The 72,089-nt window shown below is 41.4% G+C and overlaps 1 long non-coding RNA gene across 1 annotated transcript; it reads left to right on the top strand.

The window, feature by feature from the left end:
* Positions 1-22,840: 22,840 nt before the first annotated feature.
* LOC116420333 lies at positions 22,841-38,480 on the top strand. The gene is made up of 3 exons (XR_004230624.1): positions 22,841-22,960; positions 33,546-33,652; positions 38,159-38,480. It is a non-coding gene; the product is annotated as an uncharacterized LOC116420333 (long non-coding RNA).
* The last annotated feature ends 33,609 nt before the right edge of the window (positions 38,481-72,089 follow it).

Here is a 72,089-nt window from a genome sequence, read left to right as displayed (position 1 = left end):
TTTGTGCCATCTTTACCAACTGTTGACTCTATTTTTTACTTATTTTCTTATATAACATTTCTTTTCCAAATTATTCTCTTTCTTCATTTCATTTTAAAATTCTCTTTGAACTCTTCTAGGATTTGTTTTGGAGTCTCAGACCAATTCACATTTTCTCTGAGGCTTTGCATTTATCTGTTTTGACGCTATTTTCTTATTCTCAACATGTGTCTTAATCTTCCTTGTTCCTGTAATAACTTTCTATGGTCAGATTTGGGGTGTTTTGTTGTTGTTGTTTGCTAATTTTTTCAAGCCTGTTTTTTGACTTTGAAATTTATGTTAAAAATTGGCTTTGCTCCAAAGGTAGAGGAGGCCCTGTTAGAAACTTCAGGTTTCTTATGCTACTGTTTTCAGCACTAGTTCTGGAGATCTTTTGGTTCTTCCAAAGTGTGGTGTGGTCATTGTTCTGCAGGTCTATCCTCTTTTCTATAAGCAACCACAAACACTCTTTTCTACCCTGGACCTGTGTTCCAAATCTCTGCTCCATTGCAGTCACAAGCTCTAGTCCTTATCCTGGACTCCATCCTGGGGGTATGTATGAACAATGCAGGATCATCAAAGGGTCCTCTGTAATCTCTTTCTGAGCAGTTGTCCTACCTTTTTACCATTTGTGGGCTGAGAGCTCCAGAGGTCATGACTAAAGATTCATCTGCCTCCAAGGCCTGTTGCTGGCTTGTTGAAATGTGACCTGTGCTGTACTGTGCTCCAGTCTCATCGCAGTGAAAAAGACCTTTCCTGCTAACTTTTGAAGTTGTTTTAAGATGGAAAATTGTTTCACTCTGTCCTTTTTTATTGGTTCTGCTACTACAGAGGCATTAATTTAAAATTGTTTGGTGGGAAGTTTGCATATTCTCAGGTGAGCTCCTGTCTTTACTTATACATCTTGGCTTCACCTCACCTTAAAAATCTATTTTCTTAAAAACACTAATCTTGCTGTCCTTTGTTCATATTTTGGATGCAAATGGAAGGTCTATACACATAAATCAAAGACCTCAGGAGATAACTTTTATAATGATTGGTTCTAAGAAGAAACTGCTTTTTACCACATTAGATAGATTATCTTGCAAGGTACTGTGTATCACATCTGAGACAAAGACAAAGTTCAGTGGAAAAAAATTCTTGGTTCAGTTATTCAAGTATAGGCTTAGTTTTCAACGGGTTTGCTAGTGACGGTTTCTATTTACAGAAAAAAAGAAAATCAATCCATGTCAATGAGTAGATCTATTTTTACTTCTCTCCTAGTATATTAGCTATTGGCATATCGCTTAACAAATACTATGAAATTGACCCTAAAATCATCTGTACATTTGAAATTAAGGTTTACTATTCTTTAAAAAAAACACTATTGTCATTGTAAGGAGCAGTAGTGACCATTACATTTTTTAATGTCCAGAAGAGCCCAAAGAACTATGCTTGATGGTGCTACTGAAACAGACCTCAAAGAAATTCCAGAATGTGATTCCAGATGAAATGCAACAATATTTGAAAATAAGCCCTCTCAGTTTAAGCAAGTACTGCAGTGATACAGGTTATAATTGCTAACCTCCCATTGGGGAGAGGGGAAAGGCAAATTTAAGAGGCAAATGCTCTGGTAATTTGGTTACTTCTCTAGTATCCAATTCAATATAATGGTGCATACTAACTTCATCTTGATTTTTAAATTAGTTGTAATACCTTGAATTCACACAGTTTCTTTCTTTCAGGGAGCTAAAAGTCTCTTAATGCTTCGACATTAGCTCATTTGTGAGGTGTGAAACCAAATTGCTAAGTTGAACACCATGTGAATCTACTGAATTTTTTTTTCTTAAGAAATGCAAAGTTTTTCTGTGTGTATGTACACAGAGCTTTTCTGTCCCTTGAAATGGTCGTCCTTCCCCTCTGAGACTATCTAGTTCTGAATTAATGATGACCATTTTCTAGTTCAATCAAAGCAGCCGGTTTTTCTGCTTTTTTGTTTGTTTGTTTGAAGGTATGACTTGTCTGTGTGATGACATACATAGTCATTTTGATTGAAATTGAACATAACCTATGATGTAACTGATTTCAGTAGTTTAAATATAGCAAATTTATATCAATCAATTTGGTGTTAGGTAGTTGCCATCACAGGTGAAAAACCAGATTCTGGAATACAGTGATTTTTTTTGCTATCACCAACAGTTATAACTGCCTGCAGATGATTTTTCTGTGGGCATTAGTATCTATTGTAAAGATTATGAGAAGCATTCCATTAGTGTGTTCCCACAGTCCACCTCAGCAACTATGTATTGACAGGACTTTTGTGCCAGTAGGGAGACTAGAATACTCAGTTTCCAGATTGCTCATTTTTGGATTGCAAGACGCTCTCATAGTCTATGTATCTGAATAATTTTGTCAATTTCCATATAGCATTCCCTTTGTCTCTCTTCGTTTCTTGATCTACAATCATCAACGATATCCATACTTTCTGCTAGCTAATGGACTCTATAATAATAGCACCAATCAGCCCAGATCTAGGCAGCATGGCACAGTGACCATCATGCTGGATTTTGAATTCTTGGAATCAGCATGATCTGTACTTCAATTTCAATTTTGAAACTTTGCAGCTTTATAGTCATGGACAAATCAGTTAGATTCTCAGAATCTCAATTCCCTTACCTCAAAATGGAAATAATATCTATAATCCCTCTCTCACAGGGCTATGATACGGTTTAAGTGAGATGATGCATATATAAATTGCTTAGTAAACGGTCTACCAGACCAAAGTGAAGTGAAGATTTGGACTTAGCAATTTTCTCAGTGTAGACAGTATTTGGATAATTCGGGTTTCCTGATTCTAATCCCTGATGAGCTACTTTACCTTTTTGTATTAATAATAGTCAAATCTCAGCAACCCTTTACACTCAGTAGCCATAACCTATGTCTGAATGGTCTAAATCATCCAACTGTGGCATAGGAGTTCCTTTATTTTAGCAACCTTAAAAGCCAACTTTTAGCACCCCGTGACTGATTTGAATTGTTGCCTGGTCAATGCAATCAATTTCAAAGAAATCAGCCATTAATTTGGCCAAAATAAACAAACTTAATTGTGTTAACAATTGATTCAGTAGCCATGCAGAATAGCATGGGAAAGAAAAGAAGTCAGAAATTTAGGAAGCAAAACAAGCAGAATACTTATCAGCTGACTTTTTAAAATTACTCTGAAAGCATTCTGGGATGATGTGTTTAGGTAAAAAACAGTTGATATATATCTAAGTATCTGAGAGGCCAAAGCAGAAGATAGCAGGGGTTCAGGGGCGCCAACAGATTTTGACCAGTTGAGTGGCAGAACGTGTGTAGGATACTTGTATCATCATAAGAGTAGGAGATAGGTGACCTTTTGAAGGCAGAAACTGTATGTTTTTGTTCCACTGCTTAGGCTATGTTATATACAGTGAATGTGTTAGATTGGATTATCATTTTTGATACACATACATATTTTGATTATAAGGGAATGATCTCCTGCTTCACCTCTATTTCCTGACTCTCCTGGTTTCCTTCAAGTCTCCACTCAAATCCCACTTTCTTCAAGACTTTTCTTGGTTTCCTTGGTGGTAGTTCCTTCCTCCAGAGACCTTCCATTTGTTCTCCATATATCTTGTATCTGCATGGTTATTTGTGTACTGTCTCAGAATCAGACCATGATTTTTGCCTTTCTTTGCTTCCCTATCATATAATACAGGGATGACATTGGTATGCAGCCAGGAATTAATAAATGCTTGTTGATTGACTTGCCTAAAAGAAATGAGGATGATATAAAAACAAATATCAATAATCTTTTAAAAACTGGAAGAAATCTTGAAACCCAAGAATTGACTTTTACTATTATTTTCAAACGTTTTAAAATATATTTTATTAATGTCTTTAAAAATATATATTGCCATAATTTGCCCCAATATCTCTCTCCCTCATCATCTCCTGTAGATCTTATGTAACAATACACTTTTAAAACTTCACCTGTAGCTCTTGACACTCTTTTTTAAAAAAGCATTTCCATTTATTTTTAACATTCTTTTCTTTTTAATTTTGAATTCCAAGTTTTCTCTATATTTCCCACATTCACTGAGAAGACAAGCACTATGATATCAATTATACATGTGAAACCATGCAAAACATTTCCATATTAGCCATATCTCAAAATAAGCAAGAAAAATAAAGAAAGTAAGAAAAATGTGCTTCAGTTTGTACTCAGAGTTCATCAGTTCTCTCTTTGGAGGTGTATAAAATTTTTTTTCATTATGAGTCCTTTGGAATTGTCTTGGATCATTGTATTGATCACAGTAACCAAGTCTTTCACAGTTGATCATGATGACAATATTGCTCCCAGTTTTTCTCAATTCCCTTTACATTAGTTCATGTAGTTCTTGCCATGTTTTTCTAAAATCATTCCCCTCATCATTTCTTATAGCAGAGTGGTACTCCATCATAATCATATACCACAAGTTCTTAAGATATTCTCCAGTTGATGGGCATTTTCTCAATTCCTAATTCTTTGTCACCAAAAAAAATTGCTGTATTTTTGTACATAAAGATCATTTTCATTTTAAAAAATCTCTTTGGATGGTATTACTGGCTTTAAAGGTATGCATAGTTTTATAGCCCTTTGGGTCTAGTTCTAAATTGTAGTCTGGAATGGTTAGACCTGTTTGCCACTCCACCAACAGTGGGTTAATGTACCTATTTTTTCCTCATCCCCTTCAGCATGTGTTGTGTCTGATAGGTATGAGGTGTTTTTTATCAAAGTTGTTTTAATTTTCATTTCTCTAAATCCTAGTGATTTAGAGCATTATTTCATGTGAATAAATAGTTTTGCTTTATTGGGTTGCCTGTTTATATTCTTTGATCATTTATCATTTGAGGTATGGCATTTATTTATTTAGTCCAATTTTGACTCAGGTCTATTTATTTGAGAAATGAGGCCTTCATCAGAGAAACTTGTAAAAAATCTTTTAATGTTACTTCACTGTCTATGGCCCAGCCTCTTAAACTATGGTTCTCAGTCCCATATTGAGATTCATAATTGAATGTGTTGGTTGTGAAATTATGATTTATTCCTGGTAATTATTTGATTTGTATACCTATTTTATATACCTATATACCTAGGCTCACATAAAAATTTCTCAGATGAAAAGGAGTCATAAGTGAAAAAAGTTTAATAATCCCTGGTCTATTGTACCTTTTAGAATAATATGGTTTGCCTGATTATTTTTTAATTAGATCTATTTCCTTTGGCTTTTCTGAGATCGTTTTGTGCTATCCTTGCCTTTTTTAAACTTCAGTTGAACCATATAAGATTATGTTCCAACTTTTTATTTTAATTGTGTGTGTTTCTTTTTCAAGTGTATTATATTGTTGAATTCTAGTTTCTAATGCATCCTACTGTCTACTGTCCTCTTCTAATTTGTGGGTGAGCTGATCCCATTCTCATTCAGTTATATATATTCTATTTCCTTCCCTCCTATATCTAGTTTCTCTGTCTCTGTCTCTTTCTCTCTCTTTCTGTCTTTGTCTCTCTCTTCTACATTCGGTAGTCTATTTTGAATCTAACCATTGTCTCCTTTATTCTGTCCTCCATTTTATCATCCTCCACCTTTCTCTTGTACCCTTTCCCCCACCCCGTTTTCCTTTTTGATAAGTTAATTCTATATACAATGGAGTGTGTATCTATCTATGTATGTGTATATGTTATTTCCTCTTTGAGTCTATTCTGGTGAAAATGAAGTTCAGGCATTTCTCACAATACCTCCTACTCCATTTTCCTTTCTGTTGTAAAAGTTTTGCACACCTCTTTTACAAGAGAAAAAATTTCCCCATTGTACTTCTCCCTGTTTCTCCAAGTGTATCTGCTTTCTCACCCTTTTATTTTTCCTGGAGATCATTCCAACATAATTGACTGATACCTATGCCCTCTGTCTATGTAAACTCCTTTAAACTGCCTTAAAAATGATAACGTTCTTAGAAGTTACATTATTATCTTTCCAGGCAAGAATATGAATAGTTTAACTTTTATTGAGACCCTTAATGAGTTCTATTTCATGTTTACTATTTTTTGCTTCTCTTCAGTCATCTGTTTAAATGTCAAAATTTCCATTTGGTTCTAGTCTTTTCATCCGATATGCTTGAAAGTCTTCTATTTCATTATATATCCATTTTTCCCTGAAGGATTACACTCAATTTTGCTGGATGGGTTATTCTTGGTTGTAATATTAGAGCCCTTCTGGAATATCTTATTTCAAGTCCTCTGCTCCTTGAACATGGAAGCTATTATATCTTTTGTGATATTGACTGTGATTCCACAATATTTGCATCGTTTCTTTTTGTCTTTTTGAGGTATTTTCTCTTTGACCTGGAGCTCTGGAATTTGTCTATTAATATTCCTGTGAGATTTCCATTTTGGGATCTCTTTCAGGAGGTGATTGGTGGATTCTTTCAGCTTCCACTTTACCCTCTGGATCTAAGATATCAGGGAAGTTTCTCCTTGATCTATTCTCTAAGTCATTTGTTTTTCCTATGACATAGTTTATATTTTCCTCCATGTTTTACTTCTTTTGATTTTATTTTATTGTTTCTTGATGTCTCACGGAGCCATTATCTTCCACTTGGCCCATTCTGATTTTTCGGGAATTATTTCTCCCTTTACAGTTGGCCAATTCGGCTTTTAAGCACAATTGGACAAATATTCTATTACATTCATGTACTATGATTTTTTTAGCAGTTCCCTAGTTAATGGACATTTACTTTCCTTCTTACTCTTTGATATTGAAGAAAATGTTGCTATTAATATTTTAGTATATATGAGATCTGGCTTTTTATTATTGGTTTCCTAGGAATATAAACTTAATAATAGAACCTGGATCAAAGGGTGAAGATATATCAGTCACTTTATTTATATAATTCCATTGGTTTTCCAAAGTTGTTGTACTCATTAACAACTCTATCAACAATGCATTAGTGTGCATTCTCATGGTGTGTTTATCTTCCCAACAACCCCCTCCAACATGGACTATTTCCAACCTTTGTCATCTTTGCCAATTTGCAGGAAGTGAGGTGAAATGTCAGAGCTGTTTTGATTTGCGTTTTTCTTCTTAGTAGTGATTTGGAGCTTTCTTTCATATAACTGATCATAGTTTACACATTTTCTTTTTAGAAACATTTGTTTATATCCTTTGACCTACTGGCTTTTGTGTATATGTGTATGTACATGCATATGTATATGTATATACACTTTATAAACATACATACAGTGTTGTATGTATACATGCACACATATGTATGTGTATGTGTGTTTACACAAATAAATACACACACATAAAAAATTACTAAACCCTTATGAGAGAATTGTTTTTATTATTATAGCTTTTTATTTACAAGATATATGCATGGGTAATTTTTCAGCATTGACCCTTACTAAACCTTCTGTTCCAACTTTTCCCCTCCTTCCCCCCACCCCTTCCCCCAGATGGCAGGTTGACCAATACATGTTAAATATGTTCAAGTATACGTTAAATACAATATATGTATACATATCCATACAGTTATTTTGCTGCACAAGAAGAATCGGGCTTTGAAATAATGTAAAATTAGCCTGAGAAGGAAATCAAAAATTCAAGCAGATGAAAACAAAGGGATTGGAAATGCTATGTAGTGGTTCACACAGAGAAATTTTTATTAAAGGATTTTTTCCCCATTCCACTGCTTCCAGCCCTTCTCCTTAGTGAATTAATTTTTTTGCAGAAGCTTTTCAGTTTCATGTAATCAAAATTATGCCTTATATTTTTAATTGGCTGTATCCCTTGTTTGGTTAAGAGTATGTCTTGTATACACCCATAGCTATGAAAGAGCTATTATTTGTCTCTCTTCTTACTTTTATATTATGATCTTTAATATTAAGTTCACATATCCTTTTATTGTGGACTATATCAAAAATTGTTATCCCCAATTTTAATTAACTTCTTAATGGGATCTAAAAACACAGTGATGGATATGAATTTGTAGAAAATATGTAAGCTAAGACAATCGGTGATAATTATCAACTAATTAAGTGATTTCATTGTCTTAGTGTAGGTTTCAAACTCTATATACTGACAGGAAGCAGAGGGACAAAGCTGCCGTGAATAAAAAATAAAATGAAATAAACTAAAAATATGGTAGCTTCAGGCACCTCAGAAGTTTAGATCTTGCCTTTTGGCTACAGTGCCTCTATTTAATGACAGTCCTCTCACGATCTCAGCCTTACTGGACTCTCAAAAATTCATCATCTTATGTGGCTAATAATGGCATAGTTCCTGCAAAATTAGAGGAGGGAGGAAAGGAGGAGGGTTAAAAAAGGTCTTGGTGCTTAAGGGAGTAAAAAGCAGGTTGTCTTGGGCTCTTTTATCTAGTCCTCTACATTTATTAAGGGCAAAACCATTTCTCTTTCTCCATATAAATGGAAGAGATAGAGGATAATGTCTCCAGGGCCATCTGAGCCACCAGGGAAGACTCAGCTGAGGAGGGAAGTGGAACTGATGCAATCTGCTTGGCACGTTACTTCATGGAGTAATAAGTTAGCAACATGCTTTGTCTCCACATATTATTTTCTGAAAGGGGAAAATGAATGTCAGAGAGATTGCTGCTATTATTCTGGTGATCTTGAGTTGTGATCATCGTAACGGACTTTTCTTAAATGGAAGCCACCCCAACTGAGGGTTTTTATTGGACTGAATATTAGTGGAGAGAACAGTGGAGCAATAACAGTGGAGCAAACACCCATCCTTTCCACTGGGACATTGTCATTAGATGCTTGTATGAGCCCCATGCCATAGCCACTCTCATTTCTTATAGTAGGAGAGTTCAGTGACACATTCTAAGTGAAACATACATTGTTTAACACATGTTCAACTGTCGAAACATATTAATTTGTGCTCCTCTGGTTTTAATTATATGGTTGATACGTTGGCTTTGCAGCATACAGAATAATTAATTTACAAAGTCTTAAATGTAAGTATATGGTGGGACCACTAATGTACTCTTAAAGAATAATGAAACCCTTAAGATGGGCTTCAGTGAATTCTGATGAGATGAAATGCATGAGATTGATAGTTTGGGGATGTAGAAAAATAGTCCAAAGAACCCCAAATTACTGATTGTAAACTGGCAAGCCTTTCTGAATTACTCTGATTTGTTTGAGCTATTGCATTTCCAGGCCGAGGAATGGTTTAGGAGCTCAGGATAATTAGGATTGTCTCTCTTTGATTTTGGTGCTTCTTATTTCTCCATTGCTGCTATTCTTTGTGTTGATGACATGGATATATTTAATATCTTTCTGAATGTGACTTGCTAAGGTTAAGAGCACACAGTCCCTCTGTTTGTGGAGTGCTAGGATACTGTAGAGAAGATACATAGCTTGTTCATAAAAACTACATAAAAATAATGATGACACCTCAATTAATGACATGAGTAGTGAGCTAAAGAAAGATGGAAGAAATTTTTTTAAATTTATGATGTTTTTCCCCAACCATACCTCTGAAGTACGCAGTGCAGGCAACATACACAAATTCTATGGGAGTCGATAATTGATATAGTGTATCTTAGCACCCCCACAGGCCCTTAGCAGAGAATCATTGTCACAATTTTGTCCTATTTTGATTGGTACATTTTATATCCATTTTGGGTTCATTTTGAAACTCTAGTATCTCTCCATCTAGAAACAAATGACCCTCCTATAGAAAGCACTGTGTAGAAGTGGGCATTTGGTGAAAGTTTATACACCTTTTAGAAACACTCATTGTTTCTATTAAAATGTTACATTTACATAGTGACTTTAATTTTTCAAAGCATTTTTCCCTACCTTCCTTTGTTTGGTCTTTGTGTACCATGGCTAGGGATGTGATTTTTTTCTGTCGATTTTCTTTGTTCAGGAAACTTCCAGGGTAAGGAAGCTGGCTCCACCAAGGCAGATGGTAGCCCATCTATGACTTGGTAGACAAATCTAAAAATTAACTAAGGCACATGGAAAAGTGATTTGCCCAGAGATCACAGAATCAGTGTCAAATTTGGACCTAAGTTGTCTTCATTCCAAACCCATCAACGATATCCATACTTGCTGCTAGCTAATGGACTCTATAATAATAGCACCAATCAGCCCAGATCTAGGCAGCATGGCACAGTGACCATCGATTTTTATCATAAATTAACGTCAAGAATTGTAGCACAATTTTATTATGAATGATCCTTTATTTAGATATGAATGTTACAAATACTTTTTTATGTTCCTGAGTAGGATTTTATTATATCATGGAATCAGTTCTTTTTGGAAGAATGGTTGCTTAAATTTATAAGGAGATAGGAGAGTCAAGGAAAAAATAAGGTCCATTATGTAGAATTTTATCTGTAGCCAGAGTTGAAGGAATATTTCTCTTATGTAGTCTTCAGAACATCGCAAAATAGTTTTAAGTAGTAATTGATGGAATTCTAAAATTATGGATGCATTAGTTTTCAGTGCGGAGTTGAAACCCATCAGCAGAAACCAACTGATATATTTGAAGTCATGCAACTAATACAATGTTCACTCTTCCAGCTGCCATTTTTGACATACAGGTGCCAGACCTGGAGCTCCGCTGGTCACTGTCCTTTGATCCTGGAAGGCCCAAGAAAAAGTGAGGTGAGGAGAACCACTCCGTACCAGTGGCCAGCACTGAGGAACGGAGAACAGCTTCAGCAGTGGCTGTGACAGCTTCAGCCCAGTCAGCTCTACTTAAGTGCAGTTCTCCCCTCCCTCACCCCAGGTGGGCTACCTTTATGGAAGATGGTCAAGGGTGGCTACCTGCCAAAGCACTGCACAGAAGAAGCGAGGTCACTTATACAAGTTTTATGTGCTTGAGTAGGAAGGAGATACTTATATAAGCATTAGAGTTATGATTACGTTACTCAGAATATATATCCAGGATCCTTGAGCCTTATAATCTCCACCTGTTCAAGAATCCACACTCAACTCAGTTACATTGTATGACCAGTGCCCAGTACATCGCATCCGGCCCCACAAAAACAGTATATGGCCAGGCAGATAAGAGTATCCCTATGTGCATTGTCCTCTCCGGCGTCCCATCAGGTAAGTGTACCCCTTGTGCCCGCACGCCCACAGGGCGCACAGGGCAGTATAGTGACCGTGGCGTTTGTCCAAGTAGTCAGGAAGGTAATTGTGATTACCTGGTGGCATGTGGTCTCAGGAAGCCACCCCAGATTATGTGTACTATGGGGGCTTTCCCAATACAAAGGTGCAGCAGAGGGCACTTCTAGGACCTCTGCCACCAGCCAAGGCTATCCATCCCAAACACTAACAACCAACTGAGGGCGAGAGTGGCCTTGTTCTTGCTTCGCTGCACACACCACTGTGGCCTTGGACACCATATATACATCAGAGGACAGAAATGAGGTTTCATACCAAGTCCAATTGTCCATAGGAGCAGGCTGCAGGTGCTAAGGCAGCCCATTTCCAGCCACAGGGGATTTGGGGAAGGCTGTATCTGGAGCAATCTACATCTGGGGAAGTCTACATCTGGAATGATTTACATGTGGGGAGGTCCACATCTGGGGAGTACTACATCCAAGGAGGTCCTCATCTGAAGTGATTTACATATGGGGACATCCACACTTGGGGTAGTCTACATATGGGGAGATCTATATCTTGGGAGATCCACTTCTGGGAAGGTCTACATATGGGGAGGTCTATATCTGGAGCAATCTACACTTGGGGTGACCTACATATGGGGATTTTCACATCTTGAGCGATCTATATTTGGGGATGTCTACATCCAGGGAGGTCCACATCTGGAGAGATCTACAGATGGGCAAGTCTACATCTGGGGAGGTCTATATATGGGGATTTTCACATCTGGAGTGATCTACATCTGAGGAGGTCTACATCCTGGGAGGTCCACATCTAGAATGGTCTACATATGGGGAAGTCTATATCTGGAACAATCTACATCTGGGGAGGTCTACATCCAGGGAGGTCCACATCCAGGGAGGTCCACATATGGGGATGGCTGTATCTGGAGCAATCTACATCTGGGGAGGTCTATATGTGGGGAGTTTCACATCTGGCATGATCCACATCTGGGGATGTCTGCATCTGAGGAGGTCTACATGTGGGAAAGTCCACATCTGGAGTGATCTACATATGGGGAAGTCTGTATCTGGAGTGATCTCCATCTGGGGAGGTCTACATCCAGGGAGGTCCACATATGGGGAAGTCCACATCTGGAGCAATTTACATATGGGGATGTCCACACCTGGGGTGGTCTACATATGGGAGGTCTATATCTGGAGCAGCCTACATCTGGGGTGACCTACATATGAAGAGGTCCACACCTGGGAAGTCTACATATGGGGAGATATACATCTGGGGAGATCCACTTCTGGGAAGGTCTACATATGGGGTGGTCTATATCTGGAGCAATCTACACCTGGGGTGACCTCCATATGGGGATTTTCACATCTGGTGCGATCTATATCTGGGGATGTCTACATCCAGGGAGGTCCACATCTGGAGAGATCTACAAATGGGGAAGTCTACATCTGGGGAGGTCTTTATATGGGGATTTTCACATCTGGAGTGATCTACATCTGGGGATGTCTGCATCTAAAGAGGTCTACATACAGGGAGGTCCACATCTGGAATGGTCTACATATGGGGAAGTCTATATCTGGAGCAATCTACATCCAGGGAGGTCCACATATGGGGATGGCTGTATCTGGAGCAATCTACATCTGGGGAGGTCTATATATGGGGAGTTTCACATCTGGGGAGGTCTACATATGGGAAGGTCCACATCTGGAGTGATCTACATATGGGGAGGTCTATATCCAGGGAGGTCCACGTATGGGGAAGGCTGTATCTGGAGCAGTCTACATCTGGGGAGGTCTATATATGGGGAGTTTCACATCTGGCACAATCCACATCTAGGGATGTCTGCATCTGAGGAGGTCTACATATGGGAAGGTCCACATCTGGAGTGATCTACATATGGGGAAGTCTATATCTGAAGCAATCTACATCTGGGGAGGTCTATATCTGGGGAGATCTACATCCTGGAAGTCCACATCTGGAATGGTCTACATATGGGGAAGTCTATATATGGAGCAATCTACATCTGGGGAGGGCTGTATCTGGAGCAATCTACACCTGGGAAGGTCTATATATGGGGAGTTTCACATCTGGCACGATCCACATCTAGGGATGTCTGCATCTGAGGAGGTCTACATATGGGAAGGTCCACATCTGGAGTGATTTACATATGGGGATGTCCACACCTGGAGTTGTCTCCATATGGGGAGGTCTATATCTGGAGCAGCCTACATCTGGGGTGACCTACATATGAAGAGGGCCACACCTGGGGAAGTCTACATATGGGGAGATTTACATCTAGGGAGATCCACTTCTGGGAAGGTCTACATATGGGGAGGTCTATATCTGGAGCAATCTACACTTGGGGAGACCTACATATGGGGAGTTTCACATCTGGCACGATCCACATCTGGGGAGTCTGCATCTAAGGAGGTCCACACCCAGGGAGGTCCACATCTGGAGTGATCTACATCTGGGGAGGTCTGCATTCAGGGAGATCTACATCTAGGATCTTTGAGGCTTATTCTATGCTATGCCCTTACCAGTGTATCACAGCTTATTCCCTTGCTAGACCAGCTGCCTCATATAGCCAGGACATGGCTTCAGAAAAAACTTGGATTCCCATCCCATCTGTGAAACGTACTATCTTCGTGACTCTTGTCAAGTCCCTTCTTCTCTCTGAGCCTCAGAATTCGCATCTGTCAATTAGGGAGAATAGTGTCAGGTAGTTGTCATGTTCACACAGATTCATTTATGGGAAGTAGTTTGCAAACATCTTTTTCAAAGTACTCCACAAATACCATTTTTGGTTGTTGTTATCTCAAAGGCTTTGCTAAGCTCCTTAACTTTCTGGCAGATTCAAACCAGCATCAGAATCCTTGTCACTAAAGTGTCCGGACATTATGCTGTCAGGGTTGACAAAATCCGGGAGGCTTTTTCCAAAGAAATCATCATCAGGAGACCATGCACAGAGTGGTACGACCAGTAGGGTCCGGGCCTATGTGATGTGTGTATATCCCCGTTGCCCCTTAAATGGGCATATTAATCAAATCTAATGATGACTTCATGAACCCTACTGTCCTATCATTTCTGAGGATTTTACCTGTATCTCAAGGGGTTTTGCATCCACATCCCAAAATATGGTGGTTCTTGGGGCTTCTCTTTTGAGAGTTTTCAGCTATAAGTTCTCTCACTCCCTGTGTGACTTTGGACAAGTCAGTTTTTCTCTCTGAGCCTGAGTCTGTCACTTCTAAAAATGAAGGGACTGGACCGTATTACCTCAGAGGTTCCTGCCTAGCTCTAAAATTGAGGATCCTTCATTCTAAAGCCAAAGAGAAGAGTCTGACCCAACCACATCTCCATTCCGTGAAAGAGGTCATAAGGAAGTCAGAGAGCCCTCCATTATTGATGGTGTGGCTTTATGGAGACATTATATAGACAGACATTTCATGTAGCCTGATCTTCAATGTGCCTGCTGATTTTATTTATCTTGTCAGGCCCTAGGGGCAAGACAAGGAAGATGGTTGTGTCCAAGTATTGATTGCCCCCTAGTGGATGGAGCATACAGTTTTCTTACTGTTTAACATGTGACAAAGGTGACTACCCATCCCAGAATATTCACAGAATCTTAGATTGAGAACTGAAAAAGACCTTGGAAATCCTCTTGCCCAATATCCTTATTTTATGCATGAAATCCAAACTGAGACCCAGAATGCGGGAGGAGTTTATACAGATAGATAGAAACCAGGTGACAGAGTTGGGGTTCAACTCTAAGGCCCCTGACTCCAGGTCCGCCTTTCCATTGTGCTGTCTTATACTATGAGGTAACAGAATTATAAACTGCATCTGCCTGGGAGGAACATAAGAATCCTCACCTCAAGTGTATCTTCCCATTTTTCTAGTTCCTGTCAATTGTCATCATCAGCCAGTATTTATCAAACACTTATGCTACCAGGTGCCATGAGGCTTAAAAAAGTCTTAGTCTTTAACACCGCCTCCTGTTTGTTGTCAGAGGCCCAGCACCCTGGCCCTTCCCCAAAACAGTTTGAGAGAGAAGACCTGTGTGGCTGACAAAGTGATACTGGTCCAAAGCAAGGTCAACCAAGTATAAGATGAACTATAGACATATCCATCTTCTTCTCCTTCTGGATTGGCAATTGGAAGACCTGGGTTCAAAACCCGATTCTGTCATTTATGGGGCCAAGTACCTTCCCTTCTCTGGGCCTCGGTTTGTACTTTGTTGGGGTTGTACTCGAAGAACTCAAGTACTTCTTCCAAGTCTAAGTCTCAGATCCTTCCCCTTCCCTTCCATCATTTTGTCCGACTACTTTTTCGAAGAGTATGTTCCATCGGTGGTGATACCGAACAGATGGGGGCATGCACCAGGGCTTCTAGGTACATACTCCATGGCATGAGAAAAGTCTCCTACGCACCAAATATTATATAGCAACATTTTTTGTGATAGAGCTTGGAAACAAATGAGATGCTCATTCACTGGGGGATGGGTTCTCAAATTGTGGTATGTGCTCCGTTTAAAAATATGAAGAATACCAAGAACTACAAGAAGACTTAGATAAATTGAAAAAAAGCAATCAGAACTAGGAAAAGACTACGTGCCATTACTACGACAAGTCACAGCATCCATGAAGCTGAAAACTAGTAATTATGACAGTGGATCTGGGTTCTATAGAAGCACCTACTGGACTCCCTCCTTTCTGTGGAGTGTGTATGTTGGGAGGTGAGGAGGGAGTGAATGCATGGACTGGGAATGACTGGAACACTACATATAGAACATCGGCCTTCACTTTTGCAGAAATGATTTTTCCCTTTTTTTTTTCTTTGTTATGATAGCTTTTCAGAAAGCTACAGACATAGTGACAAATGGAAGGATTGGGAGAGCAAAAGATAGAAGTGTTTTTTAACAGAAAAGGCAAAGAGAAGCAGTGTTTGGATTGACTTAATGGTTTTCTATCCCTGGATGCTGAAGCATATGCAGGAAGACAAATGAGTATTAGACCATTAAAGGGAGAATTTAGACCACTTCCTGACACATGGAAATAGTCCTTTGTGAAGTGAGTGAGTCTCTCCTACTCAGCTAGGGCTTATTAATCATCTCCAATATGCAAGACATTGTGAGAGATTCTGGGGGTAGGCAGAGAAAGCAAAGCAAGAAAAAGCCAATTTACATTCTGTTGGGGAGTGGTAGAAGCTCAACCCTTTAGTGAATATGCACTTATTAAGTGTCTGTTCTGTATTAGATCCTGAGGATATTAAGACAAAAATTACCCCGATCCCTAATCTCAGGGAGCACATGTTTCTCATGGAAGACACGTACAATTTAAGTATATATGGGATAACTAGCTAAAATACAAGACATTTGAAGAATGAGGAAGTACCAGGAATTGGAGGAGGGATCTGCAAAGGCTTTCTATAGAAGGTGGTCCTCTGAGCTGAGTTTTTTTTTTTTTATTTATTTATTTTATTTAATAGCCTTTTATTTACATGATATATGCATGGGTAACTTTACAGCATTAACAATTGCCAAACCTCTTGTTCCAATTTTTTACCTCTTACCCCCCTCACCCCCTCCCCTAGATGGCAGGATGACCAGTAGATGTTAAATATATTAAACTATAAATTAGATACACAATAAATATGCATGACCAAAACGTTATTTTGCTGTACAAAAAGAATCAGACTCTGAAATATTGTACAATTAGCTTGTGAAGGAAATCAAAAATGCAGGTGTGCATAAATATAGGGATTGGGAATTCAATGTAATGGTTTTTAGTCATCTCCCAGAGTTCTTTTTCTGGGCATAGCTGGTTCAGTTCATTACTTGAGCTGAGTCTTAAAGGAATATGTCTGGTCTATGAGGTAGATGCAGGCAATAGAGTGTCATATGTGAGGAACAGTAAGGGAGCCAGTGTGGTTAGGCCAGAGGCTTTGGGAAGGGGATAATGTAATAAAGGTTGGAGAGATATCTTGGGGCCAGATCATAAAGGGTTTTTAAAAGCCAAACAAGCCCATTTGTACTTGATCCTAGAGGTACTAAAAGCCTCTGGAGTTTATTGAGTAGAAGGATGACACAGTCAAGTCTCCAATATATAAGGACAATCATTCTGGCAACTTTGTCAATATTTATTAAGAACTTACTGTATGCCAGACATTGTGCTCAGCTCTGGGAATAGAAAAATAAGTAGAAAGACAGTTCTTGTCTTCAAAGAGCTTATTCTCTAATGAGAGAGTAAAACATATAAAAGGAAATGGAAAAAACAAAGGAGGAATATACCTCAAAAGGAACCATGGTTGAATGCTGCTGAGAAAGTCAGTAAGAATGGGGACTGGAGGACCATTCCATTTGGGGAGTAGGAGGTCACAGATAATTCAGGAGAGAGCAATCACTGTATATCCCAAGCTGAATAAATGCAAATTAATTTGAGGAGGGAGACAATCCTATCAACTAGAGAGAATCAGAATCAAAAGGTTGAGTGAACCTGCTTGGGCGCAGTGCTTTCAGTGCCAAGCTAGAGATGGGCTAGGTTGTCTTAGAGACAATAAGGAGTTACCGAAGGATCTTGAAGCAAGGTGGTGACATTGTCATTTCACAGGTTATTTTGGCAGCTATGTGAAGGGGTCTGACTTAATGGTCTCTAAAGTCTCTTCCAGTCCTAAATCTGATGCCTTGACTACAAGGTCAATGAGTTACCCATTACATTAGAGGTGTCAAAAGACAGTTGGCCGAGTGCTATCCACACCGGATTAAAATATCGTTGGGAAATATTTAACACAATCAAATAGATAAATGAATTAAATGAATGAATGAATGAACAAATGAGAACATAGAAAAATAAAATAGAATATATGAGTGACCCCTATTTCTATTTCTATTTGAGTTTGACAACAGTGTACTAAACTATCTTGTCTTTGGAAGTCCAGTGGACCTCTCTTTCTCCTTTTCTCTTCTCTTCTCCTTGTAATTTAGTAGGCATAGCTAGCTGCCAGTAATGCCTGGTTTGCCCCCTTGGACTGATGTACATTTGGTATGGGACTTCTTCAGATTGCATCATGTATTTTTGTCATAAGCGGGAAATGCAGTAAAGGAAATGCCCTACTGAGCTCAACAGCTCCCAGTCCCTCTTGGGTTAAATTAGCTGATACCCTTCACAAGAGTTAGATGGTCCAATGTCATCCCGGAGAGTTTTTCTGGAAAAAGCAAAACCGAACCTATCCAAACCAAAACGCTCTGTGTGAATACTGCTTTGTACTCCATTAGGAATGAATGTTTATTCTCCTTGAATACTCAATTTCAAGTAGACTCTATGTGAGGGGATTTCTCCAATTTCACTTGATGTAGGCCAGTCTTTTTTTTTTTTTAAACTAAGTACTCTCCAGACTTAAGACAATTTCTTTGTTTATCATTCAGACCTGCAGTCACACCTTTCACATGGTGAGGTTTATGATGGGAGAAAAGGTGGGAGAAAAGCAGAGGTGTCATGGGGGAAGGGAGAAATAGACTGTGAACACAGGTTTTCAGGAATTTCACTCATGACGAGCTGAGAAGGGGGAGGCACAAAGCAGGGGATGAGACCAGGGTGGGGCGGGTGGGGAGACAACTGCTTTCCACAGCTCATATCTCCATGTGTGTCAAAATCAAGAACTATCCCCAAGGGGTTCAAAACAAGCTTAAGCGATGTTAGTGCTGCCTACAATTCAATACTGGAGCAAGGAGATGTACGAATTGGGCCAGTCACCAGGTCTGCTCATCAGCTACACACACACACACACACACACACACACACACACACAGCAACAGGCAGCTCCCCCTGTTTCCTGCCTCTCGTCTCCCTTATAGGGTTACCGTTGACAAGAATCCTGATTCTGGAATGACACTGAACAGCAGGACAGCAAAACAGGAAAAGTCATTCTCTTGAGAGTTGGCTGATTCTTGGGGAGGAACATGTGTCTGCAAGATCCTGGGAGCCTTCTGTTGGAAGTTAGGAAGACAGTTGGGACTGGAGACCCCTTCTGCATGTTACCTGTCTTGATGTCTGTTACTACCAGGGGTGCACTATTTCATCAGTAGTCTAAGGCCTAAGGTACTGGTATCCCTTTGAATTGTCTTCTTCTGGGCCAGGATTCAGTGCCTCACCCTGCTTCTGGATTTAATGTATTAAATATCTCTAGGAAAGCAGAGGGTTCTTTCATTCCATGGGAGTCCCTATGAAGGGTTCCTTGGGTGGTATTGAAATCCAATTTCTACAATCATTCCATCCCTTTGTCATGAAGCCATAATTTCAGAGACTCTCGGAGGTGGCAGAAGTCTGAGAAAACCTCAAGATTAAACCTCATTAAAACCTTAAAGAGATTCTCCTCTAGAGCCCAGCTTCCTAAACTGTGGTTCACAACCCCATATGGATCGTGTAACTGAATGTGGGGCTCACCAAATTCTGATTTCTTATCAGTAAATGTTTGATTCGTAGACCTATATACCCAAGCCTGTAAAAATGGCTTGTGTGAAAAGGAGTCACGAGTGAAAAAGTTTAAGAAGTCCTGGGCTATCAGCACAGCGACTGCCCTTGGTGTTCTCCGCTGGTGCTTCTACCATTGTTTCTAGTTCTTGCAAGGACCAAGCAAAACAAGTTGAATCCCTCATCTGTGTTTGGAAACAAACATATTCTGGGTGGTGATTAGGAGTTGACGGTAAAGCAGCCACTCTCCACTGGAGCCTGGCTTTTGGAGGGTTTCACCTAGGGAACCAAACACAGAACAACAACTCCCCTGGGCTTTTGATCTGTACTTGAAAAGCCCAGACTTTAATAAACAGAAAAGCCAACCCAAACCAAATTACCCTGCTGAGATGAGACTGATAGCAGCTTGACCTGCCAATGTTTCCTTAGGATAGAGGTGGCCTTTTTCTTTCAGTGGGGCATTTTTTCTCCCTTCTAATTGTGCTGTGCAGTTTGAGGCAATGTCTCTGTTTTCTGAACCTAACTGGACAAATCAGTCCCCCTGAAAATTAGCTGGCACAAGGGCAAAATGAAAGGAATATCTGTTCGTATTGATATTTGACTAATGAGGGATTCAGATTATTTGGTAAGCTGCCCAAGAAAGAGCTCCCTATCAGTCTGCAACCCGATTCCTTGAGCAGTGGGCCTGAATTTCCCTCAAAACATAAAGAGGCCCCCCAAAGCCTAGATGGAAAGCCTCACACCCCCCCCTCCCTTTTTTGTGGCAGAAGGCCCCAGCTACACTGGACAGGGTTATAACTAATACTAGCTACTGCGAGGTATTGTCAGCTTTCAAAACCACCTTAAGTTTGGTGGAGGTAGTATGGTTACCACCTCAGCATTAAAATGCTTTTGCAAAAAGTAAAAGGCTGAGGATTGTGTGTCAGGACGGTGTCACCTGGGACATTTTTGAGGCTCCCGGCTCCTGGCAGGAAATCTCGTCACCGTGGCAAGGAAAAGGGGGCTCAAGCTTGCCTGTTCTGATGTTTAGATGGCTTGGGTACTAATGGAGCCTTTGCTTTGGGTCTAGAAAACTTGGTGAATAGGCAGAGCTAGGTGAATTCAGGGGTTCTTATTTACACAGCTACTTTACAGTGACTGGCTATAATGGAAGAAGTAGCATCTCGTAAGCCTTAGGCTACCTCTGAGTGTGTGGGGAAAACCACGAAGGAAACGTGTATTTCCATGTTACTCTTCCAGGGAAGGGAAGATTGAATTAAGGGAAGGACCACGAGCATCTTGTACTGAGGAAAATCAGAAACACGGCTCCCTCATTTGTCTACATTCTTACTGTTGGCTTTTCCTTCCATTGTGCCCTAAACGACACATTTTCTTCTCTCAGATCTTGGGAATGTTTATGGTTGCTCACCTCTAGTTAGGGAAACCTGTGTTAGTCCCGGAAATGGGAGATGGCCTAGGGAAATGCCCAAGGAAATCGAACATATTCTGCTTCTTACTCCTCATCTCCCTCCCTGCACCCCTAATCCAGTTAGCCTCATCCTAACAGCAAAGTTTGCTTTTATGAGAGCAAAAAGAGCCGGAAGATCATATGAAAATACAATCGAATGAGGAGGGATCCCTGAGTGCCACTTGTCACATGGAACAAAGTCAGCAAATCGGAGGCGGCGCCCAGTGCCGGCCAGAAGAGGGATGCTGTTCAGAGAGTTAAAGTGTTTGATGGGAGAACAAGTTCCAAGTCCTGCAAAAATCTGAGTCAGATGGAAAGGTCCCTGCAGCGTCATCAAAATGTTAAGTCATGGAAACTGAATGAGAAGCTCTTATTGAAAGGTCTCCCAATCCATTAATTTTCCTCCCAAGTGCTATAAATCTCCCAAATCTTCCTCGGGGATGGCATTTAGATTTGCTCCCTTTTCCCCCCTATCCCCGCCTCTGCTTGTTATGCCTTCTTCCCTGGTGTGCTTTGCAGCAGATGTGTGCTAGCGTTGGGACTAGGCTGGCGGAGAGGGAGGCTAAACTGCGACGTCTACCTGGCAGACCTAGCTCTGTTCCACCTGGCCTGGCCCAGTGACAGACTAGGTCTTTGAGGCTCACTGGGTCCTGAAAAGGATCTAGAGAGCAGCCATTTTCTTGGCCTTTGGAACATGAAGATTTGCAGTGTGGGTTTCTGCCCCCTTTCTCCTTGCACTTCCCCCTTCCCCAACTTTCAGTGAAGAGTAGCAAAGGGGAGAGCTTGTAGTGGCACCATCCGCATGGGCCAGTAAAGATAAGAATTTAATTCATGGGTGAAAATGCAGTTCTTAAGCACTGTTGGGTACTGAAGAGAAAAATAGGAACATGAGACAGCCCTTGCCTTCAGGGAGCTTACATTCTCACAAGTGATGGCCAGGGAAGAGAGTTTTTGCTTTGTTTTTGCTCCTAGAAATAGAAATTCTTGCCAGAATTGATGGTGATATTGATCATCTTATTGTTCCCAGAACCCAAAGTGCAAAGTGAGTGCAGTGTGTGTGTGTGTGTGTGTGTGTGTGTGTGAGAGAGAGAGAGAGAGAGAGAGAGAGAGACAGAGACAGAGACAGAGACAAAGACAAAGACACAGAGAGACAGACAGAGAGAGAGAGATACACATAAGGCTGTCGGGCAGAAGACAAGGTGTTGCCAGTGAATAGGGCAGAGGCAATGTGAAGCTTGATCTACGATGAATGAAATACAGTGGCTTAGGTGATTTTGCACTCATTCAAGCCAATCCATAGAGCACTTATCAGACACCTCCTGTTTGCCAGGCACTGTACTAAGTGCCGGCAATACAAGTAGAATTTTTAAACAAGACAGACCTGCCCTCAAGGGGCTTACATTGTAAGAAGGAAGGACAGCTTCTAAGAAGAAGCTGAAAAGTTGGAGTGGGAAGGAGAAAGTACTTGCATTGGGGATATGGTGAAAGAAGACTTAAGAATTGCCAGAGAGTCTGGAGAGAATTGAAAGAGTGAATATGGACCCTTCTTGAAAATGGAGGCTTTGGGAGGAACTGACTAATGAGAGGAAAGGGCTAGAGCCAGTGGAGGGATATTCTAAGGAGAGGGGAAGGCTGCTGGGTAATGTCTGGAGAGTCAGAAAGAGATCAGGGGAATGAAGGCATTCACTTACACCAATTAAAGACTCATGAGCTCCAGCTGGGAGTTTCAAAGCTGGGTGGTTTAAATGCCTCTGGGAAAAGGGGGCTTGCTCTGTAAAGACCAGAGCTGGAGGATGCTCTTTCTAGGAAGGTGAAATGGGGCTGAGGCAGGGTAGACACCATGTCTGAAGTGGATGAGATGGGAAGCCTGGTCTTTGATTGGTGAGTCACGGTGCCTTAGGTTGACAGTACAGCATCATAGACTTGGAACTGGGAAGACCCTGGGAAGGGGATACCTGAGAAGGAGACATCTGGTTATTTAACAGGGAGGACACCTAGACTGAGAGGAGTCAAGTCACTTGATGAAGGCCACGCAAGCAGTGAGTGGCAATGGTAGCATTTACATCCAGAGAGGGAGGGGCTGGCCCAAGGCCACATAGTCAGGAAGAGTCTGCTCTGGATTTGACCCAACTGTCTTTTGATTTCTAGCTGTTGAACTGAAAATGTGGAGAACGAAGACTTAGAGAAGTTAACGTGATTGGCCTAGGGTCACCCAGCTGGGCCGTGTCAAAGGCAGGTGCAGTCAAAGCCAAGGTTGTCTCCACTCCAGATCCAATGTTCCCTCCCCTGAGCCACGATGAATCTCCTGTTGGGTGCTGGAATCTAGAGGGAGCAGGTGGTTTGATGATTACCCGCTGGGTGTCAGTTGGCAAGAAGCTCCCTTGAGCCTCAGTTTCTCTCTTCTCTCAATTGCAGACAGGCCCTAGTTATCGAGATCAAGTCAGCTAGTACATGTCAAGTGCCTTCACAAATATTAAAGCACTCTCTAAATGCCAGCCATAATGGCAGGTGTTATTATCACTTCAGCCAAGAGAGCACAGAGAGGAGAGGGCTGGAGATCTCTCTCCATCAGGATGGAGGTGGCTCGGGGAGGCTCAGGCGCATCATTACTTAGAGTGATTTAACAGTCCAGAAGTTGGTCATCCCAGCTGTTATGGAGCGCAGGGTAATTGAATTCATCACACATGGATGGCTTTACTCCTACAGGGGAAGTGGGTGCCTGGAGGAGGAGGAGAATATGATTATTTACAGGTGAATTCCTTTCTTTTCCGGGCCCAGGATTCTGCCCAGTTGAACTGACTTTTACGCTCTCCCAATCTCCCTTCTATCTTTTGTCCTTCAGAGAGCCGCTGAACCCTCGAACCCCCAGACGGAGCGATCCAAAGGGCACCTTGGTAGGAAATGAGACTCTTCGTGTTTTCTCTGCTTCCTGTTTTTCATTTCTGCTTTAGGGGTTTTATTCCTGAAGTGATTTCACAGAGATGCCGCTAGATTTTTCGCTCCCAGCCAAAAGCTCTGGTGTCAGTCGGCAAAAGGGTGGAGAGGCTGGCAAGCTGGGACCTTTTAGGCATGGATGCTCAGGGGGAGAACGGCCATGTTGGTTATGGTCTTAGTCTTGGCCTTGTGCTTGATGCTCATCACCTCCGATCTCAAACTTCTTTTGCACTTGGTAAAGTGGGTTGTCTGGGGCAGCCGAGAGGAAAAATGGTGGTTCGATATTTGTCCCTGGGCTTTGTCAAAGCTTTTCTGACCCATCGAGGCTCTCTGCTAAGCTTTGTTTCTTTCTGAGCCTTTGGATTTTTCCACTTTCCTCTTTGCTCCCTCCAAATGTCAGAGGGAGGCTGAATTGGTGAAAGAGGAGAAACTTTTGGGGGGGCGCTTGGCTGTGTTGATGTAGTTTTTCAGTTTAGAGTTTCAAAACAGATGGGTCTCAAACACAGACTTCTCATGGAAATGAATCTGCTCAGCAGCAGGGTCCAGGGGAGCTGGCACAGGAAGCCAGAGGCCTGGCCTCTGCTCCTGGCTCTGAGAATTGTTATTGTGGGCAAGCTGCTTCTGCTTCCTGAGGGTCAGTTTCCTTCCCTGTAGAATGAGTTGGTTGGACTCCAGGAGCTCTTCAATCTCTTTTCCTTCCAAGATTCCAAGGGGGCGCTCTATTAGGAAGAGCCGAGTTCAAGGTGCAGCTCTGTGACTGTGGGCGGATCCGTTCCTTCTCTTGGGCTTAGTTCCTCTCTTTGTGGCTAAAATGGTGGGGTTGGACCCAGTGGGCGTGAAAGTCCCCGGCAGCAATGTGGATCGATACCCCTTTCTTCTCTTCTTTCTTCATACTTCCTGCATTTTTCTAACATCCTGCCTAATGTGGATGGGCTTGGGCAGATTGGCGCTGTCATTTCTTCACCAAAGCAGGTGGATAACGAGTTGTATTTTTCCAGCTGACTCTTAATGATCCATTTTGACATAATCAGTTGGTGACACCTCAGCAGCAGGGCTCCCAATATGCCGACTGGCCCTGCTGCTTGCACTGCCCACTAGCCACACTTCATTAAAAAGCTGAGCCTCCTCCAAACGCATGGGGAGACTTCAGAGTCGACGGAGCAAAGAGCCCAGCAGGAGCGTGTCTAGCCTCTCGCTGCTGCTGAAATTATGAAAGGAAGATTCCTCCAAGGCCTATTGCTCCCTCACTATTCATGTCTAGCTTGGCGTCATCGCTGAAATGACACTGCTGGGTAGCGGAAAGCTCAGAGCGCTTTCTCTGGCGAGTGGTCCCCACAAGGTAGTGCCCGCTGTTCTTCATAAATAACGAGAGCAACAGATTGGGAGGCACTCTGAAGAGGTGAACCCCCCAGATTCCAAGAGTCGCACACATTGGTGTCTCTGGCCTATGTCCCAAAGCACCATTATCCTTTTCTATTCCCTCCTCTGCCCCCACCACAAACCAGAAAGGACAGTCTTCCTAATGAAGCTCTTTGCTTAGTAATTGGTGGCCATTCTAATTAAGGAAAGAGTATTCGGGGGAAGCTAGAGGCAGAGATGTGCCTACTGGAGACTTTGAAGGGACTTGCAAGACGCTTGGAGTAGCCTACATTCTTGAGCTTAACAGGTAGGCCTGGGATAGGGGGCAGGATGTGTCTCTTTGTGTGTGTGTGTGTGTGTGGGGGGGGGGATGTAATTACCTTGGATAAGTATCTCAAGGAAACAGAACTGAGCCACATCTGCCCATTTGGGATGTGTCCAGTGTTCTTACCAGCATTAAGAGAGCTTCTCCCTGCCACACTTACCATGGGAAGTAGAGAGAAGGCCTTCCTTTTTTTGATTTTTTTTCCAAAGGATTTCCCAAGGGATCATTAAAAATAACAGGAGGCAGCTTCATTATGAAAAGGGAGTCAGAATGGTGAGTACTTAGAGCATCCAAAAGGTTTTAGGTTCCACATAGGGAAGAACCTCCCCAGTCTGAATGGTGGTCGGAACCACTGGCACTTGGGATTGAGCCCTGGAGGTCAGTAAGAGCATGACCAGGACGATAAAGAGCCTTGAGACCTTGTTATATGAAGAGTGGAGGGTGAAAGAGCTGGGGCACTGAGGCATGAGGTAAGTAAGTCGAACAGTACACAGCATCCGAGCTAAGGAACCCTGGGATATAGAACAACAGGGTTTGACGTTTTTTGCTTCTGCTCTTGACTATGTGAGTCTGGACCGGACCATTCCTTGACGATTCCAGGCCTCTGTTTTTCCATCTGTAAAATAGGAACAGGGAACCAGGAAAAACTATGGTCCCCTGTTTGGAATGTGGTTTGACCATGTTGGAGCTAGTCATCCACCAAGAAAAGTCACTGTTGCCATTTTCCTTCCATCTCTAGATTTAGCAGTGACATTTAAGGGATAAGAAAGGGTGATATTCCATATGTGTTCCCAGGGTATCACTATGGGAGAAAAAGAACAATGGATTGAAGGATCTGCTTCATACTTATTTCCATCAGTCCTTCAAAGACACGGGCGTTTGCCTTGGCCTTTTAAGAATTCTTTAGAATTGGGTGAGTTATATGTTCCTCCATCTCTTAGAGTCTTATCTTCCCTGTGGCAGCTAGAATAGGTGTTAGCGAATCTCTTCTCCAGTGAAAATGGTACCTCTATTTTCTCACAAATATGCCAACTAAGCCACTGGTTCAGTCCATGCTACCCTGAAGAGTCTAGTCGGGCATGAGATGTCATATGTCGTGCAGGCCACTCGCTGGTATTCACTACACTCTCTGTTCTTGAATGTGTATGGCTGTTCTGTTTTTAATTTGTGAAGACCTCCAGGGAACTGAACAAAAGCTTTAATATTTAATAATTATCACTTTCTTTAATTTAATTAGGGTCTTATTTGCACTGCTATTATCAACTTTAATACTTGGTTTATTTCAATTATTCTCCTGACTTCATTAGTGTCCATTAAGAAGTGCTCATGTAACTTGACCTTCACAAGGATGGGAGAATTTGGGCTCCAGCTCAGTTGGGGTCTGGATGTGGGACAGAGGCTTTACCAGTACAATAGATCAATTGCATTTACCAAATCTGTATTGGCTAGGAGGCACTGCCTTGCAGGCTGGGGATGTAAAGAGAAAAAAAAATGTCTTGACCTAAAGAAGTTTCCACTGGATGTGGGCTGGGAGGGAGGGAACAGTCAGAACATCACTGCAGCAGAATCAAGCCATTATGATCATTTCTGGGGGTGACTTCCAGAAGCTGGCTGAAATCTAGGAAGTGCTGCCACTTAGGGATCCCTGTGCCTGTGGCCCTGAAGGAAGCTCCGAGCCTTTCCTGACTCTGTTCTCCTAAAGTGACTGGCCCCCACGGAGACAGCCAGGGCTCGAAAGAGGAACAAGGGAAGGATTGGGGACCTGGAAGGCAAAATGAATAGACTGAGGAGATGTAAAAATAATTTTTAAACTAGAATTTGACATGAAACGGAATACAGTACGTGCAAATAAGTCAAATTAAATTGTTGGTTTGGAGTCACTTTAGCTGGATTGTAATCCCAGTGTTTTGTTATTCCCCATGAAGCTAATCATTTTGCATTTTGAGGTTTTGGCTTCCTTGTGTAGAAAAGAAAGCTGCTGGACCAAAGGACCTCTGAAACCCCTGCTGGGTCTAGATCCAATAGCAGTCATATTTTTCAGAAAGCGCTTTATTGTCCTATTGCCTTTGATTTTTTTTAGACTATACTCCGTTCTTTGTTAAGTGTGTATGTGTAGGTGTGTGTGTGTGTGTGTGTGTGTGTGTGTATGTATATAGACAATAACAACTGACCCAGCAGGCTAGCGTCTGATTCCTAGCCTCCTCCCCTGTCAGAAAACATTTGCTGGAGGATTCTGGGTATTAAATCCCTGCCATGTTCCCTGTTAAAATATGTAAGCATCATTGGAAATACGATACTTGGGTATATTTAAGGAGCCATGCCATGTGGCAGAGTTGACCCAAAGGCATTGTTCTCCTGGGGATTCTAGACCTGAAGTCTGGTGGACTTTGATTAGGTTGTATTTAATGGGGTAGCTTAAGAAGAGACCCTTTGTTAAACCCTGATCCTGGAACCCATCAGGAATATCAATAGGATTGAACATATCCTGGATGCCTGCCCTAAAGGAGCTTACAGTATGAGCTGTAGCAGGACTATAATACTTTGACTCCTTCTTGCAAGGAAGAATAGAAGCGGCCCTATTGGAGGGGGAAAAGAGGTTAAAGCATGGCTTCCAAGCCAAGCTCTGGCCCGGCCTGGTGGTAGCAAGGGAAGTTGGCCCTGACCTAGTGAGGATGTTCTCCTTAATGTCAATGGAAACAGCCCTTTGGGTCCCACATGACAGCACATTCTGCCTACCTAGCAACTGGGGACTATGTGGCTCTTTCTGATGTTCCCCTCATGTGAAATTCATTAATTTAATTCAAATTCAAACATTTGGCTCCAAAGCAGGCCTTCTTCAACTTTTTCCACTCGTGACCCCTTTTTGCCTGAGAAATGTTTGTGACCTCAGATATATAAACTACGTATATGGGTATATCAAATAGGTATACAACTCAACCTTTTACTGATAAATCAGAATTTTCCAACCCCACATTCAGTTACAAGACCCCATATTGGGTTGTGAATCGCAGTTGAAGAAGCTGGTCTCTAAAAGAGACACAATCATATAAAACACTAAATAGCAGTGCATTTTGGAGCAAATAGGTCAAGCCAGCAGTAGAAGACGTGTGCTAAGTGAGAAGTAACTGCCATTACTATAAAAATTCAAAAGAGCAATGATTATTCTGAGCTGGGTCTTCAGAGATCGCTTTAGGTTTTAGGCAGAGAGAGGAGCAGGAAAAGTTGTGGCAACGGCAGAGGATGTGAAGCATAAGCAATGTGCAGGGGCCAGCGTGCCCGCTGACCTTATCTGGAAGGAAGTAGCAAAGAACAGGAGTCCGCAAATAGGTTGGGTTTAAAATTGGGAGGTGTCTCCAAGCCTATCTCAGCTCACTGCCCAAGTGACTTTGCTCAAGGGAATGGCTGACCTTGTTACTTCCTTGCATGCCACATAATCCAGTGGTTCCCTGTTACCTTCAGAATCATAGATCAGCCCCTCTGTCATTTAAAATTCTTTAGCAACTGGCTGCGACTTCTCTCTCACCTTACTGCATGTGTATTGCTTCCTTTCAAATACTCTGTGGGCCAGTCAAATTTGTTTTGTTACTACTCCTAACATGTGGCCCTCCATCTCTTGGGCCTTCTTGGAATTGCCCCATATCTGGAATAGAGGCCTTCCTCACTTCTACCTCCTAGAAAATCAGGATTCCTTCTTTTTTTTTTTTTTTTTTTTAATTTAATAGCCTTTTATTTACATGATATATACATGGGTAATTTTACAGCATTAACAATTGCCAAACCTCTTGTTCCAATTTTTCTCCTCTTACCCCCCCCCCACCCCCTCCCCTAGATGGCAGGATGACCAGTAGATGTTAAATATATTAAAATATAAATTAGATACACAATAAGTATACCCGACCAAAACGTTATTTTGCTGTAGAAAAAGAATCAGACTCTGAAATATCGTACAATTAGCTTGTGAAGGAAATCAAAAATGTAGGTGTGCATAAATATAGGGATTGGGAATTCAATGTAATGGTTTTTAGTCATCTCCCAGAGTTCTTTCTCTGGGCGTAGCTGGTTCAGTTCATTACTGCTCCATTAGAAATGATTTGGTTGATCTCCTTGCTGAGGATGGCCTGATCCATCAGAACTGGTCATCATCTAGTATTGTTGTTGAAGTATATAATGATCTCCTGGTCCTGCTCATTTCACTCAGCATCAGTTCATGTAAGTCTCTCCAGGCCTTTCAATCAGGATTCCTTCTAAGCAAAGCTCCTTGTGTGAACTTTCTACATGAAACTTCATTGTGATTGCCTCTCCATATCCCCAACTTATAGTCCTCCTCCCTCCTAGATGAGTGTATGGACACACCTTCCCAAGAAGAGTATGTGCTTGTCTTCTTTGGCTAGAATGCCAATTCCACCTTTAGCTTTAGATCTCCAATACCTGACATATAGGAGGTGCTTAACAATTGTCTGTTGATAAGACGATGTTCAAATGAAAGCTACGTTTTAAAAATTATTTTTCTACATAAGAAAATCTCAATGCAAAATATTTACTTGTATTCAATAACAGGGAGAACAGCTGCATTTATTCTTTAGGTATGGAAGTCTCTGTGGTCATAAATAATATATAGAGACACAGTCCATGAGCTATCTTTTATTTTTTGAAAATTTTTATTTATTTAAAATTAAATACAAAGTAAGAAAAGGAAAATAGAAAAAAAGGAAGACAAAAAAGGAAAAATTTTAAAAAACAGAACGAAATATCATCATGTGCCCAGCAGAACATCGGGGAGGATTCAAAATATGCAGTAGATTTCCATATCAAGAAAGCATATATAATAATAGAAGAGATTATATATTCATGACTGTCCATCTTTTCTTTGCTTCCTTGTAGGTTATTCTTTTGTTCTCTGCTGCACACTTTATACTTTATTCTTTTTCCCCCCTTTCATCCGCCCACCTCCCCCAATCACGCTACAGTTAAGAGCATATTTATATATTCATACATATATACATACATGCACACACGCCCACACAACACATGCCTCTATATACTATTCACACATGTACACATGCATTTACAAATATGTAGTCATTCATCCAAAATGGTATTAATATGGTTGACATCTTAATGTAGACTTCTCTCTTCCTTGAATCTTTAAGTTTGGCTTTGAAATCAATAATTGTTAGCACTACTTATTTTTTTTTCCTAATGAATTCTAGTGCTGATCCTTGTTATAGTGTTTGTGTATATCTCTTCTTTCCTTTCCCTGCTAACTCTTCTAGTTTTAATTCTGTTCCTTTACTTGCCTTGTTATTACTTAACCTCCTCCCACCCATGGATCCCTTCCTTATATTCTCTCCCCACCTCTCTTTAACCCATTCCCATTATTCTACACACTTTAACCCACTGCCACAAATCTACACACCATTCTGTATCCTACCTTATCCTATCCCCCCACCAATACCTTTATTTATAGATTTCAGAGGGTGCTATACCTTTCATTGTGTGTGTGCGTGTATGTATTTCCTATACATATAAATGTGTGTATTCCCTATACATATACATATATGTGTGTATACATGTATTCCCTATATGTATATGTGTGTGTGTGTGTATTCCCTATTAAACTCATTTCCTATGTATTTTTTCAGAATTACTACCCCGCTTCCTCCCCCACTAATGCCTGTCAGTTCTCTCTCTCTACCTCATTCACATAGCATAATTACTATTTTTACCTTTTCTTAGACAGTTTTGCTTTTTAGTCAGATCATACTCGGCTCTGCCCCAGTCTTTCTTCTGAGCAATCCAATTACTGATGTCAATCTTAAACAGAAGGTATACATTTCCATGTAAAAAACATTAACAATTTGTCCTTGTTGAGTCCCTTGAAATTAATCTTTGATGTTGATTCTTATATGGCAAATTTTCTATTGAGGTCAGGTTCGGTTGAGACAAAATGCTGAAAATCTGCAAGTTTGTGGAATGTCCATTTTTTTGGTTGAATATCATGGGTACTTTTACTCGTTATATTTTGATTCTTTTGATTTTCAATATATATTATTCTCGGACCTGTGGCTTTTTATTGTAGTTGCTGATAAATCCTGTAAAATTCTAATGGTAGCTTCAGCATATTTGATTTTTTTTTTGTTTGTTTCTTGTAGAATTTTCTATTTGATCTGGGGGTTTCAATATTTAGCAATAATATTCCCATGTGCGTTTTCCATGTAGGATCTCTTTGAGGTGGTGATCAGTGGATTTTTTTTTTCCTATTTCTACTTTTTTCCCTCATGTTCTCTCATTCCAGGACAATTTTCTTTGATTATTTCTCTCATTATGATGTCAAACAAAGTTTGATCACAGCTTTCAGGTGGTTCAGTTATTGTTGTTTTCTCTTCTCCAGATCAGGTTTTTTTCCTTACGAGATGTTTCATATACTCTTCTATTTTTTTTCATTCTATATAATTTGTTTTATTATTTTCTGGTCACTTAGAACTCAAATGGCTGCTTCCCTTTGCCCAAATTCTAGGGTCATTTTCTTCTTTTAAGTCTGGATCTTCTTTTCTAATTGGTCGACCTGTTTTCTCATAATCTTCTTGTTTTGATGGATTGGTTGTGTTCCCCTCAGTCTCTATCCTTGGATTTTTAGCATCTTTTTTGATTCTTCTCAGCGTTGTCTCTGGGCAGGGAACCCTCTCGGGGCCCTCTTGGGGACAGAAGCTTTTTGTTACTTCCATGTCCTCCTGTGAAACCATAGTAAGTTTCTATGGTTGGCTTCTTCTTGGCCTGCTCTTTTTTTTTTTTTTTTTTTTTTTAATGAGAATTATTAGTGTCAGCACCTCCATAGCTGGGGGAACGTGCTTCTTACTTGGCTTCAGCTCTCCCCTCTGACCTGGAACCCCAAACCAAGACCTCCCTCCTCCCACAAGGGCCCCCTGGGGCTCTGCCCCTGCCCCTCCCCTGCCTCTGCCTGGTGGACTGTGCAGCCTCGTTCTCGCCCAGGGCGTGCCTGGGGGCAGGACTTGGTGGTCCCGAGGCTCCCTTGGTCAGCGCTGGGCCTCAGTCTCAGGCCCAAACCCCACTCCCCGTGGGTCAGACCGGGGCGCCCTCAGGCAGCCTGGACTCAGAGCCGGGACTCCTCGCTTCTTTTGGTTCTGACCGAGGCTCCCTCAAGCTTCCTGGACTCGGAACCGGTACTCCTCACTTTCTCTGGGTCTGACTGAGGCGCCCTCAGTCAGCGCACAAACCCGGTCTCAGGCCCAAACCCCACTCCCCGGGTCAGACTGGGGTCCCCTCGGGCTGTTTGGACTTAACTGGGAGCCTGGACTCCCCATTCCCTGTGGGTCTGATGGGGGCCCCCTCAGGCTGCCTGGACTCAGAACCATGACTCCCCACTTTCTGCGAGTCTGTTAGCGCGCGAACTCGGTCTCAGGCCAAGCCCCCACTCCTTAAGGGTCTGACCGAGGCCCCCTCAGGCTGCCTGGACTCAGAACCTCGACTCCTTTCTTCCTGTGGGTCTGACTGAGACTCGGACTCGGGCCTAAGCTCCCACTTCCTGTGGTTCTGACTGAGGCTCCCACAGGCCTCCTGGGCTCGGAGCCCCGACTTCTCAGGCTAGCCAGGAGGTGAAAGTTCCCTTGGCCCCTGCCGATGTTTCCCCCACAGCCAGCTTGCCTCGGGGCTCCCCCTGTTTCTGGGAGCTAGCCCGCACCTGTTAACCCCCTCCTGAAGTCTTTCTTGCCAGGAAGACCCCGATTCTGGCTCAGTCTCAGTTTTTTTTCAGCCGTCTGTGTTCACCCTGAAGGGCCAATTTGTTCTGTTTGTGGGGACAATTTTCTGACAGAATCCTCCTCCTTTCAGATTGCAACATAGTCCAATCTAAGCCTCTTCTGGGCTCTGGGAGACGAGCATCTGGAAAGACTTGAGAGTTCTGGGTACCTACAAATCCTGCTTCAACCTGCCATTTGGTATGTAGAGAATCAGCCTCCTTTCAATAAAGAAAATATTTATTTAAATACAATTAAAATTAAAGCAATAAAAATTTAAAGTATTTATTAATGTTAAACATCAGAATCTCTGGGCATCTTCTGGCTTGGGATTGAGGAGAGGGTAGAAAGGCAGAGCATTAGAGAGCCCCTATCTCCCACTTCTACATCATCATACAAAAATGATGACAAACAATAACTATAATGCTAAAGGCTTGAATTAATTCATAGAGATCCTGGCCTTCTCAGAGGTCATTGGTGGTTATTTGGGTTCTGAGGTAGCAGAGCCAGCCCTTTGGTAAGCATTTGGGCCTTTAAAGAACTCTGATGAGATTGCTCACCCTCCTTGAAGGTCTTATCAGGTAGAGAAGAATTGGAAGAGATGCACACCTTTGACTTTTATCCCTGATTCATAGACACAAACACGGGAAGCACACAGGAATGGTAAGCAGGGAGAACCTCATCTGTTCCCCTGACTGATCAATTAATCTTGACTCTGTCAGTGTAACAGTGAAATGCTATACCAGGGTTCCTGTCCTGAGTTGGGTCCTCTGAGAGTCCTCCCTGCCACAGAGGGTAATTTTGCCAGTTTCATTGAGGATTAGAATAAAATAAGAGAAGAGGAACCCCAGCTTCCCTACCCCATGACCTAGTGCCTCAGGTATTCCTAACTCCTGGAGGAAGGCACTCATACCTTGTGATCTTCTGCTACTTACTTCTTTTTTTATTATTATTATTTTTTATTTACAAGATATATGCAGGGGTAATTTTTCAGCACTGACAGTTGCGAAACCTTTTGTTCCAACTTTTTCCCTCCTTCCCCCCATGCCTTTCCCTAGATGGCAGGTTGACCAATACATGTTAAATATGTTAAAATAGAAGTTAAATACAATATATGTATACGTGTCTGTACAGTTATTTTGCTATACAAAAAGAGTCGGGCTTTGAAATAGTGTACAATTAGCCTGTGAAGGAAATCCAAAATGCAGGCGGACAAAGATAGAGGGATTGGGAATTCTATGTAGTGGTTCATAGTCAGCTCCCAGAGTTCTTTCCCTGGGTGTCTGCTACTCACTTCTAACTTGATCCATCTAGTTAACAGAATGGATTGGAATAGGAAAAGATTAGATCTATAAGAGGCTCTTTCAGTAGTTCAGATATCTTTTGCTACAATGTTAAACACTTTAAAAGCCACACAAAACAGTTGACAGTGACTGAAGCTTGAGGTGAAGCACCTCTAGGTGCTGAGAGTAGGAATGATGTACAAGAAAGACTATCTTCCCCAAGATGAGTGCCAGAGGGTAAGAGAGGAAAGTATTTTTATCCTGAGTGCCTTGACATGCGAGTCTTAATGTGAGATGAAAGAGAACCCAGTACATTGGGGGAATGTCTCAGTTGAGGCCATCTTTCCCTTTACATCTCATTTGAGACTGCTTAATCTCAGAACTGTGGGTCTGGACTAGGGATTTTGGCCCAAGAGTGCTTCATTGAACAAGTCCTACAGTCCCAGATACCTTTCTGGACGTAGCCAATGAAGAAGAACCTTTGGGACCTTGGTGTATGGTAACAGATGTAGTGCCTTTTCTTTTTTTCTCCTTAAATTCCCTTTCCTTGGAATATATTAGTTAGTGAATTTGCTTGGGATTATTGAATGAACAATTCTGAAACTGGGGATAGAGAAGAGAATCTGGGCACTTGATTAGCCCACACCACTGCCATTTTATTCAACATGTCCTATTTGGGCCGCAATAATCCTCCCAAACAAATGACTTCAAAGATCAAAGATGATTCTGTAATGTCCCACATTTTCCTTCTGCTGTTACATATCCAAATCCTGATACAATTTGGTAAAACGTCTTTGAGAATTACCATCATTGAACATGGTGTTCCCCTAGAGACAATCTGGTTATGAACTTCTCTGAATCAAGCGCTACTCTTAGACGACAGACACACTGTCCGTTGTTGGGTCCATACTTGAGGACTTGCCAGAGTTTGTGCTTTGAAAACCTGATGGCAAAGTAAACCAAAAGGGCTTTAAACTGAAGAAGGGAGAGGGAGAAAACAGCCTATGTATAGCTACCAAGTGAGATATTGTAGAGTTTAACTATACTATTGGGATCTGAATAGCAGTTGAGTTGAGAAGCCCAGAAATTCTCAAGAAAAAAAAAATCCAAGAAAGGAGCCAGCAATAATAAGCCTGCTGACTCCCTCTTCCCCAAACGGAGTTTTTACTCATTTTTGAGTTGCTTTGATAATCATTTCATCCCTCAGGAGTCAGAGGAACCACTGGGGTGTATTATTCAGGGCCTGGTTTTGACCAATAAGAAGAAAAGGGTTGCTGAAGAGCAAATAATGGGAATTTTGTAATGGGGAGGCAGAAAGCCACTATACCGTCTTAGAAAAAAATCTGAACATAGTCTGACATGTAGCCTAAGTTTCAGGAGACTATCTTATGCAAGGTTCAGAGAAAGGGGATACAGTAGCAGGGTTAAAAAAATATATATATATAGGTGTAGTCAGTTCTAGAAGCTTAAGAATCTGTCCAGAATGAAATTCTGAAGACACTAAAAGAAACATTTCTTCTGAGGAAGAAAAGAGGGAAGTGTCTAAAGAGAACAGTGAGCATAGCCAGGAAACTCTTTGGCTATGCTGGATCTTGAAGGCACGTACAAAAGATGAAAGCAATGGAAAACCTGGCATAATTCTCTAATAGTAGTGTCAGGAGTGCTGAAGCTCAGGAACTAGTGAAAAAAGCTAAGGGTGCCATGTAGGCTTTCTTTTTTTGAAAGCTCTATTGGACAAAAGAGGAAGATTGAAGAAAGGATCACAATTCCATTATTTCCCTGGTTGGTTGGCATGATGATAATAGAGAGAAGGGTCTTTTTTCTGTTCAAAAGAATGATCATTGGACCAAAAAACAATAAAAAATAGCTAATTGAAAGTTGAAAGTCAAGAGAAATAGGGAGATAGTAGAACACATAGATACCTGTGACAAACATCACTCATCCTCCCAAAATGAAGGAAGTGGTGTTGCTGGTGATCCTTTGTAAGATGACGGAAAGAGAGAGAGGTGCTATAGGACTACAGAAAGACGAGTAATCTTCTCATTCCCCCCCCCCCAAAAAAAGAAGAGAGCTGGGTCTACAGATGATGAAACACTGAGCTTGGTTTTAATGCCTGACAAAATCCTGATAGTAAAGGCATAGGTAGGGAACATGGCTTCTTCCAGGATTGGATCTACCAGTTAATGGATCAACAAAAAGACCCTTCTCTCTATTATGTAGTAGGTAGAACTTAAATCTGTAGCAAAGCATCGGACAGTCTTTCTTGCTCTTATTATGGACAAATGACAACAGTATAGATGAGTAGTTGTTTTAAGCAAGTGCGTGGTTGAACTTGGAAATCAATATTGACCTGAAAGGAGGTATTTATATGAGTGTCCTAGGGAGGGTTCTGTGCCTAGCCCATTTTAGCTTATTATTGATTTGTGTAAAACCATACATCGTTTACTCATCACAAAACCCAGAGCTGTGAGGGCTACTAATATAGTAAATGACAGCATTGGTAGTCAAAAATGTATTGATAGGCTAGAACCTAGTAAGGTGACATTTTATTAGGAATAGATGTTGTTATGCTTATTTGACTTCCAAAAATCAGATTCTCAAGGCAATGCAGTAGAGTGGATGGAATTACAGACTTAAAATCTGAAGGCCAAATCCTAATTTTCTCTCTGACATTAATTGTGTGAACATAGACAAAAATCTCCCCAAGCCATAGTTTTTCTCCTCTGTAAAATGGGGCTAAAATCTATAATACTTTAGTGATAGGATTTTGGTAAGATAAACTAAAATGACATGTAAAGCATTTTACAAACCTTAAAGTACCATATAAAAATATCAGCTATTACATATTCGGGGGGGAAGGTGGGGCTACAGACCAGTTTTCGAAGAAAAAGTATCTGGGAATTTTAGGTCAATGTGAGTCAATAGGGTAATATGACATTTATCAAAGCTAATTCTGCATTCATCAATCAAAAAAAGGTTTATTAAATTATAAAATATTTGGTGTATTCCAGCTCCAAGGAGATATTCTCTGTTCTCAAGGAGCTTTAAAAATACCATGGGGAGAGAACATATACATATGTGTACACAAACATACATATATGTGTATATAATTGTTTTATATATATAATATATATGCATATATATACACACCCAAGAACTATATTTATTAAATGCAGGGTTATCCTTGGAAGGGAAGCCCTTAGCAGGTGAGGGACAACTTGCAGAAAGAGACAAGTCTTTGAGCCAAGTCTTCCCAAGCTTGATCTGAAGTCCATAACTGACTCACTTCTCTGTTGTCAGGGGTCCTGTTCCTAGGTGCAGCTTTCTCCCCCAAGTGCCTGCCTTTCTGTGTCCATATCCATCTGGGATAGGTGCATGTAGGTCTACTCTCTCAACTTTGTCTCATATTCTCTTGAACTTCCAGGTGGACGATGGACTAGATGGCCTGGCCAATGAAGGGGATTGGAGAAGAGAAAAATCCTTCCTTCGAAGAATGAGCTTCTCTCTCCTTGATTTCTGCCTCCCAGATCAGATGCATTCAAAATGCTGAATTCAACCAGTTTTTACTCTAGTTATTTAAAGTCCCACTCCAATGTTCAGATGAGGTTTTTTTTTTCTTTTTCTTTTAATTCCATCAGTGAAAAGGGTTTGCCCTTCATAAAAGAATCATCAGGTGTGGCTGCAATTTTAATTTTGGTTTGTTGCATTCTAAATTGTTACCATATTAAACACTCTTATGTTTATTAGTTTCCTTCTCATTATTAGAGAATGATGGTGGTGGGGCTCCTCTTTTTAGCCTGATGTCCTCAAATCACATGTAGATAGCTACCTACACTGTAAACTCAGCAGGCTGTACTTCCTGAAGTCCAAAGTCATGGTTTCTAAGGCCAAGTTCCCCTTTGGCTCTCTGCAGGACTTGGAGGAAGCCCTTCCTTCCCTCATCTGGCAAATGGAGGAATTATGTGGCCATCTTTAAGGTTAATTCTAGGTCAAAGATTCTTTGGCTATTGGGTTTGGATCTCCTGAAAGTTGTGGCTGTTGGTTTTTTTTTCTGGTGGTTTGCCTCTTTGCTCCAGAAAGTGGAACATAGCCAACACTTGGTCTAAATCCAGTGAATTGTGATGTTCCGGTAAGTGAGAGTGTGGACCACGTGTGCATAACCACCTTCCCCACTGCCCTGATTGGCTGTGGGCAGCAATGCCCACAGAGCCATTCGAGGGTGGGGCCTCAGATTCCAGGCTGACCCCGGGCTTTTGGTCAGCATGTTTTGACTTCCCTTTAAAGGCAATTCCGTTGCACTGTGGGAGTCTAGAAGTTGGGCCGAAATCATTAATCACTTTGTACCCATTAGCCCCATCCTAGATTTGCTCAGAGCTGTGCCAACATTTGGCCAACTTTTTAGTCTCTTTGGTCAGTTTCTCATGGGCCTGTGAGCCAGGAAAGGCATCCTGGGGAGGTGTGTGTTTGGCCATATGATGTTGCAGGTGTTGATGGCCCAAATGTTTTCAGGCACAGGTCTAAAGTGGATTGTGATGTGATGAAAGGAGATGGCTTGACACTCAGCCCAGACCCATCAGTGTGTTCTTGAGAAGTATCAGGGAAAACAGCTCAGTTTCTTTCTTCTCTGGTGCTGGAACTAATAAACTTGAGGCAGAAGTCACCATCTGTGCTCTCGGGCTCCAGCCAATGGCCTTTTCTCTCAAGAGCTCCAGTTTGAAGAGAGAATAGGGGATTGAACAGTGATTGCAAATTCTGGTGGAGGAAAAAGGATTTTCTCCAGCTTGGAGAATGCTGAGGAAGCTGCTTAGTGGTGCCAGTGAAGTCTGTGTGTCCAGACTGCACACTGAAAAGAGAGAGCTATTTCACTGTCCCCAAGAGATAATCCTCTCTGCAATGGATTGGGAGCCTGAGCCAGGTCTCTCACCTTTCTCCCCTCCCCAGCTCTGGCCAGCCTGAATCACCAGAGCTACACAGCTGGCTCGATTCCACTCTGCTCATGTATCACATGCCGGTTTATTTAATTAAAATAAATTGGGAGGAGGATCTAGGAGAAAAAAGAAATAACAGTATAATTAGCATGTGTGTGCAAACAAGTTACAACATTGCTTAGAGAACAGGATTCAAAACACTTTTTGCTTCAATTCGTCTTGTGGCAAAGCTTTCAAAGAATCACTGACCCTTTTCTCATTTGGCCCAAATGGATGGGCATCCCCATTTTCCTGCTTCCCCACTGCTTTGCTCTCCACGGACACCTGTGAACCTCAAGGTGAGGTGTGATCTGGGCAGCCTGGAGAGAATGGAAGCTAGTTGGTGGCTTGTGCACTTTCCCGAGGGACTTAGTGACCCATGACTTATTCAGGGGTGGGATCACTGAACCTGATGTAATATAGACTCATGCAACCTTACCCTCCTTTGCTGCAGATTCAGAACGGCTCCCTGGAAAAAATGTGTGTAAAGCACCATTTTTTCTCCTGGTACTGCCACATTCAAGAACCCTAAATGGCTCCTACTCTCTCTTCTCAGTAAAGAATCAAGTCTAGATCTTCTACTTGGAATTCAAAGGTTCCCAAAGTTTGGCTTAATCCTTTTAATCCAGCTCTTCTCCTACTAAACTCCTGCTCCACATGGTCTCTTAGCATTCTCCTCATCCAAAATCCCTTCTTGTCAGATGGACAAGTAATTCCCCTCTTTGAGCCTCGGTTTCTTCATCATACCCAGAGCATCTGTTTCACAGGATATTTGTCAGTCTCGGATTTACTTATGGCCTTTAAGCCCTACAGAGATGGGTCCCTATGATGATATTTTTTTTTTAACTTAGCCTCAAAAGCCATTCATGTCCCATGCAGTATCCTGAACGCTGCCAGCTCATCATCCATGGCCCTGAGGACGGAATCACATTGTCTACTACTCTCTTTAATCCCCCTGCAGCCCCATGTGCAGTGACATTACCAGTGGTGTTGCTCATTAGATGTTTGTTGTGTGAAAGTCAGTGATTGTATCCAATTAAGTAGATGTCACTCATCTGGTGACTATGCTCAGTTAGTCTCCTGTTTTGACTTCTATTCTCTTCTAGTCTAAGCTACAGCAGTCATGTGGGACACAGCATGGCCTGGAGGTAGAGGTCAGGAAGTCTAAGGGATGGAGATTTGTGGAAGAGAACATTGGAAGGAACCCTGGAGAGCGTCTGATTCAACCTCCCCACTTTATATAGGAGGAAACTGAGGCTTAGCTATATAAAGTGACTTTGACCAAAGTCACATGGATTGACCCCCAGGTCATCTGATTTGAAATCGTGTTCTTTCCCCTCTTTCATTGGATAGTGGATGGAAGAAAAAGCCATTAATAATTGTGGGGAGATCATAGGGAAAATAGCACCTGAATTGGGCATTGGAGGAAAGCAGCAAGAGTTCAGATATGCAGAATGAGGCAAAATATGGCCATTCTAAGCCCAGGCACAGTTGGGAAATAGAGAATCTGGTTTGAAGAACTTGCAGTAGTTTTCTATAAGTGAGAAGGTTGAGGTGAGGAAGGAGAATAATATGAGCCAAGGCTGGAAAGGGAGTTGAGAGCTAGGAAGTGAAGGCCCTAATATGCCAGGCTGTAGAGTTTATTTTTGATGCTATCAACAAATCCAAATATCCAAGTAGCAAAAGCCATAAGGAACCATTGAAGGGGCCAGTCATTGAAACAGGAAAATGATGTAAGCGAAGCCTGTGATCAGAAGGTTGCTTGGAAATTAAGACAACTCTGAGATACCGCGACCCACCTCTCAGATTGGCCAAAATGACAGGAAAAGATAATGCGGAATGTTAGAGGGGATGTGGGAAAACAGGGACACTGAGACATTGTTGGTGGAATTGTGAATACATCCAGCCATTCTGGAGAGCAATTGGGAACTATGCCCAAAAAGTTATCAAACTGTGCACACCCTTTGATCCAGCAGTGCTACTACTGGGATTATATCCCAAAGAGATCTTAAAGAAGGGAAAGGGACCTGTATGTGCCAAAATGTTTGTGGCGGCCCTCTTTGTAGTGGCCAGAAACTGGAAACTGAGTGGATGCCCATCAGCTGAGGAATGGCTGAATGAGTTATGGTATGTGAATGTTATGGAATATTATTGTTCTGTAAGAAATGACCAACAGGAAGATTTCAGAAAGGCCTGGAGAGACTTGCATGACCTGATGCTGAGTGAAGTGAGCAGAACCAGTAGAAACTCATAATAGTGCTGCATCTCTTGTTTAGAACAAAGTTCCTTGGTTTCCTAGCAGTCACCCAGGTAGAAATTTGTGAATCTCTTGATGGTTCATTGCTGGTCAGTGTTTAGCTGTCGTGTAAATCGAAAATGAAAGCAGGAGTATTTTCACTAAAATCCTCTTTCTTAGTGTGTTATTTGAATATTCCGCTGCAGAATCAGTAGACTAATCAATATCCCGAGTTACTTGTTACTGTTTCTTTTTATGCCAACTCTATGGGATATATAGAAGAGCATAGGGTGGACAGGTTGAATATATTTTTCATGTCTATAAACTGTCAAACTTTTGGAGCAGGTTATTTTTAGGGAGTTACAACTTGGAAGTAGCCACAGTATGAGCCCCCTTTATGTTGGAGAAGATGCTTTGATTGGTTGCTCTCTTAGGCCAGAAATCATAACCTCAAGCATTCTGAGGTCTAAGCTTTTTATACAAGAGATTAATTTATTATTTAGAATGAGACTTAAGTCTTAAAGGAATCCTGAGATATATTTCATGAAAAAAGTAGCACCTGACCTTGTCTGGTCTGAAAAGTAAGAAATTATTCCATTTTATAGATTATTTTCATTTTTCATAGCTTTCTTCTGCACTTTCTGCTGAATTAGAGTTATTTGTGTCCCTTTCTTGTTTCTTCTGCAAGATTGTCAATACTGTTAGGGGAAGACCTTTTTCTTATTTATCTTTGTACCTTCCATGATTCCTGCACCAAAGTAGGTATTTTGTAATTATTGAATGAATGAAACTATTCATGTTTCAGAGTCCAAGTATCAGTAAGCTGGAAGGAAACATAGAGGACATGTAGTTAAACCTTGTTTCCTAAGCTCCTGTTCTAGGATGTGCAATAACCCCTTGGAAACCTAAATGAATTACCTTTACAATCAAAGAGTAGCGCAGGCATAAGTGATTCTGGCTCAATAACTTCTCCCCAATGAGGTTATTGGCAGATTCTCTTTGGAAGGGTATCAAACTCTTTAGGAACAACCACAGAGCAAACTGGGTTTTGCCGCGGGGTGCCAACATGCGAGGGGCAGCACACACTTCTTCCTTGTAACAGCTGGCCTTACTCTGATACCCCTAAGACCACTGCCTCAGGATCTGGTTACAGTGGATTTCCTCTAGTAAAGCCTAGCTCTTTTGTCAACTTCATCAGGGTTGGACATTGGATTATCCCCCTTGTTATTGTGATTATACTTTCAGTTCGACGGTCTGCAAACAGTGTCCTCACTTCTTTTGCCTAAAGCAAAAATATTCTTGCTTCTAGCTAGGATAAAAAAGTCATCTAGTCAAATGGTACCCATTTACATTTACAAATGAGAAACCTGTGTACTTGGAGGAGGTAATAAGGGAGAATGTAAAGGGTGATTGATTTGCTTCGGTTTCCTTGTTTGTAGCAAACCCTTGATTCCCCATTTAGCCCTTTTGCTTCAGACCTCACTTAGCCCATTAAACTGCCCATGAGATTAAAAGTGAAGCCTTGAGAGAGTTCTCATTTCATAAAAGAGCCTTGCCAGCCCTGTGCTCATAGGGTTAACTCCTCCTTTATGTTTTCAAGGCTTGCTCTTGAAATATCTTGACTTTGATCAAAGACATAGAGACCTGGGCAGTGTCTATTTTATCAAGGAAAACAAAAGTTTGAAATTGTAAGAACCCTCCACTCCCCCCCCCAAAAAAAAATCCTTATTGGTCATTTGAAAACCTTAAAAGAGCCTCCATGTTTTTCCTACATCATCTTGAGGAAGGGCTTGGCTGTGCTTTATTAGGTTAACATTAAGATTTGAGAATATTTAGGTTTCTACTATCTAGTGATGCAATGAAATCGGTATTACTAGAATGATTCTCCCAACACACAGTTCAGGCCAGTACAGAGTATACTGGACTTGAAGACAAGAGGGCACTCCTAATTGTGGCTTCTCTACCAACTTGTCATATGATGACATTTCCTTCTATGTAAAATAAATGGAACAGGCAAAGATAGCTTAGCTTTCCTCTATAGCCTTTCCTACAAAGATGGAGCCAGGGCTCCACATTGGCCAGTGATTGGGAAATCCAAGGAGAAATTCCATTAGATCATTTTCCAGGTCAGATCAGCACAGAGACAAGCAGAGCCATTTGGGCACTGGGGAAGGGGAGGGCTCTAGCCAGGAAGGCCTATATAGAGCCTTCCAGTGTCGTGGGGCTGTGGGAGATGCAGGGGTCACAAATGGGAGTGAGCTGGCAGCTGTGTTGCTTGGGCCTCAAGAGTTGGGTCATGGATTGGGACTGGGACTTAGAGCCCTGTACTTGGGGAAGCAGGGCAGACTGAAGCGATGGATTTTTTTGTGTTGTTATTGTTGTTGAATTTATTTTAACTTACAACTTAAATAGAAAAGGAAAAAAAAACATCGCCATGTGGGCAGCCGAACATAAGAGAATACAAAATATAAGACATCAAATTTCTGTTTCAAGAAAGCCTACAGAATAAATAGTACACCTTTTCATAGATGTCCATCTTTTCTTCCTTGTACATTTTCTTTCGTTCTCTGCTGCACACTTTTGACTTTCTTCTTTTTCCCCTTCCCTTCCAAGAAGACTACAATTAAGTGCAAATATATTTATACACACACCCACATGTATACATATATATATACTTATTCACAGATATTATTATTTATTATCTTATACATACATTCATATACAACTATGTAAGGCCATGCTTGTCTTCTGTTTCTCTGAAGGTGGATCACATCATCCTTCATAAGTCCAAGTCTTTCCATATTTTTCTAATTGCACCAATACATGATCCCCTCGACCACAGAAATTTTCTAATCTTATACTATCTAGTTACATTAAATAGTCTGAAATAAGTTTTTAGTGTGGGTTTTTTTTAAAACACATTTTTACACATTTAGTGTATTTTCCCTGATTTTCCTTTTTGATTAAATCTATTTTAATTTTAAATTTGTCACAGATCATCATTACTACCCCTGTTTTTCCCCCTTATAAATTCTATCCCTGATCATTATTATGTTTGTGTGTATGTCTTATTGCCTATCCCTGTTGAATCCTCCACTTTACTTCTCTCAGCTGCCTTGCCTTGCTATTATTTAATCTAATCCCCCTCCAAGAATTAATCCCTTATCTTCTCCCCTCTCCTTTTCCCTCCCTTTTTATCCCATCCGGTTAATCTATATATAACCCTTTATACCTCACTCCTTATCCCATTCCCTTTCCCTCTTATTTCTTTATAAATTTAGAAGACTTTTATGCCCTTCTATAGCTATATTTATATCTATTCCCTCTTTAACCCATTCCTGATATGAGTAGGATTCCAGCCCTCCTTCTCTATCTAATCCCTCTGTGTCTAGTCTTTCTCTTGTACTTCATATAATATAATTACTATTTTGATCTTTTCCTCCATGTTCTTGTTTTTTAGAATCATATCATATTCGGCTCTACTCCAATCTTTCTTTCAAACTACCCAGTTACTAATGACAGTCTTAGACATATGGTTTACATTCCCAAGTATAAAAACATACACAGTTTGTTCCTATTGAGTCCTTTGACATTAGATTTTGATACTTATCTTACATTTCTCTTGGATTTTGTATGTTGAATTTTCTATTAGGTTGAGGCCTTTTTTGCCACAAAATCCTAAAGTCTGGCAATTTCCCAAATATTCCTTTTTTTCCATTGAGGATTATGCTTACCTTTGCTGGGTATGATATTTTTGACGATACCCCTAGTTCTTTTGCTCTTTGTTATATGGTGTTCGAAGACTTGCGATCTTGTAATATAGCCACTGCTAGCTCTTGTGTGCTTTTAATTGGGGCTCCATCATATTTGATTTTTTTTCTTATTGTAATATTTTCTCTTTGATCTTGGGGTTTAAGAATTTGACTGTTGTTCCTGTAGGTTTTCCTCAGAGGATCTCTTTCAGGTGGTGATCAGTGGATTTTTTCTATATCTACTTTCACCTCTTGTTGACACATTTCAGGACAGTTTAATTATTTATTCTATGATTGTATTAAGATTCTATTATTAACTGTTGCTTTCAGGTAGTCCAGTTATTCTTGTGTTTGTTCTTATTGATCTTTTCTCCTGATATGTTGTTTTTCTTATGAGATATATCGCCTTCTCTTTTACTTTTTCACTCTTTATATTTTTTTATTCTTTCTTGGTCTCATAATTTTTCCGGCTTCTCCTTGCCCCAATTCTAGTTTGAAGAGTCATTTTCTTCCTTTAAGATTTTGGATCTCATTTTCTAGTTGATTGACTTTCTTAGCATAATTTTCTTGGTTTTTCTTGGATTTTTTAAAATAGATTTTCCCACAGTCCCTCTCACTTGATTTTAAAAGTTTTTTTTGAGTTCTTCTGTGAATTCTTTTGGGGAAGGTGACTATTTGATGTTACTCTTTGGGGTAAGTGAGCCTTTGTTTGCTTTATATCCTACTTTGAAGATGCACCCCTGTCATTTCTATTTCTATAGTAGCTTTCTATGAATAGGTTGTTTCTCCTTTGCCTGCTCAGTTTTTTTTTTAATTTGTAGAAGATTGTTGGTGTAAGCATCTCTAATCTGGTAGGGGGATGCCTCTAGCCTCAGGTCTTCCTTCAGTTCCCCCATCTTGCCTAGAACTTGAAACCTAGAACTCCACCCTCCTGTAAATGCCTGTATCCAGCAGTGTCTCTTCTCCACTGCTTCTACACTCATGTACTAGTTTTTTCTCACCCACAGCTGCATCTAGGCAGCATGACTGAGCCTAGCATCCCTTATTAACAGTTTCCCTCAATCTTCCCCTACTCAGACACCTGACTGTGTATACTGTTCAGGAGGTAAAAGTTCTTGTGGCTGAGGCTACATTCCTACCCAGCTAGCCTCAGGGCTCCCTGCTTGCCTTTTCAGTGGAATTAGCTTGGAGGTGTTTACACTTCTTACCGGCCAAATCTCCATCCTGCTATGTTTCTTTGGATCATCTCAAGTTATCCCAGGAGAACCACTGTTCTGCCCCAATTCTTATTTGTTTTTACTGCTGTTTGCCCCCAGGGACTATTTTGTGGGGAAGATCTGGAGAGCTTTGAATTTTCTGACCTGTTCTGCCATCTTCCTAGAATCCTCTCCTTGCTGAAAGGCTTTTTTCATGTGTTTTTAGCGTTCTGTCGCTGAGCCAGAGTAGCCCCTGCCAATCCACAGAGCACATTGAAGAGGGACTCTGCACAGTAAGAGTTTGCATAGCATGCCCCAGTGAAGATTGTATATGTGACTCTGAATCATTTTATGCAATTTCATGGACGCTAGGGTTGACCCAGTGGTTGATATCTTGGTAACAAGAATTGAGAAACTTCCAATTGATGATCACCTTGCACACTAGAGAATGCATAGTTCAAATTTCCAAAATCTAACATTATGTCCTAGGAGTTTTAGGGAAACATAAATACTTACGGTTCCAGAAATAAAAATAATTAGCATTAATGTTTTGTTTAATTGAAAGGCCTTCATCAAAACTACATATAAAGACATTCAGTAACTGTCACAATATCTTGACACTTAGGTCTCATAAGAACAAAGCCAGACTGCTGATTAATCCTTTTCTATCCCACCTTGCCTGTCTTCTTCGAAATCCTTATCTTTTTGGCAAGGCTTTGGTCACATCTTTTTGTCCATAAGTCATGTTTTCTGTTGAAGAAATTCCTCTTGCTCCCAGCCCCAGGATCTCTGTTGCTGTAGAACTCATGTTTTTGCCCCCTGCCTGAACACCTCCATCTTGAGATCAGTGCTTATTCGTTTACTTAGAAAAGAAACCTGCAACTACTAAATACAGCCAAGGGACTAGGACATGCTAGCCAAGGGCTTGAGGGAGAATGAGGAGTTACATACTTGGATGACTGGAAAGATGACAATGCCCTTGAGAGGAAAAAAAGCAGTTTATAGGAGTGGAAGGTTTAGGTTGGGGAGGTTGGAGAAAAGAATGAATTCTTTGGTCACATTGAGTTCAAGATGCCAATGAAAGTTCCACTTTGAAATATGCAAAGGCAGTTCATGATGCAGGGCTAGAGCTCAGGAGACAGACTATGGCAGAGTATATCACCTGTGAGATATTACCATAACGCTGATTAGTGAACCAGTGTGAACTCCTAAGCTTTTCAGAGCATGTTAAAAAAAAAAAAAAAAAAAAGGAGGGAGGAGGAGGGTCCAGGACAAAGTCTTGTGGAATCATGGTGGGGGGGGGAGGTCTTAAGGAGAAGGAGACACTTTGCTTGAGCTGAAGTGAGAGTTCTTCTTTGGCCCATCCTCCTTCTATCCTCCCCTTCTCCCTAAGGGCTTCCTCATACTGATGAAATCCCATCATATGTTTTTAAATGGCATGTCTAGTTATTTTGAAAAAAAGATGCATGTTTAGTTTTAGTTTTTGCTTCTCTTTGTTTCAAATAATCACCTGTCTTTTTTTCTTAGAGCTTAGCATTGAGGGATCCTCCATGGCCCAATAAGCTTTCATTTTGAAAATCAAATCTTCCTGGAAACATTACGTAAAGGAAACCAACTTATGGGTTGAAGGTCTACACCAATGTTTAGGAAGGATATCTCCCCCACCCCAACTGATGGGTTTGTCTAATGGAGATTGGGTGGTAGGTTCAGAGCCAGAAGCCTCAAGTTTTCAGTGAAATATTTTCCTGCTTGAAACTGGGAGAAGATTCATTTTGGACACAACTTTGTTAATGATTCAACCTTCCTGAAGCTTGGATAGGAAATTGCTTGCAGTCTCCCCCACAGTGGATGCTGCTTTTAGTGAAATGTCTGCCAGTTGCCAGGGGCTTGGAAATGCCAATGTTGGGCTTTTGAACTTCATTTCTTCTTGCATGTTAAGAGTGCATATGGGGGTGAATTAGGGGATTGCTTCTTTGTTCCTGTGTATTTTGAGATGAAACGGATGTTTAAGCTGCCTTTTCTGTGAATGCAATTGCTTTTGGAAAAGTAGACAGGTTATTCTTGCCATGCTCCCCTGACATTTTAAAAATTCTGCTTCAAATTGCAAAATCCAAATGCTAAGTCTAGAGCCTGTGCTTGGCCTTCCGCTTGTGGACTGATAATTGAATCAATGCAGGTGTATTTTGAGGGTACCTCCAAGCCCAGCTGCTCACGGTGGTATCCGGCTTTAGAGCTGCATTGCAAAGGCACGTCTGCTGCACCTCTAGCCAAGGCTCCCCAGCCTCCTTGAGGCATACACAATAACTAGGATTTTCAGAGTTTCCTCCACAGGGCATTCCCAGCACAGCTGCGTAACTTTGAGGCTCGTGTCCATACACAGATGGTCAGGCTGGAGGACAGAGAGTTCACAGATTTCTCTGTTTGTGCCTGCCTGGTGTCTTCTGAAGGTTGGCTGCGTGAAACCCCAGCAGCTGCAGCTCTGCCAGCATTGAGCCGACATTAACCAGTCTTTCAGAAGATCAAATTGTGGAAAAATTGTGGATAATTTGCATACTTGGGGAAATTCTAGGATGTAGGGAAACATGAACTCTGGTCCCCTGAAGTATGCCATCCTCCTCTCGGTTCACACTCGAGCACATACACATTGTACATACTTATACAGACATATGTACATGGATACACGTGCACATACAGAAACACAAATGTCTGTATCCCATATGTGCACGCACACATATATGCTGTAGCCATCGATTTGTTCATTGCGCCTCCTTTACTTTTCTCATCAGTTGTGCATCCCAGCATACTAGCTTAAGATTCACTTTACCAAACTGAAAAGTTTTTGTACAAACAAAACTAATGCAGACAAGATTAGAAGGGAAGCAATAAACTGGGAAAATATTTTTACAGTCAAAGGTTCTGATAAAGGCCTCATTTCCAAAATATAGAGAGAATTAACTCTAATTTATAAAAAATCAAGCCATTCTCCAATTGAAAAATGGTCAAAGGATATGAACAGACAATTCTCAGATGAAGAAATTGAAACTATTTCTAGTCATATGAAAAGATGCTCCAAGTCATTATTAATCAGAGAAATGCAAATTAAGACAACTCTAAGATACCACTACACACCTGTCAGATTGGCTAAGATGACAGGAATAAATAATGATGATTGTTGGAGGGGATGTGGGAAAACTGGGACATTGATGCATTGTTGGTGGAGTTGTGAACGAATCCAACCATTTTGGAGAGTAGTTTGGAACTATGCTCAAAAAGTTTATCAAACTGTGCATACCCTTTGATCCAGCAGTGTTACTACTGGGATTATATCCCAAAGAGATTATAAAGAAGGGAAAGGGACCTGTATGTGCACGAATGTTTGTGGCAGCCCTTTTTGTAGTGGCTAGAAACTGGAAACTGAATGGATGTCCATCAGTTGGAGAATGGCTGAATAAATTGTGGTATATGAATATTATGGAATATTACTGTTCTGTAAGAAATGACCAACAGGATGATTTCAGAAAGGCCTGGAGAGACTTACACGAACTGATGCTGAGTGAAATGAGCAGGACCAGGAGATCATTATATACTTCAACAACAATACTATATGATGACCAGTTCTGATGGACCAGGCCATCCTCAGCAACGAGATCAACCAAATCATTTCTAATGGAGCAGTAATGAACTGAACTAGCTATGCCCAGAAAAAGAACTCTGGGAGATGACTAAAAACCATTACATTGAATTCCCAATCCCTATATTTATACATACCTGCATTTTTGATTTCCTTCACAAGCTAATTGTACAATATTTCAGAGTCTGATTCTTTTTGTACAGCAAAATAACATTTTGGTCATGTATACTTACTGTGTATCTAATTTATATTTTAATATATTTAACATCTACTGGGCATCCTGCCATCTAGGGGAGGGGGTGGGGGGGTAAGAGGTGAAAAATTGGAACAAGAGGTTTGGCAATTGTTAATGCTGTAAAGTTACCCATGCATATATCCTGTAAATAAAAGGCTATTAAATTAAAAAAAAAGATTCACTTCACCTTCCCAATTTCTTTCTGAATCTGCAGTTCAACAACCTGAGTTTTGAATACTTTGAATCAGAAAACAAAATCGCATATGGGACAACTGGCTTTGTAAGGGAGGGATCAGACATGGGTAGAGAAGTTGAGACAAATCACTGAGAGAACCCATGGAGAATCTTGTGGGAGATGGTGGGGTCCTGGTTATCATTCGTGACTAGGTATCGCCAAGCTCTTTCCAACATCAGATAGTCAAGCTAGAAAGACTTTATTAAACCCCACAATCTTGAAGGATGGGGACATTTGTTGTCTGGCGGTATTGAAAATGAATCTTGGGATTCATTTGTGTGTGGAGTATAATCCCAGTCATCTGCCTGTGTTTCCTATGTGCCTATGGAAGTGTTGGGCCTGCAAAGTTCTCTGATGCTGGCCGCTTACAGTCATTTCTTGGGACCCTTGAAGCCTCTGCACTGGCCCAGCTCCTGCCTGTCTGTATTGGGGAAAAATAATACATTCCACCACTGCAAGTCAGTCCTTGCCAGGGGTAGTAGTGGTGGGGGGTATCCTCATGTGTGTATATCTGTCTCTGTGTCTAGCAAATGATTCTGTGGGAAAGTTAACTGTTACTTTCTAGAATCTGCGCTTATGTTCTCCACCACTGTGAAGAAGAGGATGCGGCTTCCATTCTGTGGCTTTAGAAGGAAGGAAAGAAGTATGGTATGGTTCATCTTTCAGTGATGATTATGTACCCAATTTTTACAAACACTGTACTAGGCTGTGGAGGAATGAAAAAAACCACAACATGCCTTTAACGTAACTGTGGAGACCAGACACAGTCACTCCATTGGACAGTGAGTTTTTCAAAAGAAAAGTCAAAATCCCAAGACTCTTCATTGGGCAGGAAATAACTGGGTCTCTGCTTTGCGCCTGGGCTCAGAGCCGCATAGTTGTATTTTGCGCCCAAGACTTGCCTTATTCCGACCCATGTTCACAATCACCACTCTTTGCCCTGAGTCTGTGAGTCAGAACTGGGTAGTGAGCAATGGATTCTGTTCTGCCAGAACAGACCTGCTCCTCCATCCTGGGCTAGTTCAAGGATCTCCTTTGGCATAGCTTCCTGCCCTGGTGCTCTATTTTGTCTTGGAATGCTTGATGCCACCCTAGCTAGAGCCCATCCCAAGTGGCTCCAGTCTGGGCTCAGAAAATGATACACAGTGACTCTTTCTTGGCCTTCCCAATCAGAATTCACTCTGGTGCACATTTTAGATCTTTGGAGACAATGAGTTGAGCACTGGACTTGGAGTAAGGAAGACCTGAGAACTCCACCTCAGAAACTTACTAATTGTTCAAGCTTGGGCACTGGAGTCCCTTAACCTCTCCAGTCTCAGTTTCCTCATTTGTTGAATGAGGATAATAATGGAACCTACATCATAGGGTTGTTGTGAGGATCAAATTGGTTGATAATGTGCAAAATACTTTGCATCGCTTAAAGCTCCATCAAAATGATAGCTTAGTAAAATCACTTTTGCAAATGCAAGATGGAGCCAGGGCTAGATGTGTTTTGTCAGAAAATTAGCTGAGGTTTTAGTAGCTTCAAAACACAACCTGAGCCCCCAGTGTGATGCAGCTGGCCAAAAATCTCATGTACTAAGGAAGATCTAGTATTTGGGTTTGGAAAGAAGATGGTCCAAATGTTTTCTGAAACATGGTGTTCAGTTCTAGGTCAGCATTTTAGGAAAGATCCTGCCAACACAGAAGGTATCTCGAGCATAGTGAAGGAAAACAATGGCAGGACTTCTTGTGGAGTGATTAATGACTCCACCCCTCTGAGAATGCAGGCTAGCTATTGCTACTTGGAGTACTATTCTTTGTGCCAGAGTAGCCAAATGTTACTACTTCTCCACTGCATATTCCAGGCCTGACTCCTTCAAAGAAAACCACACCACCGCTGTCCCTTTTTTTATTTATTTTTTTTGAAAGGTTTTGAAAACTCAGGTTTAATGATGATATGTATACATTGACTCTAAGTGTTATGTGGTACAGTAACAAGGTAGATCCCCTAGCCTTTGGGTCTCTCTTGCTCTAAGCTATGTGCATTGATGACCACCTTTGAATGTCATTGACCTGATAAAAACAGGCTAGTAGAAATACAGGGATTTCTCAAAGATCGCATCAGAATTTGAGGGGATGTATGCGTCTGTTGAGAAGGACCGAGAGGAAAGCTTGGTAATGGATGCTATCTTGAGAATGGATCACACAGCTCTGTAGGCAATTCCTTATCTTTAAGACTCATGCAGACTTTTGAAAGCCGGCCTTCATATAGTTTTATATCCAAAAGAAAATGCAGGTTTGGAGATGGAGTGTTGGAAAGAAAGAGCGGTACATGGTGGGAAGCCATCAATTTGGAGGAGTGGGACCGGGGACAAATGAATTTAATGCCCTCCAGAAAACATCTTTTTCTGTACAAAAGATTTCACGTCCTAGGGTAGGGTTGTAGTTTCAAAAAATGGCTTATTAAATAGATTTATTTGAAATGATACATTCATACCTTAGAATCTGGACATGAGTGATTTATTGTAGTTATTGCTGGTCAACAGTCGCTGCCAAAGAATGCATTCTTCATTTCATTAAAAACAGTCTACTTGAATATATTTAAGTCATTTCTAATGAAACATACAAATATTCATTTGTAAGAAATGTATTTCCAAGGCACACTGATGCCTCTTACCTTCTGTGCTATAAATATATTGTAAGCTATTTGTAAGGAGCCATATATTGCTATACACTCTCTCTAGCAGGCTTATCAATATAGTATTAGCTCTTTATACCTCTTTTATAGCCAGCCCTTAAAATAAAGCATCTTTGCATCCAATATTGCTTCTTTTTGCTAAATGCAGTTAAGGCCAAAAGGCAAAACCAAACCAAAGAAAAATAACTTCCTCCCCATTTCAATCTGAAGGATCTGAAAGCTTTAAAGCCTCCTGGACTAGTTCAGCATCAAGGACGAAAAAGCCCTGCCAGGTGGTCTGGTTGGCAGTCCCATTCCAGAAACCAGCACGCTTCTCATTCTCAAGGTGGGAGAGAGGGTGGACATGGGAGTTGGACTGAATCTTCTTGAAGGCAAGACCTGCCTTTCTGTTCTCCCTTTGCATTTTTTATTCAAGCCTAGAATAGGACAGTGAAATGGGAGCTAGTGACTTAAGGACCTGAATGGAAAAGGGAGCCAAGTTGGTGAGGGCATTAGAACTGACCAGTTAGATAAATCCCTGAAAATTTGTGCCAGTGTCCCTTGATGCCATGTCACACAAAGGTCTGGGACTTGCAGGCTTTTGTTGCCTTTAGCATGGATATAGTATTATTGTACAAATGCATAGATACTACTGGCCTTATAAATAGAATGGTCCTTTTTCTAGTTATTTGAACTTCGCCAAATTTAAGCTGCTATTATTCAGAGACTAATTGTAGCCCTGCTTTATCCTCATTGGATGTCACCTGAGTAACAGGAAGGGACATGACAGTGCTGCTTGCAGTGTATAACCAACACTGTGGTCAAGTCCTCCAAAGTGCTGTGTGTCTGTCTGTCTGTGGTTCATACTTCATCACCCAGGGTTTGAGGTCATACTGAGGGCACAGATGGGTCCTGCTTTTTGCCACTTACATGTTGCCGTATAATTCCGGTTGGGGAAATACGTATCCAAGGCTTTTCTATATGTCTCTGGTGAGCAATCTGTACTTGGTGGCAGCTGGGGGGTAAAGAGGGCCAGAGAAGGAAAGGAAGGCTGGGTTCGTGTCTGTTTCCTCTTTTGCCTCTCTGCCTGTTAACTGTGATAACAGATCTTCACCACCTCAGCAAGAAATGGCACAGAAGAGTCAAAGGACCTGAGTTTGAATTTGGGTTCTCCTGCTTCCTGTGATCGTTTAATCTCTCTGACCATCGATATCCTCTTCTCTAAGGTTCAGAGGAAGCACAATATTTCTCAGGGCCTTTCCAATTTGAAATCTCTGCTCTGTGAACCTGGGACTTTCTGGCAAATGCATACAGCCGTAGGATCAGGACAGCAAATCAATTCATTCTTTATAAAGTGTCACAAAAGGAGTTTTGCTTTGGCTACCAGAACTCCCTGGGGCTTAGAGGGCCAGCCTTCCAGTTCCCCCAACGTGTTCTTCATTATTATTCTGTTATATCCTTGTCCCTTCTTTTAATGCCTCGTCTGAACTACCCTGTACCACGGCAATGATCCAGCTGGTTATAGATAACTCGGCAGGTATCTTTCCGAGATGTTTCTCTTATCTAAATCAGCCTCCTGGGAGAAGCATAATACACCCAGTGATTTGTGCTACCAGTCTGAGTTTGAGAATCTTCGAATTGGGTGGCACTTGAGAGGTCATCCAGTTCTCCAGCATATTAGCAGCATGAATCCCCTCCATGATATGGCCCACAAGGGGTTCATGCAGCCACTATTAGAACACTTCCAATGATGAAACTCACTGCCTTAGGAGCCTGCTCTTTCCATTATGGGACAGCTTGAATTGCTTGCAAGTTCTCTTTATGTTGAGCCCAAATCTGTCTTCTTGGAACTTTTATGTAGCACTTATCGTTCTCTTCTCCAAAAGCACATAAAAGAACTTTTATCGTTCTTCCATATCCTGGCCCTTCAAGTATTTGATGTCCGCTCTCCTGCCTTTCCCATGTCTTCCTTTCTCCAGGATAAACACCCCAAACCATGGTTTTAAATCCCCCTGTCATTTGGCTTGCCGTCACGTGACCACTCTATTTTGTCAATACCCCTCTTCAAGCTGCCATACTCCACAGATCTTAACCTGGTCCTTGGGATGTGTACTGCCCAAAAGAGACTAGTGGGATATCTATTCTGGGTACTATATTTCTGTAGATGTGACTGAAGTTCCCAGTAGTGAGACAGTACGGTACAGCAGAGAGATAGAGATGGGCAGAACTGGTGGTTAGTTTCAGCTGGGTCACACACTGGCTAAGTTAGTAAGAGAAGTTGAGACAAATGGTCTTCTTTACAAGAAGTGTTTTTCTGCTATCTTCCCCATTACCATCCTCTACTTGACCCTTTTATTGTCTCTGGATAGATTCAGTCCAGAGTTGCAACCTGGTGAGACCTTTTGAGATCCTCATTCTGTCATCCAATCTATTAATGAGCCCTTTTAGATTCAGAAGGTCAACAGATTTGACATGTATGCCATCTCTGTCTTCTGTCGAGTCATTTGTAAAACGGGTGAGGCCTTTGTAGGCCAGGAACTGCTGTGGGTCTTTGCATTCCCACATCCTAGTATGTGGTGCCTGGGAAAAAGAAGTGCTTAAAAACTTTTTTAAATTGAATTATTTTTTAATATTTTATTTTGTATTCTGAACCTGTTCACCAAAAAGGAATGTTTCCCCATAGATAGCTGAACAAAGAAGAAGAGAGGCTATGAAACTGTGAATCTCTATTTCAGACTTAAAAAAATATCCACATAAAACTTTCAAAAATAATCTTGTTTCCTCCCAAACTTCCGTGGACTTAAAATTATTTCTCTCTCTTTTTTTGTCATCACTTTTGCTATTCCCTGGCTCCATGCTCCTGCCATTAAAAACCAAGAAAAAGGAAAACAAACAAAAATAATCCTTTATAAATAACAAGCATAGTCAAGTAAAATGATCCCACACAATGAATGGTCATGTCCCAAAAAAATGTTTCTCTCCACACTCGAATTCATTCCTTTTCTGTCAGGAAGCCAGTAACTTGCTTTATCCTACATCCTCTGGAGAAGTGGTTGGTCATTGCATTGATTAGAGTCAGTCCCCAAGTATTTTGAAGTTGATTTTCTTTACAATATTGTTATTCCTGTTTAAATTGTTTTCCTGCTTCTATTGACTTCCCTCTGCACCTGTTTATAGAATCCAGGATTCTCTGTCCTCTTACAATTTCTTAAGGTACAATAATATTTCTTTACATCCCTATGCCACAATTTGTATAAACAATCCTCAATTTTGATGGGTATCACCTTAAACTATAGTTCTTTCCCCCTCACATCCAGCCCTTGCCCTTCCCTTCTTTAGGATCAGGAGTTTTCTTTTGCTCTCTTCCTCTCTCTCCCTCCTTATCCCTGCTTGTTTCCCTGTTGAGTTTGGCATATTTCTACAGCAAACCATGGCTTCAACCTTTGCCCATTTCAGAGAAGAGAGGTTCATCTGATGTTCGCCTTCTCCCGTTTCCTCCTTTGATCGTGATTTGTTGTGGGACGAAATTCAGATTTTTGATGGAGTTTGGTATGTGGGAGCTGGGTTTGAAAAAATAATGTTCTTTTTCAGCCCCAGCTCCAGTGAGCTCTTTTTTCAGGCCACCATCTTGCAGTCCAGCTGAATGAGCCGAGGACAAAACCCAGAGGCCTATCATGAGAAACGTCTCTCCATTCATTGTTGTGTTGTGACTCTGGAGTCTGTGGAGTGTGGTTCAAATGCCAGCTTTGCCCATATTATGGAGCAAGTCACTCAATCTGTCTAGGTCACAGTTCTTTTGTAAAATGAGGAGAAGTAGACCAGATGACCATTAATGGCCTTTTTAGTTTAGAAAGTAGGTTCCTATGATCTATTAATAAATGCTTTTTTTGTGCAACCAGTTATGAAGCCATTTAATTATTCTCTCCAGTTCACATTTCTCTATCATGTCTACAAGCATATCAGGAGACTTTGTCAAATGTTTTGTTAATATCTTTCTTTGCCATGTCTACAGGATTCCTCTATCTACTAGGGTAATAACCCTGTCAAAGAAGAATATTAAGTTAGTCTAGTATGAATTGTGTTGAAATGGGAAGCCAAAAATGCAGTTGTGCCCCTCAAGGAGCAGTATGACTAAGCAAGTCCAGATTAGCAGCCTGTTTTCCATATACAAGATTGCATGAAACTGTGAATATAATATAATAATAATGAAAGACAATATGCTCAAGGAACTTGATTATTAAAATACCTGACAAGTTAAATAACTCCCAAGATTGATCATTTTCCCGTAAGATTTCTGCCAGTGCTAGCTCGAGTATCTCTTTATTCATTTAAGGCCAAATGAATCACAAAATCTCAAAGTTGGGAGAAATTCTGAGTTCTCCAACATTAATCTAATTCACTGTGTATCCGGAGAGGACTGCTCTCTACAGTATTTAATGTTAACAGTCCTCCTTCCTTTTATCAAAGACTTCAAGTTATAGGGAGTTTACTGCCTCCCAAAGCCACCCATTAAACTTTGGGATCATTCTAATTGTTAGGAAGTGTTTCCTTGAACCTAAATTTGCTTCTGCCTAAATTCCACCCATTGCTCCTAATTCTGGTGCAAGGTATAATGAACAACCTGTCTAGTCCTGCTCTGTGATAGCCCTTTCAATCTTTGCAAACTGCTATCACTTCTCCCCCCTTTCTTCCCCCCCCCCCCACTGGAGTCTTCTTTTCTTCAGGCTAATCATTCCCAATTTCCTTACCTAATCCTTCCCTGGCATGAACTCAGAGTTCTTCTCCATATAGTTGCTCATCGTTGAGCCATTATCTACCTTATCAGTATTCTTCTCACCCATAACTGAAGAGTTATTAAATACTTAAATTATTTTAATTTAATATTAAGAATTAATTAATTAAAGAATTAAGTAATGAAAACCAAATTATTTTTGGTCGTCAAAATAAAAAGTTGCACAATTAATCCCAGAAAGGGGATGGCAATGGATTGAGAATAAAACAAACTGTGGCCAAGTGGGTCTACCTTTATCATAGACCACATGGATTTCCCGACTTCTCACAGAGCAATAGAAACTAAAGACTACAACAAAGAAAAAGGCTCCATGATCCTCTGATCTCCATAGTACTGGTTTATTCCCCTCTCCCTGAAGTGCAGTTGGGAGCTCCTGTGCTCCCTCCTTTAGCAGAGAAGAAAGCCAGGTTGGAGCGCAAGTTCCAAAATGAGCCAGACAGCAGAGAAAACCATGGTGGTTGTCAGTGAACTTCAGTGGTAATATGATGGACCCTAAGTTGTAAGTTCTTTTCAGGCAGAAAAATGATTACAGCTTCCCATAACATAATGTTTTCCTTGCTTAGGGGACAGAGAGAGGGAACGATCCTTAAAATTCATAAATGTATGGCTGATGTCCTAAGGGCACAGCAAGGGTGAATGTCAACGGGACACAGCAATATGGTATTCAGAGAAACAATTTCAGTTGAAGGTTACATGCCATAATGCAACAGAATTGTCTAGCTTTTTGTGCATGCTTAAATTGAAGTTTCCCCAGTGTAGTTGAAACAAAGGGGCGAGAAAAACCTCAGCGCAGAGGATGGAAGGTCCAGTGGGTCTGTCTGTGTAAAAAACAGAGGTGAGCATTAAAAAATCTGAGCTGTTGAGTGGAACTGCAAAATAATGTGCAAGAAAAAAACGACTACCACAAGGCTCTGACATATTTAATTTTATCCTCCCAGCCAAAAACCAGAATACATTTAACTGCTCCTTCCTAATGGTGAAACATATTCAATTTGATATCAGAACCGACAGTTGGACAGCAGGATGTCTGCAAACAATCAACGAAGGACAGGATCAAAGGGAATGGGTTAAAAAGGCAGCAGGTGGGATTTAATTTCGACATTTGGAAAAGTCTGTCTGGAAGGGTTTGGTAATCTTGGAGTGCGTTCATCTCTAAGGCTTATATAACCAAGTATACACACTAGTGGTCCCTGTAGAGCTAGGGGATGGGGGGGGGGGCAGTGAGAGATGTTACTTTAGCTGAATTTATGTTCATATCAACAATAATTAACGTAGAAGTGCAACATCATAACATGATTTAATGATTTAACTGTTGAAAAAGAACAATGGTGAGGGAGTTAGGGGGTGGGGAAGGGACAGCCACAGCTCAACTGAGCAGACTAAGTGAACCTTTACAGACTGGAGGAGCCCCATGGGGACTGGTAATCTTTGACAAGTCTCTCCCCTCCATGGCCACATTTCAGTCATCACCTGCTATCAATGAGGCAGAACTCCGGGGAGTCAGCATCTGCATCATTTATGTGGCTAAAACTCATCTTGGGATGTCAGCCTTCCTCCATATGCGCTGAGATATAAGCATCCAAGGGAGGCTTGAGAATCTGTTCTGGAGAAGAAAGTCTTTAAAGGACATTTTAAGTACTGAGGTCCTTTGATCATTTTCTTTCCTATTCCACTCTTGTTTATCCACAAGGGAAATTTTTAAGTGCATTGTGCCTTTGCTTCTCTAGCCTTAAAATGGGTTTAATGATCGGCCTCCCGATTTCTTTCTTGGATCCATCTTTTATATAGCTTCCAAAATATCTTTAAAACCCGTCACTCTCTCCTTTTCAAAAACCTTTTGTGGTTTCCTATTGGCCTTAAAATAAAATACCGACTCTGTTATCTGGCATCCAGAGCCAAGCACAATCTTGTTTCCCTCTGCGTTTCTCACCCAGCGATTCCCTGAATTCAACGTTCCATCTCTTGTTTCTTCCCACGCCTTGTCCGGAATGAACTACCTCCTCTTTTCTGTTTTTCATGATATTGTTCCAGACTCAACTGAGCGTCAAGGTACAACTTCAGGGTCTCTTTCTGTGTGGGGGTCTCATGGATTTCCTGCACTCAGATTCAACCTCTTCTGTACAGCATTTCTTATCTGTGTATGGGTCATTTCTACCTTTGGAACGTCTCTTCTAACAAACCAAAGATGGACTTGGTACAGAACAAGACAAAGATGGGAATTTCTTTTGCTCGACCGTATGTTTGTTACAAAGGTTTTGTTTTTCTTTTCTCCCCTCTTAATGGGGGCAGGGGGGATACCTAAATGCTCGTTATTGCAGAACTAAAGTTTAATTTTAAAAAGATGAGAAGGTTAAACTAAAGATCATCTCAGGGTGCTTTCAGCTTGAAATCTGTGGTACAAATTGTAGGTGAGATCTAAGCTAATTGAGATTATGAAATAGGTTTTTGATGAACCTGACGACTTTCAAAAGCTGTTTGCCTGTCTGAGTTTTGAAGCTCATATTCAGTATTAAAAACAAAAGTCAAAATGTTTTCCAAGGCTTCAACCTAAATCTGTTTGAGCCGTGAGCATTAGGAATAAGGGCCATAGTCAACAAAAATAAAATCTCAAGATGCTCAAATAACCTTTAATTTGTTCAATGAGTACTTATTTGCCTCCCGTTTGGAGTACAATACTGAAGATACCCTATTTAGATAAGTTACTGTCTGCCCAATCAAGCTAATGAAGTGGGGGGTAAGGAGTAAGATAAGTCTGCAGATAATTGTAATATACATTCCCTAATATGTGGGCTGAAGAATTTCCCAACAAAATCCTATTTAAGTTATTGAAGGAGCAGTTCATTCATTCTTTTCCAGGGCTATTGGGATGTTTTATAGAGAAAGCGACAATTGAGTTAGGGTTTAAAGGATTGATAGAAATTCAATGGACAGAGGAGGGGAAGACATTGAAGGTGGTTCCATGTGGGTCAAGACAACAAGTATGAGGGAGCAGAGGTGGTTTGGGGGCTGGAGTGTAGGATGTGTGGAGGGAAGTGATCCAAAGTAAACTGGGAATGGCAGCAGTCAGACTGGGGAAGGCCTGGAGTTTCAGACAATTAAATTTGAATTTTACTTAATATATGCCAGGAAGGTCCCATAGAATTCTAAACAGAGCAATTGCAAGATTGGACTTGAATATGAGAAAGATGTTTCTAGGAGCCGAATTGCAGACGGATTGCAGAAAAGGAGAAGAGGTGAGAAGAGCTGTAAGGAGGTGATTGCAGTCCATCACAAGGGTCTGTACTAGGTGGGCAGCAGTGGGATCAAGGAGAATGAGACCATGAGAGACTTCCTGGGGAGAATGACAGAATTTAGTGACTTGATTACATATGGAAGGTGAAGGAGAATGAAGAGACAGGAGAAAAAAAATGGAGTATCTTGGTTTTTATTGCACTTTCATTTCTAAAAAACCCTCCTCCCCTAGCCAGAGAACAGAGCGAAGAATGAAAAAAAATCTATTAGTGGGATGTAGTTTGTGTAGGTACAGAAAGATGAAATAGTGTGTTGGGCTTAGGAAATTTTCAAGACATTGGATTTCAGGTTTCAAGACATGGAAGTGAGGAGGACAAGCCTTCCAGGTATGGGCTGACATTTTGTGCAAAAGCAGGCACGTGGGAGATTGGGATATCTCTTGGAACGAGGAGTCAGTGGTGGAGGAAGAAAAGGAGGAGGAGAAGGAGGAGAAGCAGCAGCAGTAGCAGCAACAACAACATGCTGGAGTCAGATAGGGAAGGAATGAAACTGACAAACAAGTGTTTACATTTTCTCCTCATTATGATTAGGAGCCACTAAATCTCCTAGAATAGGGGAGTGACTTGGTTTCAAAGGAAGTTCTCTCACATTCAGCCACATCCCCCCGGTGTACTTTAGATGGCTTGGTGCAGGACCCGACATCAGACTTTTTATTATGGTCATTTATTTCTGCATCTCTTTTATTTTATCTATTTATTTATTTTGCTTTCCTAATGCAGTAGCTGCTGCTGTGTGTACCACAGGATAATGGTTATTATTTATATAGCAATTTTCATCTTCAGTGTGCCTTACAAATGCTAACACATGAATCCTCTGGAGAGCAGCATTATATAATGCCTCCAGCAAACAGTCCCCCCCCCCCCCTTGCTTGTATGGCCAAATGAATTGAGTCGGTTTATGAAATGCAATCAGTGGCTCATCAGTATCCACAGCGCTCCATTCCTTCGGCCTTCTCCACTAACCCTGAAGTGAATGGGAGGGGGCATCGGGGTCAGCTTGCACTACTTTCTCAGGGCCCCTCCAGAACAGGTGTTATTTGAACACCAATCTTCCATCTCCTGGCCTCTGAGGATGTCCCTTAATAATGACTGACACTTCTTCCCAGCCTCCAAATGGGTCCAGCTGGCCTGGCAAGGGATGTTCAGGTATGGCACCTTCTTTCGCTTGATTCCAGCTGGCAGCACTTCGGAGAGGACAGATCTTTTTTTTTACCCTGGTGATGTTTGGATCCCTCCGGCATTGAAGTGTAGCCCCTGGTCACGTCCAGGAACCACCAGCCCCACCCTCTTGGACTCTACCCTGTCGTCATTGTGCCATTGCTGATATGCATGCATGTGTACCCATGCACATACTGCCACCCCCCATATACCTGAATTTTGTATTCTAGGACTGGAAATGAATGAAAAAGCAAATTCATTAGCTTATCCTTACAGCACAGTCAACTGAGTGAGCCTCCCTCTTTCTCTTTCTCCATTTCCTTGCTTCCCTCCTTCCCTCTTGTCTCTCTCTGTGTCTCTTTCCCATTGTTACACACTGTTTCTGCCTAGTTGCTGGTCTCTGGTTTCCCTTCTTGCTGTGAGATGGAAAGAAGTTCTTCTTCAGCTGCTCAGAGGGAGGCAGAAAGAGTCCTGGGGAGGAGCGGATCTGAAGTAGGCACTGACAAATGGCAGAATTCATCTGACTGATGCACAGCCTGACAATCAGTTGAAAAAGAAGGATCCTGCCTAATGTGGATTCCTTGTTTGAGTTCTCAGATATGTCAGCTGTGGGGTCATTTGCTCTACTAAAATAGGGAGAAAGAAGTCTCAGCAAAGTTCTCCAGTGTTTCTATCTTTGATTTCCTTTTCTAAAGATGATGCCATCCTTCAAGAAATCAGCTACAAGTCACTCACTGGAGACCCTATGCAACCTACTTGGTTCTTATTTCATTTAATTGTTACTTGTCTACTAACGTGTATTTTTTCCTTTTTTATTGTTGCCTTCCCTACCTATCAGGGGTCATAGAATCCCTGAAAGCAGTAGATTTGTTAGTCCACAAAAATGAAAGCGGAGATTTGCAGTTAATTTTTCTTTTTAAAAGATTTTATTTTTTCCAAGGACATGAAAAAGCAAGTTTAACTTTTTTTTTAAATGAGTTCTAAATTCTCTCCTTCCTTCCCTACACTTCCCCTCTCCATCTTGAAGGGCAAGCAATTTGATATAGGTTATAAATGTGTAGTCATGCAAAACATATTTCCATATTAGCCGTGTTGTGAAAGGAAACACAGACACCCCCCCCCCCTTCGAAGGAAATAGTTTTTTAAAAAAGTATGCATTGATGTGCATTCAGATTCCATCTTTCTCTGGATACCATTTTCTATCCTGAGTCTTTTGGAATTTTCTTAGATCATTATATTGAGGAGAAGAGCTAAGTCATTCCCAGCTGATCATCTTAAAGTATTGCCGTTATCATGTACACTTATCCTCATTCTGCTCACTTCACTTTACGCCAGTTTCATGTGTTTCCAAGGTTTTCTGAAAGCATCCCGCCTGTCATTTCTTAGATCACAATAGTATTCCATCACAATCATATTTAACAACCTGTTCAACCACTTCCCAATTGACGGACATCCCCGTAGTTTCTAATTTTTGGTCACCACAAGAAGAGCTGCTATAAATGTTTTAGCATTTATACAGATAGGTCCTTTTCCTTTTTTATCTCTCTGAGATATAGACAGAAGAATGGTATTGTTAGATCAAAAGGTATGTTTTAGGGTCTTTTAGAAATCGTTCCAAATTGCTCGACATACAGAATAGCTGGATCAGTTCACAACTCTACCAAAAGTACATTAGTTTCTCAATTTTCCCCAATTCCCTCCACCGTTTGTCGTTTTCCTCTTCTGTCATATTAGCCAATCTGATAACTGTGAGGCAGTATTTCAGAGTTGTTTTAATTTGCATTTCTCTATTCAGTAGCGATTTAGAGCATTTTTTCCCCTTATGATTGTAGATAGCTTTGATTTCTTCTTCTGAAAACTGCTTGTTCATATTGTTTGACCATTTATCAACTGGGGATTTTGATTTTGATTTTGAGTCATTCAAAAATTCGACTCAGTTCTCTATGAGAGATGAGGCCCTTAGCAGAGAAACTTGTGTAAATTGTTTTGTCACAGTTATGATTAATGTCCCTATCCCTCCATATTATTTTCCTTCTATTTATCCTTTTCTCTCCTTTCAGCCTGTTCCTCCTCCAAAGTATTTTGCTTCTGACCGCCATCTCCCCCAATCAACTCTCCCTTCTATCAGCTCTCTCTTTGTTCTTATTCCTTTCCCCACTTATTTCCTAAGAATGAGATAACTTATATACCAAACTGAATATGCGTGTTATTCTCTCTTTGATCCAATTCTGAGGAAAGGAAGGTTGAAGCATTATCTGCCACCCCCACTCCCCTATAGTAAAAGCTCTTTAGTGCATCCTTTATGTGAGATAATTTGCCTCCCCCTCTTCCCTTTAGTCTTCCATCTTAGCTCTGCAGAGATTTGCAATTTATGAAGGAGCTTTCCAAAGCTCAAACTAGGGTGAGGCAGTCAAGGCTTTTCCTCGGAACTTTCAACAGTATACTTCAGCATGGGAAAAAACAATAAGGGTTAGCAGGTGGCTAAGGGGAATAAAGAGGTAAAGCTATCATAAGCTGGGGTAAACTCCCAATTTGAATCCCGTCCCCCCTCAACTGAGGACATGCTTTATGTTATGTGCTCCCAACACAGATTCTGATGCTTTTCCTAAACACAGAAATTTCTCATGATAGCAGTAGAGATAGTGTATTCTACAACTGGTGGCTTGCTTTACCATTGAATGAATGGGAAATTAAACAAAGCAGATCTCCTCTGAGTTGGAGTGGATAGACAGCATGAGTGTTTTCCTGGAATGAGCTGGGGGGCGGAGGCTGGCGGCTGGGAAGTAGAGGTCAGTGCAGCTGCAATGGAAATGAGTCTACTTTCCGTAGCCCTTGCTGTGTCTACCACTGTAAGACAATGAGCTCGGTTGTCTGTGTGGGTCAAGATTTTCCCATTTTCCTCTTGGCATTTGGCTCTTTGCTTTAGGAAGTGGTCACCCCTAGCCTAAGGGGCCACCCCAGATTGGGCCTCTATTTGCAGGCCTTGTCATCCTTGGTTTTCTGGCTCAGTTTTGGATTAGGGTAAATGACTCGGTATGTGAGCTGTCTTGTGAGCAAGCAGAGCTGATATGTAAGCAAGATAAAGCAGTTGGATTAGCTGCAGTCCCAGGAAGAGAGAACTGGAAACCTGATGAAGGGCTGGGGTTGTCTACAATTCTCTTTCATTCCTTTTCATAGTAAATACAAACCAACTGCTACGGTATCATGCCGTGTTTCCAAATATTATTTATAAGCCAAATATTTGATCAGTTTTCTTTACAAATACCAAGAGATCTCCTAGAGAAAGCAAGCCTGGGAACAACAATTGAATTGTTGCAGTGCGGAGCAAACCAGCATTTTTATGTCCAGATTCAAAGGGATTGAGCTCGGCAGGTTTCAGAGAGACTTCAAGAGAGGCTGAGCTACACTGTGTGCTCTCGTTACGAGCGCCTGCAATTGGGTTGGATCAAGAGTTCTACAAAAGACAAAAGCCATGTTTTTCTCTGCCTGTAAAAGATGTGGGCCTCCGTTCAGTGGTTTGCAGCTTTAAGGAAACAGTGGGGTCAGCAAAGGTTTTGTACAAATGTGATTGGGCAGAAGCTCTACCCAAAAAGGGAAACCTGGTAAGGGACAAAGGGGAGCAGATGGAGCCGGGAGTCAGGGGTGGTTTTCCTATTCATTTAAGGAATGTATCACAATAAGAATTCCATAAAGTGGGGTCCTGGGAGTTGTAACTAGGACAGGGTGCCTGGAGCTTTGGCCTCCTTACCAAAAAGGGATAGGGCATGCTCGGGCATGAGGACCGGACCTTTGTGTATCTCTTGGCTCCAGTTTGCCACCTTCACCCTACCTGGTTATGCTCTAGACCCCAGCTTCTTTAACTGTGGGTCTTGACCCCAGGTGGGATCTTGTAACTGAATGTGGGGGTTGCAAAATTCTAATTTCTTCTCAGCAAATGTTTGATTTGTACACCTATTTTACGTACCTATATACTTGGGGTCATGTAAAGATTTCTTGGGTTAAAAGAGGTTGTGAGTGGAAAAAGTTTAAGCAGCCCTCTTCTACGCCTCCACTGACCATGAAATGGTTTTGCCCCGGGTCAAAAAATTCAAATGAGATAACAATGTGGAAAGTGTGCTGTAAACCTCGGTGGTCTCTATAAATGCCAGCCATTATCTGTTATTATTCCTCAGAGAAATACCACAATTCAGAGTTTCTGACCCTTTTGGGGAAAGATATTGATTCTGTGAAACAGTGTCATCTTTTTTCAAATTTGATTTTTAATTGAATTTCAATTTCTTTTTTTATTCATTTTCTTAGATGCAGTGTGTTCTAATAATAGCAAGACCCTATAAGAAGAGTCATGTAAGACCTGGCTTCAAAGCCAGCCTCTGACACTTAACATTTTACCAGCTTGAGCTTCATTTACCTTCTCTGTGAAATCCGAATGTCATCTGTAAACCCTAAGAGGCTGTGGTGAGATTCCAGTGAGACAGTGTACCTGAGGCTCATTGCAAACTCTTAACTTTTATAGAGATCCCTTAAAAAGAGAACAAGCTCTCTTTGGGCACTGGGGCAGGACCTACTTGGGCTGGAACAAGAAATATGCTAATTATCACCAGTCTTTGTGCCTTGAAGCATATCAAGCAAACTCCCTTATCATCCATTAGCTTCAATATTCACATTTTCCACCACCACCTGGGGAATGCCCAGTATATACAAGGTCTTGTAGCCAGCCCTCGGGATGGGGGGCAGGCCCGAGGTTAACGAGAAATAGTTACTGCCTTCATAATAGGAAGGGACATGAGATCTGTATTTCCGGAACTACGAAAAAAAAGCAGCCCAATACGGTCAGGGCCTAACAGAGTATGTATAAAGGGCTTTGAGAATTCCGAAAAAGGTCCTAGGCATGGTGCTGGTGGAGATGAGGGAGGAGGTGGAGGCGGTTCGCTGGGGCTTCACAGCCCAACCAGGAGTGTGAAAGGAAGAGAGAGTCTGCGGGTTGGCATTCTGGACATAAAGAAAGAACGGTGTGAGCAAAGACAAGTTAAAGGCATTTTGTGCAGGAGGGTGTGGCACTGCAGTTTGTCAAGAGCCTAAAATAATGGGCAGGCCTTTTGAAACTTTTTCCACTCACCAGCCCTTTTTGCCCAAGAAATTTTTACATGACCCCGGATATACAGGTAAATAAAATAGTTATACCAACTAAAATGTTTATGGAGAAGAAATCTTCATTTCATACCCCCCACATTCGGTTCAAAGAGCCCATATGGGGTCACGACCCCAGAAACTTTGTAGTGGAATTCAAGGAAAAAGAAGGAAAGGAAAGCTGGAGAAGATGTTGGAGGATCTTCAAAGGCAGATGAAAGAATTTGGATAGAACAGTATGGTATGGTTTTGAGTTGTGTCCAACTCTTTGTGACCTCATGTTGGGGTTTATTTGGCAGAGATTCTGGAAGGATGTGCCATTTCCTTCTCCACCTCACTTTACAGATGAGGAAACTGAGGCAAACAGGGTGAAGTGAATTTCCCAGGGTTGCCCGGCTAGTGAGTATCTGAGGCTGGATTTGAACACTGGTCTTCTGAGTCCAGACCCAGTTCTCTGTTTAATACAGCATCACCTAGCTGCCCCCGAACAGTATGACTTCCATTTATATTTCCAGATTGATTTCCCATTGTTGCCCCACACAAAATCTTTGTTTCAGCCACACTGACCTACTTGCTGGTCCATATATGTGACATCCCATCTTCCATGGCCTTTATGCCTGAGAATCCCTCACCTCAAGCAGCACCTCCTATAAGAGCCTGTCCTCATCTCCCTTTCCTTTTTTCGTGATCTCCCCCTCTCCTTTCCAGATGATTTTGTATTATGTGTTATTTTCCCCACAGGAAAATGTAAGATCCTTAAGGACAAAGACTGTCTTCTTTTTCTATTTGCATCCTCATTATCTTGCACGACACTGGGCACATAGCAGTTGTTTACCAAAAGCCATTGGAATGAATGTGTTTATTCTGATGGCATCTGAATGATGTTTGAGCAAGGGGATGACAAAGTCAGATCTCTGCTTTAGAAACCAGTTTGCCAGCTGTGTGGAGAACAGGGTGGAGAAAAAGGAGATCTGAAGTAGGGAAGACCAACAATCGTCCAGGTGAGAGGTGTCGAGAGCCTGCAACAGGGTGTCGCCACTAGAGATTGGCAGTCCCAAACATGAAAGATATGGAGAAAAGAGAATCCGTGGAACTTGGTAAAAAAAAATCGTGGCTGGGCATCACCCACGTGACTGGGCGACTAGTGATCCGATGAACAGAAAAAAGCATGTTGGAGGAAGGAAGAGTTGGAGGGGAGGGGAGGCGGAAGATGCCTTGATCTTGTCTTACCATTGGCATGAGACAGGAAGCGGACCGAATCATATCCAGACATGAGAAGGACATAATACCAGGCCCCTGACCTCCAGGAGCTCCCCAAAGATTTTTAAATGAAAATAAATGCATCTTGACCAAATTAGAGAATGAAGAGCGGAATGTGTAGGGCTTGACTCTAAATGGGACGGGAATTCAGAGAAGGGGAGTTTGCAGCAGAGACAGAAGGCTTTCTGTAGGACCCCAGGCCTTGAGGAACAAGTAGAGCTGAGGAGGGAAGGCATTCCAAGTTTGGGTTGAGAGAACTGCCTAAACCAAGGTATGAAGGTGAGAATGAGTGGGTTAACACTTTGTGATCTGTAGAGATCTTTATAATGGGATTACGTAGAGAGGGACAAAAAAGAAGGTGTGTTGGTATTTGTAATGCTGTCAAGTATGGGGCCTGGAAAGCCAGCTGCTGGTTTTTCGGAAGGACCTAACACTGTTCAAAGCAGCAGGGGACAACTGAGAGCTAAGTGTTTGCAGTGACATAACACGCCATGGGACATGTACATAGGAGGAACCGAGAGATAACGGGACTATTCTGAGTAGTGAATAGAATGCTGGAAAGTCAAAAAGATCTGCATTCAAATCCTGGGTTGGCTATCTGTAAAACAGGCAGGATACAACCTGGAGCACCCATCTCACAAGGTTATTTGTTGTAAAGCTCAAGCACGATGATACATAGAAAGTTATTTGACACAGTGAATGGTGTGCCAGACTTGGACTCAGGAGGGTTAGTCAGGAATTCAGATACTACCTTGAACATATACCCTGAGCAAGTAGTTCATGTTTCTGGGCCTCGGTTTCCTCATCTGTAAAATAGGGATAATAATAACATCTACCAAGCAACATTGTTATAAAAATCACATAAAATATGTATAAAACACTGTGTGTTATTGGAAACAGCTAGGTGGCATCATGGTGGGTAAAGCCTTGGGGCCGGGAGTCTGGAAGATGAGTTCAAATATAAACAAGTGCTCGGTGAATGACCCGAGACAAGTTACTTTAACCCCTGCCTGCCTCAGTTTCCTCATCTGTAAAAATGGGGTGATAAAATTACCTTTCAGCATTGTTGTGAAGACCAAATGAGTTAACATATGTAAAGAGCTTTGCAAACCGTAGAACACTGTATAAATACTGGCTGCTGCTGACTATTACTACTACTACCAGCACCATTACCACCGCCACCACTCTTACCACCACTATCTTTCCTACTACAGATTATCTGTGATGGAAATATAAATCTAGGGGAGGGGATGGAGGGAGGAAAGGGAAAAGTCAGAACAGAAGTGAGTGCAAGGGATAACACTGTAAAAAATGATCCATGCATGTGTTCTGTCAATAAAAGGTTATAATAATAAAAAAAAAAGAAAGCATGAATATTTTAAAAATTCCAAAAAAAAAAAAAGAATGCGAAATGGCAAAGTAGTCAGAATGCTTCCAACCATCTCAGTTCTTTCTTTGATGCTTTGGTGCTCTTGTCACCATTATCCATCATGCTACCCAACTTCCCCCAAACCAGAACTGATCCATGTTGACTGTAATGTTCTGAGATCATCATCCTCGTTTTAGAGATAAGGACCCTGGGTCCCAGACTGGTCAGGGACCCTTGGAAAATCACACAGAAACCGTTGAGAGGCAGATTTGAGCTCCCTCTCCCTGTTCCTGGGCCAGTGTTCTGCTCATGAAAGTGAGGAGGACCTCTGAAAAATCTGGTGAGAGACAGTTGCCTGAAATTAGGAAATAATCACTGAAAAGCATCTGCCCCTCTAGAATTCCAATCCTTCCTTTGGTGTTTAAAAACCAAGCACCCATTTAGTGGATAACTGAGGAGAAGAAGTAGAAAGACTTGAGGGCAAAAAGAACTACACTTATAACCAAGAGACAAGTTTGGGTAAAAACATGACTGTACGCAGGTCGAGGTTTTCTTGGGGTTCTCTGAGAGCAGCCTTCGTTTCAGCTCAGTAATCACCCCGAATGCAGCCAGGTGTTAAAGTCCAAATCCTTTGTTGTCTCTTTCCAAGTCTTCTCTCCTTTCCTGGGGCCCGGTTAGCTTTCTTAAAGGCCTATCTCTCTCCTTGGTTCTGAGAGCTCCCACCTGCCTTCTCTGGCTTCTGAATCTCCCCAACTCAATCCTGGTTGAAGCTCCTCGCTTGTATATGCTCTCTTAAAGGTATGAATCTTGTGGAACTCTAGTAAGCACTAAGTACACGTACTGGAGAACTGTTAAGCAGCCTGCTAAACAACCATTGTCTCTATCAATTCCACTGACTTAGCACCTTGTTTCAAGTTCTGGCCCATAACAGGGAAATAGTTCTGAGAAAACAAGAATTGGGGACTTGGGGGAAGGGGATCAGTCCATGACAGTGAATGTGATCAAAACTTTCTGGTCTCTCCTAGTTTTCTTTTTTAAAAGCTAGAGCTTAGGAGGTAGGGGGCTTCTTGTCCTTTTCCTGGCTAGTCCCACATAGAATAAAGCAATGAGAATAGGCTGCAAAGAATGCTCATTATCCAGAACCCCCTACTGCTTCTGGAATCGGAGAGCCCCCTGGCACTGTCGGCATTCGCATTAGATGCGGATGCCGCTCTCCTGTCCCTATCGAAATGCACAATGGGCTGTAGTGGCTACTGAGACCTTTCTTTCATTTGGTTAGACTTTGTTTCAAAACACAGACAAGGAATAGAGAAAGAAAAGATATTAAGGAGAAACCTGCTTCTTTGTTCAGGTCAAATGGAAAAAGGGGATGGCTTTGGATAAGGAAGCCTCAAAAAAAAAAAAAAGAGGCTGATGTCAGAACCGAAGTGTTCCCTAAGCCCATGATT

Source organism: Sarcophilus harrisii, chromosome X (genome assembly GCF_902635505.1).
Source record: "Sarcophilus harrisii chromosome X, mSarHar1.11, whole genome shotgun sequence".
Classification (NCBI taxonomy): Eukaryota; Metazoa; Chordata; class Mammalia; order Dasyuromorphia; family Dasyuridae; genus Sarcophilus; species Sarcophilus harrisii.
The sequence above is the reverse complement of the archived record's forward strand: the minus strand, read 5'-3'. Positions and strand labels throughout refer to the sequence as shown.